The 72,089-nt window shown below is 40.9% G+C and overlaps 1 protein-coding gene across 1 annotated transcript; it reads left to right on the top strand.

The window, feature by feature from the left end:
* The first annotated feature begins 43,414 nt into the window (after positions 1–43,414).
* LOC141421427 (complex I assembly factor ACAD9, mitochondrial-like) lies at positions 43,415–71,765 on the top strand. Its single transcript, XM_074066984.1, is given in 20 exon segments — positions 43,415–43,480; positions 43,766–43,859; positions 50,529–50,597; positions 50,600–50,629; positions 52,713–52,819; positions 53,762–53,862; positions 54,675–54,753; positions 55,760–55,934; positions 58,111–58,184; positions 62,729–62,762; positions 62,765–62,803; positions 64,308–64,370; positions 64,613–64,740; positions 65,883–66,011; positions 68,044–68,123; positions 68,626–68,752; positions 68,957–69,034; positions 69,506–69,634; positions 70,380–70,452; positions 71,183–71,765. Coding segments are annotated over 20 exon segments (1,776 nt in total). The 3' UTR covers positions 71,284–71,765.
* Positions 71,766–72,089: the final 324 nt, after the last annotated feature.

Genomic DNA, 72,089 nt, shown 5'->3' with positions numbered 1-72,089 from the left:
AATTAATGAAAACTCAACATTTTGTAATAATATTTGCTTCAAGTGTGGATATTAAGTGAAAATTTTCATAGTGTATTGGTCAAAAAAATTAACTTCATGGGTAAAGCAGTGGATAGGTTTCTTTCCAATTTTTTTAACTTCTAAGATTCCTCTCATGTATCAGTCATAAGTCATAGCCCTGAAGTTTGCAATTATTTGGACTATTTTTAAAAATATATTTACTGAAGAAAATGTTTTCCTTTCACTATTCATTCTCATTCCTATTTTTTGGCTAGTCAATTCTCTGTTAACTTCATTCAAAGACTTATAAAATCAATCTTATCAAAATTCATTGTTAAAAAGTTTTCAATAAGAAGAAACCCATTGTACTTACATCATGAGTTTCCATACAGTCTAAATTGTTATTTCAGTTACTTTAGAATTCTTTGCTCAGGGTTCTAAAACCAACCTTGAAGTAGAAATTAGTAAGTATGAAACCAACTAAGTGTCATTTGCAAACACTGGACTGGAGTTTATGCTGAGCAGCATACCCCCAGTGCTGAGCTTGGAAAGGGGCTACAGTCTCAACACACCCTGTGCAAACATCCAAACTGCTAGCTTAACAACAGCAACAACAGCAATAAGCAAAGCAGAATGATAGACAGGGTAGAGAAATTGAAGTAACAGGGAACCTAAATAATGCTTGAAAAGATGAACATAAAGCACATTTTTAGAACAAGATATTTTCTTTTAGATGTTAACAAGTGCTGCTTCTAGGAAAACAAAGCATTTGAAAATATTAACAACAGCCACTTTTCTATAAAACACGGGCTTTGCATGTTCTTGGGTAGTGGTGAGAATAGTTTCACTGGAACAAAATGGGATCAAAACACTCATCATTCTGATGTTAAGGTTAAGCTGTCAGAAGCACTTGTATTTAAGTGGTCCAAAGTGTAATCACTTCTCATAACCCAACCTTTCTTTTAAAGGCAAACTTATTTCAAAATGTTTTGCTTGTTTTTTGAAACAGGTGTCCTGTGGTCAGTATCTGAGTTTCAGCATAAGTTGGCTGGGTAAGGGTAGTTGAAGGAAATACTGGTGTTGGAGCTGGAACTCCTGGAAGACCATTTCACCCCCATGATATTTCATCTCAGCCATCCTGCGGAAGGGGTGTGTGTGTGTGTGTGTGTGTGTGTGTGTGTGTGTGTGTGTGTTAGAAGGCAGGCCCTGAGGGAAAGCTGAATCACAAAGAACTGTGTTAGGTAAGTGCAAGTGACTTTTTCCTGGAGAGTGTACTGTACTCTAGAACTCTGACATTTTCCAGAACAAAGAGATGGTTGGTGTTTTGGCTTCTTAAATGGAGAGAGCACCACAAACATAAGAATGCAGACTTTCTGTTTATTCCAAAGCATAGGACTAATCTTTGGTGTTGAGTGATTTTCCTACTTTTTTATAGGGTCACAGGAGAGTTTTGAGAAAGGAGTTATAAGCCACACATAACTTCAGCCACAGGGTCTCAGATGCATTATATCTCAAATAATATATGAAATGCAACTTCATCTTTTGTCTTAATTTGGTGAAGTGCCACCTATCTTTGGTGAAGTGTCACACATATGAGCCTAGGCATATGACTACTAGGTATAAAAATTAAGTTACTTAGAGTAATTGGTTTAAGATTTAATTAGCCTGCCAGTCAAACAAAAGAAACTTTCTGAACATATATTCCAAAGTAAGAGGAGAGGGCAAAGGAGGCAAGAGAGCATCAGGCATTCACAGGTGGGTATCATAGGTGGCTGCAGAGCTTCTACAAGACTAGAAGTAAGGACATAATAAATGTCAGTGCCTATAATCGAAGGCTGGAATGGGGCAGGGTCATTATAAAAGTTATTCTTCAAGATAATATAACTAGTTATAGATGATGTAATTGAGAAAGAATAAAACATGATGCAACTTCCTTCTTCTTAAGTGTGTGTTAGGACAAATTGGAAGCTCTATTGATGGTAGTGACCTCGGTAAAAAAAAAAAAAAGGAAGAGAGCAGACTGGCTGGTGGCAATGTGGGAGCTGGTGTGGCTCTTGGGAGCTGGTGCTTTCCTGTTAAACACAAGTGATGTCATAGAATACATCAGGCTAGAGCATTCCTAACTCACACACAAGGTAAGTAAAGACGGCTTTACAGTCATGTTTGAATGCAGGTAAGAGCAAGAAGTTTGCAAAACAGAATGATTAATGACCCTTGTTTCAGTCATTTGGGGCTATAATAAGAAAATGCATGAGTGATTTTTAAACCTCAGTTTGAATGCTTGGCAGTCTAAGATCAAGGCATTGGCAATCTTTGTGCTTGGTGAGGGTCCTGTCCTGGCATAGACAGCTTGTCAAGTTACATCCTCACATAGCAGAGGAGGGAGCTCTCTGGAGTCTCTTTTACAAATGCATTAGACCAATTTAGAAGAGTTCTACTCTCATGATCTAGTCACCCCCTAAAGGCCTAACTCATAGTATCAATACATTGAATTTTGACATTTGGGTTTTTGAAAAACAGTCATTCAGACTATAGCAATCTCACTTTGAGCCACTGTGCTGTTTACCAAACCCAGTTTTTTCTGCTTCAGGTCTCCCAACTTACATATAGCCTGTAAAGTTAGCAATTATAGAAATGCCCTACTGACAGATGCCTTGCCTCTTCATTCTAATCATTTAATTTCAAGTCCAAATCCTCAGCAAGTCCTTCATGACACCCACTTGCTGAGCTCTCTGATGTGACCCTCCTGTGCCGCAGCACCTGCTGGTCCTCAGGACTATTCTCACTGCACATTCTCCACTGGTCCTCAGCTGGGGATCATCAGCCAAGGTCATGTTCTAAAACAGAGATCCTGGACTGCTTCTGTGAACTGAGACTTGTAAAAATACTATGAAGACCTCCCAGCCATGGAGAGTCTCCCAAATATAATGGATATGGCTAAGCACTTCAGAATTGTTACATTTAACACACATGTCATTAATATCACATTTTTCCATGCTTCTCAAACATTCACACAATCCTACCACATATTCCATGTGGTAGGTATTTTGTATTATACAGAAGAAAAGATTAATTTCATCTAATTTAACAGCTTTATGAGAAAAATGTTACTTTTCTCTTTTAAATTAGAGAGCAGTACACAAAGAATTCTAGAAACTGACTTAGGGACAGATAGTTAATACATGATTAAGTTCAGATTCAAAGTCAGGACTTGGGAGGAGGGGGTCATGGTGGAGAAATGACCCAGACATGTGAATAAATGAATTAAAAAAAGTCAGGACTTGGATTCAGTCACAATGCATCTGACTGTGGTCATTACTTCAATTCTCTATTTCTATTTCATGTAGACTACAGAGGTGAGTAACTTGTCTAGTTTCACAGATTTAGTTGGAACAAAATCACAAGTGAAATACCGTTTTATGGAATTTCAAAATTCATACATTTACTGGTTTATATTCCCCTTTTGATTTAGCTTGCTTTGGTCTCAGTATCCTAGTTACTTCTAACTATTATCATTTAAAATAAACATAACACCAAAAGTTTGAAAGAGCTGCTGGAAAACACCAGCAAACAGTTTATCACTTGCTCTACATTCAAAGCAGAATTTAAGTAATAACTAAATGCTGAAAAGAGATGAAATTGTTAATTCATTTTGAATTTCCTTGATGGGTTAATTTATAACTAAGGAGGTTATTTGTTGATAATTTTGTGGTTAGAGAAGATGCCACAACAAATATGTAAAATAGCTTCTAAAGAGAACATGTAATCACAAATGGCTGGGTGGTGCCCATGCTGGTTTTAGATGAATAGATTACAAAAGTGCAGTGAGGACACATTGTTCTTATGGTCTAATTCTTCTCTTATCCTTTAGAAAATGTAGAATATCCTCATTCTTCTTGGGTGTCCTCCTACTGTCAGCAACACATGCCAGGTTGGGAAACAGAAAGCTTGAGGTAGATAGTCTATAAAAGAGGAGGTCATTCAATGTCATGTCATCCAGGGAACAATGGATTTATGACTGTTCTTATTTTTAAAGGGTGGGAATTTCTCCAAATGTGCTGTAGATTTCAGCATGTTCCCAACAGATGCAGCTGAAGCTAGCTGAATGACATTTTAGCACATGGCATATTTCTTTCATTAACTGACATTTGTGCAAAGATTTCTTCTCTCCTGCCTGTGTATAGCACCTAGGTGAGGCAACACTGGGAAAAGACTGGTGTCACTGGTAAGCACATTGATTCACCAGTGTGTGCTTCTCTGTACATGGCCTTTTTCTTATTACAATGCTTACAGCATTATAATGGTTTATAAATGTTTGTGCATAATTTGTATCTATCTTGTAATCAGAGTGGTATCAAAAGAAAGATATCTCTTCATTTTTGTTTTTAAGGAAATATTTTTCCAGGGTTATTTCTGGAACAATAAACACCTTATTGTTATTATTTTTTAAACAAAAAATGTTTACAAGAAGTGATGAGAGGTGATGTGGAATACCTTCCTTCCTTTGGACAGAAGCTTGTATTTTTTAAAGATTTGAGCAACATTGTCCCCATTCCACAGACCTTTCTCACATGTGACCTTGCTCTACCCCATACCCTTGAGTTGGGGCCAGCTTGTTTTTGCTTCAAAGCACAGAGCACAGAAAAAGTGACATGTGTCACAAAAACTCAGGCAGTTTGCTCTTGGTTCTTGAAGTGTGTATTCTATTGGGCGTCAGCCACTGCATGTCCTCTTGAGAGTCCACATGGAGGTGCTGGCTGACAGTCATGATTGTTCCCATGTCACCAGCTGTGTGTCCTCTTCTGCAGTCAGGACCAGTCTTAATGTCAACTGAGCTTCACACATGGCATCAGCATCCCAGGGGAGAAAAAGTAGAGCCAGTTGTCTCCTCTGAAGTTCCTGAACCACAGGAAAAGACTGCTGTTTTACACCAGTGAGTTTGAGGTAATTTGTTATAAACAGTAAGTACTGGAACCCTTTGCTTATCACATTAGCATTGAGTTCAAAATTGATGCTGTTGGGGGGAACCTTGCAGTGAATTTCTATGTTGCTCTTACAGAAGAAGGTTTAGTCACAAACTGTTCTTGCTTTATCCAGGAGAGCACAGACAAGGCTTAGAGCACTTCTCCTGCTGAAAAGACTGGGCCATTCCTCTCTGATTGCTTCCTTTAAAGGAGCCCTGAAAAATTTTCCCTAATTCTTATTTTGACCCTTCACGTGCACACCAATCAGAGTCCCTTATACAGTCACTAGCTGCATGCTCAGTCTCTCTCCATGACTCTTGTTTCTGCCCAGAGAACTGCTCTTCCAACTTGTTATATTGTCCTTGCCCAGGATCTGTAAATAAAAACTCCTTGACTTTCTTCCCTACTGAATGGTTATATTAAATTTGAACCTTCAATTTGAAAAATCAGAGTTAACCCAAGCTGGGTTTCCCCCAGGAGGAGAGCAGGGGAAACAAGGTACTAGTGACAGATCAATGGTTAGACAAGAATAATCTGAACACAGGTAAGGAAAAACCCTGAAGGGCCTTCACTAGTTTCCCTTGTAAGAACACTTGTTTGTTTGTCAACAACTAAGAATTAATTTGTCTGCAGATGAAAGTACATGGCACACTGTGAATGCCTATAGTCTAACTTCTTATTATGGCAAGCCTGCTGGCCACTCTGGTATGGGAACCCAAATTTAGCTGGAGGTTGTCAAAACATTCTTTGGTTCAGCCCTGATTTGAAAACAACTATAATATTTTAAGCGTTTTAAAACACCCACTCTGTGACTCTGTGAATCTATCCTAAGGACCTGATCAGATATGTTGATAAATAATTAATGTGCAAAACATGAATATATGCATTATTCTAATAATTTTTAGTTGTTTATAAATTAACCATAGATAGCTGAAAAAATTCACTCAATGAAAGAGTTAGGATACATGGTAGAGGCCCAGGAGTGGGGGTACCTAGCAGAAACTGGGACCTCAGCAGGCCTGTCAGGAAGACAAAATCTGGACAGACAGAGAGAAAGTGGCCAGGATTCTCCCTTCTCTTCCTTCTAATGGAACCCAACTTGAATTTGCAGATCTGGGAGAGGCAATACAATATGTGGAGTGAGCCCTCAGGAGGACAAAGCAGGGACTCAGGGGGAAGACTAGATCAAAAAACAAAAAGCTGAAGACCAGCACCACATGAGGAATGTAAAATATGCACTGATTACTTGAAGGACACACCACAATGCACACACCAAGATTCATTTTCACACAGACCTGTATGAGGATTTATCCCCTGATTTTAAAAAGTGGATCATTTGAAAGACATTTAACTCTAAGGAAATGTAACTCTCTACTCATTTGACTGCAAAAATCTCTTTATAAAGTAAGATTTCAAAAGAAATATCTTTTTTTCTTTGGCTTCACTGGGGTTTAAATCAGGATCTCCCACTTGCTTCTAGGCAGGTGCTTTACCAACTGAGCCATGTCTCCAGACCTAGGCCATTTATTTTTAATCAAGTGTCTTGACAGAAAAAAAATAACAAATTTTTCTTTTTTGTTGTTTTATAGCAACTGCTTTAATCAACATCCCTGCTTGTATACATAAGTTTAAAGAAAAAATGTGCACATCTGTCAGTTGATGTTAGTATGTGTGGTTTACATTAAAATATAGGTATTATAGTTTCTGTCTTTTCTCTCTCTCTCTCTCTCTCTCTCTCTCTCTCTCTCTCTCTCTCTCTCTCTCTCTCTGTCTTTGCTGTACTAGGGATTGAACCCAGGGCCTCCTGAATGCTAGGCAATCACTCTACCATATATTAGAGCTATACACTCTAATTTTTTTGGCATATATTCCCAAACTATTAGGATATAGTCATTATGGCGGGGATCATATTGGTGATTCTTATATTCTACATTATTTACATTGCCCCCATCATCTCTTCCCTTCAGCCACCTCCTTATCTTACCTAAAGGAATTGCAAGCGGTTTCTTAGTTCCTTTTCAATAGGTATAGAAATCCATCTACCATATACAGTCACCTCAATCTCCTTCATTCATTCCCCCATCAACTAGTACCCCTGACAAAAACACTGTACCTAGTTTAAAGTCCTAGTTTTTGTTATTTTAACTTGTTGTTCAAAGGGGTGTCTAAAGGTATGCCCACTGTGGATGTACTTTATTTTGGTCTGTTCAACCCTTCCATTGCTCTCCCTTATTCCTTTACCTCCTCTCTCTCATTTTTTAACAGTTTTCAATACACATCCTTATATCCTCTACTTTCACATCTTATTTTAGGCAACATTACTGATGCTCTGTCATTCTCTTTTTCTTTCCCTCCTTCCACAATTTCCATAGAGTAGTTCTACTGTTACAAACATGTTCTATTTCTAAGTTTGTATAAGATCGGGCTTGTTTTTGTGTATATGTTTATCTTTGGATCAATTTTCCACATATGAGAGAAAACGTGGTTTTTGTGTTACTGATCCTGGCTTACCTCACTTAACATGATGTCCTCTATTTGCATCCATTTAACCTCAATCCACATATCATTACATATCATTATTCCTTATAGCTGAGTAATACTCCATTGTGTTTATATATATATATATATATATATATATATATATGTATGTATATACATATCACAATGTCATGATCCATTCATCAGTTGAAGGGCTCCTAGGTTGTTTCCAAAGCTTGGCTATTTTGAATAGTTCTGCCATGAGCATCAGTGTACAGGTGTCTCTATTGTATCCTGTCTTATGTTCCTTTGGGTAGATGCCCAAGAGTGGTGTCAGTGGATTATGTAGCAGGTCAATCTTTACATTTTGAGGAATCTCCACACTGCTTCTCATAAGTGGTTGTACTAATTTTCATTCCCACCAATAGTGTATAAGAGTCCCTGTTAAACCATCCTTGCCACCACTTGTTGTTACCCTTGATTATGGCCATACTAACCTGGGTGAGATGAGATGTTAGTGTAGTTTTGATTTGCATCTCTCTTATAACCAAGGAAGTTAAACACTTCTATATGTATTTACGGACCATTTGTACCTCTTTGAGAATTCTGTGTTTAATTTATGTTCCCATTTCTTTATTGTGTTGTTGATTCTTCAGGGGCTGAGTTTTTTTTTTGTTCCCTGTAGATTCTGGATATTAGTCCTTTATCAGAGGAGTAGTTGGCAAGATTTTCTCTCATTCTGTGGGCTGTATCTTGAGTCTGATAACTTTCCTTTGCTGTGTAGAAGATCTTCAGTTTGATGCAGTCCCATTTGTTCATTAAACACACTGTTTTTATTGTTATGGATCTGTCATAGAGTTTGATGTCTGGTATTGTGATGCCTCCAGCATTGAATTTTTTCACACTCCATAATTTTTATTTTTGCAGTACTGTGGCTTGAACACAAGGCCTTCCCCTAAAGCCACTCCACCAGCCCTATTTATGTGAAGGTTTTTCGAGATAGTGTCTCACGCACTATTTGCCTAGGCTGGCTTCAAACTGTGACCCTCCTGAGCTCCACCTCCTGAGTAGTTAGGATTACAAGCATGACCTTACACTCCATAATTTTTAAAAATTTTGTTTTTGAGACAGAGTCTCATTAACTTTGCTAGACTAATCTTGAACCTGTGTTTCTACCTTCTGAGTAGCTGGGATTGCAAGCATGAGACATGAACCACCATGCTCAGCTTATAGCTTCTGATATTTCAATTTTTCTTGATGACCATTTTATTAATTTGGAAAATTACAATGGGATCACATGGCCACCTAAAATTATCAAAATCACAGCATTGACATCAAACAACCATCAGGGTGTGACTGTGCTAGGACATGCTTCCTAGCAGATAGAGGGTAGGTGTGTACATGAGCAGCTCATGACCTCACATGCAATGTATATAAAACAATAAGATGTGAAATGAAACCTTCATCATCATACTCCTCATGGATTGTAAGGTCACAGGACTTTGTGCAAGCATTATGTATCCTATATACCTGACTATCACCACCAAGGAATAAGATTTACAGATTGCAGCCCATCATGTACTTTCAATGTCTTCTACTTCAGGAATCCAGTACTGAGGATTCAGAGTCTAGCCATGGGAAATAAAGGAGTATGTGGTTGAAAGCCATCTCAAATAGTTTGGGGAGTAAGTTAAGACTTACATAGAAGCACGAAAACAAAACATTGGTGTGGGCAGTACAAGGTCATGGGTCACATCCTTGATACTGTGAAGCAACTCATTTCTCCCTGGAGACTCTGGACTGGGATGCATCTGCTATAGCAGATTTCTCACCCAGCCCCTACCATGTGGGTGCAAATGGCTGGTAACTCACCCTCTTCAATGAGGATACCTTTGATGGCAGGATCCACACTTCCCAGTGAGCAGGTGGTTCCCTCACTCCAGACCAAGGGGTCCCACAGCCTGTGAAGACAGGACCCAACCTGGCCTCAAAGAGAAGCAAGTAAAGAGTGACAATCTAGCTCCAGCATTTCCATGGATCGGGCTAGGGGCAGACTTTTCTTGAACCCAGAGCTTGGTTTATCTCTTATCCTACTTTCCTCTCTTTTTCTCATGTTTTTCCCATGAGAGCATTCAAATACACATTTCACTGTCTGCTTCTCGTGTAACTAGCCTAGATACCATTAATGGAAAATTTTATTCTTAGCTTGAATCAGGCCATAAGATAAGAACATCATTCCTCTACTGAGATCAAGTGTGTCACAAACACATTACTTTACCCTCAAGAATGCAGACATTCTTGGGTTCTTATCTTGCTCTATCAGATAGAGGTCCTTTTCTTGTTCTTTATGCCCAGGGAAGAGCTATTGTCATTGTGCATCTTAGATCTTTCTTAACTTTTTTAGTATCATGCTTTCACTGGACTTCTGGGGTTGTCCTCTATTTCTATATGACAAATGATCAATATACAATGGCTTCAAAGTATTAAATTTATTTTCTTACAGTTTCTATGTATCAGATATCTGGACACAACTATCTGGTCATTTTCTCATTGTCTTACAAGACTGCAATCAAAGTTTCAACAGGAAAAGTAGTCTTATCTGAAGGTTGAGAAACAATCCTCTCACAGCACCATTCAGATTGTTGGCAGAACTAATTTCTTTATTACAGGAGATTTTCTGTTAGAAGCTGAAAGCTGCCCTCCTCTCCTAGGGACTGACCTCAAATTTCAGTGGGGGCTGCTACTACTGAGACCATACTCCACTCTTAGGACCATATTTTACTCCTAGGACCACCCTCTTTTCCTAGCACCACCCTCTATTCCTAGAGACTCTTCTGTACTCCCAGATGCTATCTACTCTTACAGGCAGAACACCATTCCTTGAGGTCCATTGTACTTTTCTAGAGCCTGCCATCCATTTCTATAGACTGCACTGTACTCAGACTTGTCTTCCAATCCCAGAGGCCATGCTCTGTTATTCTTAAAAGATTCTCTCCACTTCTAAACACTGTCTTCCACTGCCAAAGGGCATCCTCCATTCCTAGAGATGAAACTCTTCTCCTAGAAACTGTCCTCCACAACTAGACACAACCTGCCATTCCTGATGGCCCTCCTCTCACCTCCTAGAGACTGTACTCCCTTTCTTGCCACATGGCGTACCACAGCACAGACCATTTGTTCAGCCAGCCATTAAAATTCTAATGAGATTGTTTTAGCAAGATGCAACTTTATATGATATACCATAATCAGAAGTGGCATCTCATCACATTTGACATGTTCTATTGGTAGAAAACAGGTACTCAAAGAGTAGATCATGCATACATGTGAATATGGGAAGTGTGGCAATTGGGTTTTACTTAATGTTCTGTCTACAATAGATCCAAAGTGAGACTACAGGCCCTATCTATGACACAATCATTGAGTAGGAAGACAGGGAAAATGCTCAAAGTAGGTAGTCCTGAAAAGTATAGCAGTAGAATAAAAATAATGCCATGATTCCAACAAATGTCCCTCAGAACCAATTTAACTGAGTAGTCTTCAAGATGTTATGAGATATAATCTAAAATAAAATATATGACTTATAGCTACCTTAATCCTAAAGAGGGGCCCACTGAAAAAATTCATTTCTTTTGATATGCATATTCCTAATTATATTATCAGTTATTTTTGCAAATTTGATGGTAATTGATTTACTATTCTGTATTTTACATGATGCTTTCTTGAAAAGAAGAAAATTAACTATCTCACCAATCTCAACTTTATATTTTATTTTAAAAAATTTTAAAGACTTTATTTTAGAAAATTTTAAAGACTTTATTTTAGAACAATCACAGGTGAAAGAAAAGTTGACAGAAAGACACAGAGCATTTCTATTCTCTTATATCTCTTACCCCAAACATGCATAGCCTTCCCCATCATCTTCATCCCTCACCAGAGTGGTACACTTGCACTGTCAACTAGCCTACATTAACACATCACAACAAGGAGAGTTCACAACTTCCACTCAGATTCACTCTTCATGCTGCATATTCTATGGGTCTAGAATATATGCAACATATAATGGTGTTATTTTGGGACTGAGGTTAAAGCACTAGCCTACAGGCTTTAGGTTTGATCCTCAGCACCATAAATAAATATATAAAAACATAAATAAATAAATGACAATAATTGATAAGTCATGTACTGAGTTTTATATAATTATAAAATTATGAAATAGCTTTAATGATAAAAATATGTTCACTCATTTTTGCTTGTTTTTGGATTTGAAAGAAAAAATATGTGTTTTCTTTATTTGCAAATGGTTAGAATTTTTTGTTGGTTGATTGTTATTTCTACTGTTAAAGAATTTTAAATGCACAACTATGCAATTTTTGTTTTATGTATGTATATTCAAATCATGGCAGAAATTGACTGAAAAGACGAGGAAATATTTTTACCCAGCTAATGAAATCAAAATGATGCAAATGACTTTCCTATATTTTTCTATTGGGAAGAGAAATTTTAAGCCATTTTCTTGGTAATATCAATCTGTATTAAAAACATCCGCAGAATTGTACCTGTCTAAACATTTGCATGATCTTCTGTATTTGTAAAGAATTGTGTCATCACAATATCCAGAAAAATGTGGAAAACATTTTTAAACTGAAAAAGAGTAAAGAAAATATAATGTTTTACAGAAAGGGTATAAATACTAACAATATTGTATAACAACATATTGGCCATAATGGCAATATCAGACAGTCTTTATTGTAAATTTCAACTCCTCCAACCCCAACTAACCATAACAGCCATTCTCATTGTGACCAAATTTGTATATATATATATATATATATGTGTGTGTGTGTGTGTATGTGTATGTGTATTTGTGTATGTGTTTGTGTGCATATGTGTGTGTACACAAAGTCTGTGGTATTTGGGATGAACTTTTATGTCAGCACTGAAGTCCTTGTGCTTGCCATACCCCCAGCACTTTTTTGCTTTTTTATTTTTTTTGTGTGTTATTTTGGTTTGGAATTTTGGTTATTTTATCTTTTTATACCCAGGATGGCCTGGACAACAGTTCTCCTATTTGTGCATTCCTGCCTGACTAGAATGACAAGTGTGTACCACTGTACCCAGCCACTGGTTGAAATACCCAGGCTGTCCTTGAACCCTGTTTCTCCTGATCTCTTCCTCCTAAGTATCTAGAATTACAGGCTTGAGTCACTGCATCTGGCCTGGGTGAACTTTCAAATAGCCCTTAAAATCACATTATATGCAAGAAAAAGGCACAATAATGGTGAGTTTGGATTGTATCCTCCATAGAAAAGTTTTGGGAAAAAAGCCTTTTCGTGTATGGGCTTAGCCTTTCTTGTCCACTGGCCAATTAATATGATTTTATTACCTTTCTAAATCCAGTGTGTATGGTGTTGTTTCTTGTTTTTCTTTTAACTTAAATCCAAACACATACATTTGGATTTATTGCATTTTATTTTTATGCTAGTTTGCAAACATTTTTGATGTGACAAGTTAATTTATACTCTTTAATAGTGATCCCAGGGGTTTGTAAATATCGTTGTCTCTTAGACACTGAGGTTTGTATCATGTAACAAAGGCATAACTCAAATTAAATGTTAAGAACTATACTCAACTTTTCACATTCATACCATCATTTATTGGAATTTCACAGGAACATCGCAAGAATATTGCTCTGTGTATGGTTCTACTACAAGAATTGCATTCCTAGTTCATTGTGAGAATGAGTTTGAATTCAAATGTCTGTTACAGACTCTATGTAAACTTAGCACACTCTATCATCTGTTAAAATTTAAGAAAATTTAAAGAGTATCTTGGCAAATCATTACAGCCTTTTCCCACAACGGTGATAACATTTGTCATTTTGAATATACCTCTCCTACTGCCAATTAGAGAAAGGATAGGAAAAAGGAGTTATTAGAAACAAAATTGTGGGCTCTTGTGTTAAAATTTGAATGAGAAATTTCAGAATTAGAATATTGCCAGCTTTCTAAAATAGTTTTATCTGTAAACTGCCTTTAAAATCAGAAGCTTTTGCAGTAGAAATAATTTTTAAAAATAAGATGATAATTCATGACAAATTCAATTTGTCATCAAAGTGCAGGAAAGCTATGTGATTAAAACAGAAGTGAAAGTAAAAATCAAATAGAACTTTGCTAAACTATATCCCTGAGGAATAGATAGAAATCTTTAAAAAGACTAGCATTGAATTAAATGAAATAGTTTTTTCTTTTGTGTTATGTTCAAATTATTTAACCTTTAATAATGATGTCATATTATGTGGCAGAGACTGTTTAAATGTTCACATGAATAATTATTTTTCAAAGCACACATTGGACTCTAAGATCCAGCCACATGCCTGTCTTCTCCCTGATGGAATGTGAGTTTATCATGTACATCACAGTCACATGATGCAGCCTTCGATAAAAACAGCTACATCTTCTTGTAAAGCAGTTGTTGAAGATGGGAAGGGATTAGGTCCCCACATCAAGTCTTAAAAGGAGCATTTTTGTCAGTCAGAATGATATCAACTTTTCTTATAAATGAGTATAAACAGGTATTACAATACCTATTAAAAATGAAGTTGGTGATATCCAACCATGGTGGCTCATACCTCTAACACCAGCTCTTAAGAGGCTGAGGCAAAAGGCTGAAGAATTTGAGACCAACCCAGGGCACATAGAAAAACTCTTTCTCAAAAAAACCAAAACAACAAAAAAAATGGAGTTATGTGTTTTAAATTGATTTGAACTAAAAATATCTTAATGTTAAAATTTAAAAGATAAGTAAAATATTGATGATTTCAGAATTAAATATAGAATAATAAGGAAAGTATTTTTAAACTCTGTAAGAACACCTATTACAATTTATTACTGAAATCCACTGCTAATTTATTAATGATGTTAGATAACATGGAAATGTAGTACAAAGGAAAAGGACAAAAGAATTAGTATATTAGATTGCAATTCATGACTCTCTGGACTTCTATTCAATCTTTTGTAAATTACTTGAAAATTTCCAATACACAGTTTCCTTTTCTATGAGATGAAATAATAAGGCTTTTGAATATAATCCTCAGGAGAATGGAATGAAATAGCCATACATATTACATTGCATTGCACCATAAACAGTTACCACATAAATTGTAGTTCCATATAACTTAAACAACCAAAGAAAAATGAGAGGAAATAAAATGAATTATATTTTAAACAGCCTAATTACTTGCTTTTGCATGTAAAAATATGGTTAAAATTCCTCATAATTCTGTTAAACTACTTACCTCCAGCAACTTCATTATCAAATGTTAGCACAGAAATTCAGTATGAATTTTATTTTAAAATCACTTTTATAATATTATATGCACCTCACATTTTATAATTTGAAGTACACTTTTACTGGTCATTGTTTTGTATTAATGAATGCTCATGCCAATTTTTATAGATAACTTCAATTTTACTTTAGCTAATTATGATCATTTAACTTAAATGGTGATAAAAATAATAGTGAATGCTCATTAAGTGATCACAGTAAGTCAACGTGTTGGTTATTCACCTAAAAAATGGACATTTTTTACCCTGGCAATTCTCACAACAACTCCAAAAAAGAAGAATCATTAGTAATATAATTTTATAGGTGGATAAACTAAGGTTTATGAAGGCAAAGTAATTTCAGGCAAAGTATCACCTGATTACCAAGTCATGCTAGTAATGATAACAAGATCATGAATTTAATTTAAATAAAACACTACCATGGACAACTAAGTGCATAGATACATGTGAATTTGATTTTATGGTTGATTAATTACTTTGAAATTCCTGAAGCTATACTTTACACCTCCAAAGCAGAGGGAAGATCACCCACAGAGTGCCTAAGAGCAGAAAAGTTTACAGGGTACATGGGCAGTGAACAATGGTGTCTGTATTTGAAGTGAAGTTTGGATGGTAGCTGCATACAAAAAGCTCAGGTAGGCTGTGTTGATAGCTTTGGTTCTCTTTTCATGTGTAGTGGAATTTTCTTGAGTGTGTGTTTGAGATGGAAAGACAATGAGAGATATTTTTCAAAAAAAGAAGCTAATTTTCTTTTGATGAAGAATTTCTACTTTTTGAGGCAACTCTTGAATGTTTCCAGGCCAGTAATGACAAACTTACCTAGTAATTTACCTAAGAGGAGTCTCCTGGAAGGATCTGGTGGAGAAGCAGGCAAGGAGGAGCAGAAGATGAAAGGGGTGAGAAAGTGAGAGCCAGAACAATATAGACTTAGATATTTGGAGACAAAGAGGAAGAACTTAAAAACAGAGCTTTGAAAATGCCCTAAAATGGCTCAAACTTGAAAGGAAGGATTAATGTCAGATGTACCCTTCATTCTCATGCAGGGAAGAAGCAAACTGGTACATGCTGATTTGCAGAGACTTTCTGCTGAAAAGGTCAAAGAGGACACCCTTCCATTGTACCGAGGAGTGTGCAGTGGTCACTCACAGAGAGCAGGTGTGATTCAGAGGGCAGTAGAGTTGTAAGGGGAAAGTGCAGGCTTATCTCAGTGTGAGAATGAAACATTTAGTGGAAACATTTCCACAATGAAAAGTTAAAAATTAACATATATAAAAAAGTACTGGGAACACTGGCAAAAATTGTCAAATTAGCAAATTCAAAATTGTAAGATCAAGAAAAAACTTAAAACAATGTGAGGAGCATTTATTCAGGAAAAATGCTGAACCATGGGGAGAATATCAAGATCTGTAGCCTCCTTATTTGCCCTATTCTCATTCACTGGCTCCACAAAAACACATAACAAAACCCATTAGCCTTGAGCTACAGTAGCTATGAAAATCAGCCAATAAACTGTAGGATAAAGGTGAGATTCAATGTCTCCAAAAGTCCATATCCCCCCAGATCCCCCTAAATTCTTAGGACTTGTCTTAACATTTGACAAGAGCTGAGTTTGTATCAGTAGTCCTAACCTCAGGTCATTTGTCAAAAGTATATAGTGTCACAGCTGCCTGAAATGGCAATGCCAGACAGAACTACCAAGAGATGGACCAGAAACTTAGAGAAGAACTAGAAATGAATGTCCATAGGGAGTAAATAAACTTGACATATTCATGGAAGTGTATACATGTGTGTAAGCAAGGATGTGCCCATGCTCAGCAACTCAGAAAGGCCCTAAACTCTCACCTGTGGTTCACCATCAGGCCCAGAGTAAGCAGAAAGTAAAAGGTAATGCAGAATTAAAGCTGCCTGCTGGAGCACTGAAAATGTATTCAAGATGCAGAAAAGACCACTTGCCAAGAATTGGGACACACAGAGATTCAGGAATTTAAGGAAGTTCATCTGATAGTCATTAATTTATGGACTAACTTAGAAAAATTGACAACCATACCTGAAGAATACACACCATCTGAAATTTTTCCAGGAGTGTAAATAAAACCAAGGATGTCAATGACAAATAAGTATGATTTAATAATAAACTCTGGGGTTGAGGACTGGCTCTTAGTCTTGCTTCATTATATTATCTAAAATAGCCAATTTCAACATAACAACCAAATAAATCCTTACAAAGAAGCAGGAAAGTATGGCCTGCACAAAGGAAAGTAACAATTGTCCAACAGAAATGTCCCTGAGATTACTGAGGCATTGAACTCATTAAATAAATGATTTGAATTAGTTACTGTTTATAGGTTCCACAAAGAATGAGAGACCATGTGTACAGAGTTAGAAAAATATGAGAATGGCATCTCATCAAGTAGAGAGTTTTGGTAGAAGAAAATGAAATGATTTTTTAAAAGAACCTAACACATATCCTGGAATTGAGAATTGAAATGACTCAAATTGATAATTCAGGAGAAAATTGCACTGGAAAAAATAGACAAATTAAGTAACTTAAATACAGATAAACTGAAATCATCCTGTATGAAGAACAGATAGGGAAGAGAATGAAGAAAATAAAAGGAGACTTGGAGACCAGTGGAACACCACAAAGCTTAACCATATAGGCTTCAGAAGAAGAAAGATGAAAAGAGAATTGTTATGAACTCCCAAATTTAATGATAAATATTAACACACAAACCCAAAATGTTCAATTAACTCTAAGTAGCAGGCAGCCAAGAGATCCATACCTCATATTTTATAGCCAACAACTGTAAGAGAAGTAATTTGCCATGTGAAAAGAATTATCAAAAACATTAATTGCAGATTTTCACTGAAATCATGGAGGACACAAGGTGAAGTACTGAAAAAGTATCAACCAGTGAAAGAAAATGTCAACGGTAACTCTATGTCTAGTAAAACAAGTCTTCAAAGAGGTAATGATGAATTAAGACATACCTAAATATATAAAAAAGAATTTTCTATGAGTAGAATTACCAAACAAACAACAGAAAAAAAAACATTGTAAAGACAGTTCATCATAGTGAAATGAGAAGACACTAGACAGCAATTTAAACCTTCATGAAGAGTTTTAAAAAACACTAAGATAGCTATAGAGGTAAATATTTGAAAACTTAGGTGTATTTTGTTTATTTTTTTTTTACTTCTCCTATTTGACTAAAAAATAAGCTTCATAAAGCAATAAACTGAAAACTTTTGATAGTTTTATAGTATACAACTTACAATATTATGATGATATTAGCATGAATAAAGATATGAAAAAGTGAAACATTGAAGTAATATTTATTTTTATGAAAATTTCAAAATAAGTTAGCACTAATCTTACCTTACTTTACCTTATAGTATTAATTGTAAACCACATTCAACCACTAAGAAAGTAATTGAAACTATAGAACAGTATTAAAATTTTATATTTGAAAACACCAATTTAATAGCAAAAACAAAAAATATACTAATATAATGACAAACTCAGAAAACAGACTTAAGACATATAGAAAGCAAGTACCAAATAAAACATATTAAATGTAGAGGAATTAAAATGCTTCAATCTAAATGTAGAGATTGGCAAAATGATTAAAAACCAATTCAATTATATGTTGTATACAGAAGATGCTGATTAGACACAGAATATTGAATATGTTTAAAGTAAATAGAAGAAAATATATGCATGCAAACAATAACAAAGTGAAAACTCTGGTCACTCTACTGATGTTATAGAAAAGTAGACATTCAGACAAAAATTATTCCAGGATACAAAAAGATATTATATAATGTTCAAATTATCAGAAAGGCAGAACAAGTATAAACATATATTTACCTAAATACCAATTCCCCAAAATCCATGAAGTGAAATATAATCAACTCAGCTACAATAGTTGGAAACTTCAATACCCCAATTTCAATAATTGGTAGAACAAATGAGCAGGACATCAGCAGGAGAAAGAGGACTTGAGCAGTCCACAACCGAGGAGAACTCTGAAAGAATTTGGATATCCTTGTCCAATAAATAAACATTGAATTTGCAAACACCTGGAGGAAAACAAGCAAACTAAATCCAATGCAACAAAAAAAAAAGAAAAGTATGAGAATAGCAAATAAGTGAAAAAAGATATAATCAATGAAAACCAAAAGTTAATTCTTAGACTAGAAAGACGTGACAAAGCATTAGCTTGACTGAATAAGAAGTAGAGAAGATTCTAATTAATTGTATCAAAAATAAGAGAAACAACTGTCACCTTCACAGGAATGAAAGTTCTTATAAGAAAGTATCATGAATATACATGTGACAACAAATTAGGTAGAAAGAACTTCCTAAAAAGTCACCAACTTCAAATATTAATTCAAGCAAAGTATAAATTCTGAATGGTACCAGTAAACAAAACTAATAGAGTAAGTTAAGCTATTGAATTAGCAATGGAGAACTTTCTCACAAGGAAAAACCCACAGGCTGAGATGGTGCACAGAGTGAGTGGAACCAATCATTTATTGAATTAGCCTCAACCCCTCTGTTCACAGAAACAGAAGTTGGGGCAACACTTCGCAATTCATCCCAGTAATACCCAGATACCAAAATAAGACTAAAAACATCCCAAGGAAAGAAATGTCATACTCACTGTATAACATATTTATTCCTACAACATATAAAAAAGATTATTTACAATGACTAAGCTTTATCCCAGGAATACAGGGTTGATTTACATATGGAGGTCAATAAATATGATATGCTACATTAACATACTGAAAAGCAAAATCGTCAAAGTCATGTGAATTGATGCAGAAAAATCCTACGACAAATCTTCATCCTTTGATGATAACAAACATATCAGGAACAGAAAGACTAGAAACAGAAGAGGACATCCTCATCTAGATAACAAAACATCCTGGTTATGTGTGGCTCCCTTTCTTAGTATTATGCTTTCTACTTTGATCTACCCACTACAGAACTCATTCTTTAAAAATCTACTACATTCCAGCCCTAGACAACACTGTCATTGTCAGCAGCAGCTACTGACATCCCATTCATAGCCCTGGGCTCTTTGACCTTCTCATCATCTGTGGTTGTCCCTGCATTTCACATCAACAGGCCACTCTTATGGTCATATCCAGACCCAGTCCAGACAGAAATGGTCCAATGTGCTAATTCCAAACCTTCCACTAACCAGTTCTCACCTCCTGTCTTTGACATTTCTGGTTCCTCATGTGTCTTCCATTCTCTCAGCATTATTTAGATTTAATGGGTTACTATTACACTAAATTTCATGAAATTTTCCTCAGAACTCTTCCTCGATATCTTGCTATTATCCTAAACAATATGTTTTTTGTTAGAATGATGAGAATAAGAATTGTGGATGGTCCCACTGGGGATGTTTAGGAAGATTATTAAGTAGGCAGTATTTCAAAGGTCAAGCACGTCAATGAGAGAACACTGTATCCTCTCAGATCCTGACATGCATGGCAACAGAGAGAAATATTAAAGGTGCCTTGAGATAAGACCAGTTTTCTTATAAAGCAGTAAAATAAAGGCAGTGCTATGAGAAGTTTGGGGGAGACAGTTTATGAGTATAGAGGATGGTTGTCCAGAATGAAGCAAGGTGTGTATAAAAGAGAAGGGTACAGTGGGTGATGGCCAGAGAGTTGAGAGGACTGCTGGATGATACTGTGTGTGAATAATTCTGGGTGGTCAATGAGCTTTGCACCTGAAGCATATAAGAATGTGAGGCATGATGCCACCATTCAGAAAATATCTTAGAGGAAAGTGGTACCTAGGTTAAAGAAGATGAAGGTTCAAAATATTCATTCAATTTAAGTTCAAGTAGGTCATTGGTGATGGGAAGGAACTTTTGAAGTTTACTTTTGAGAAGTTTAATTGTTCCCAAAATATTACAGAAACTGTTTTAATCTAAATCCCAAGTGGACTTTAACTTACTGAACCTGTAATTCATTCTGGCTCATTGACAACTGAATAACCAGTGAATTTGCCTTGCTCTGACTCCCCAACTTTGGTCCAAGGGCAGCATGGTAAGGAACACCCTCAGGAAAAGGAGAGAAATGCTCCTTCATGCTTGTTATCCTTATTGTGAAAAAGTCAGACTTTTTCAAGTGCCCTTATGGAACTAATTTATTTTAATTATTCTGGACTAATCATGTTTGATTTAGCCTACATCTAAGCATAGATCTTGTTGGGTAACTATGTGGAGTCAAATCAGGAACTCACTTAAGGAATCTGTGCTAGCTTAGTATGCGGTACCAAGTCACTCTGTAATAGAGAACAATTAAATTACTCTTCTTGTCTTCATTTTTGAGGAATTGAAAATAAAGGGTTTATTTTGGACAATTTCTAACATAATATGTATTTCTGGCATTGTGGGGACATAGATGGCTGTGAACACCTAGGCTATAGACAGCAGAAAATATAACATTTTCCTTATTGGCAATAGCATGACAAGCACTCATGTTTCACTTCCTATATTTTCATTCATATTAGGTATAGGCAAAAAAAAAAAAAGGATGCACAAGAAATCAATTTTAAATACCTGAAACAGAAGTGCTTAGGCTTCTCTCTGTTATGATCATTGTAAAGGAATGAAACATTACTAACAGTTTCACTATTTATATTGTCATAATAAGTTTGTTTGGTCTATTATCTGAAAAACTTGAACTGTTTTGAAACATGGGTTTATAATGCTTGAAGTTATTTATTTGATATGAACTGAAATAAATCCAGTTTTTTTCTTTCCTAGCAATTTATATTTCAGTGTTTCTAGGTAAAGCATTTGGTGAACATTTACAAAACTTATTTTCCTGACTTCTAAGAACCCCTCTGAGATAACACAATGACAGAGCCAGGGAAAAGTTGTGATTTACATGTATTTAGAAACTATATTACTATTAGTCTAATAAACAAAATATTCCCTGCTTGTAGAAAAGAAATATTTGCAGAAATAGAAGTGAGCAGGTCCTAAATGTACAATTTTAACATTGTAATCTTGAAATCAGAAAAGCTCTAATACCTATTGAATAAAACCTGCTTTAGATAATATGAATATGGTCTCCCATTTGCCTTTTCATTCTATGTACATATTTACTTACCTCAGCTCCTGCAGTTTGACTCTTGGATCACCATCTTTACATCTCTGCAGTGCTCAGGGTTATGCACTAGAAAAAATTGCACAATATGAGTGTGTGGAAAGGGCCTGAAACACTCAGCTTCATAGCAACCTACAACTGCAGGGACAAAAAAGCTCGTTTGCAATGTGAACATCAGCTATGGCAATGACACTGAAGTATGGGAGCTCTTGTGTCCACAGAATCTCTGACAAGCTGTCTTTGGCAACAGGTCTGCATTGTCTATCTGGCAGTCACCACTCTTTGAATGACAGAGAACAAAGCTTGCAGGCTCTTCTCCACATGAGCAGATAGAAGGAATTGTGTCAAATGAGTATCAAATCTCATGGTTTGGGTTTTTACTTCACTTCAGCATTGTTTTTCTTTACTCCAAGAAATAAAATGAAAAACAGAAGTCATGAGAGGGTTCTGAACTAATGGACATCTTAGCAATGGAAACAAGGTGAGAAATTGTTTTTTTAATTATTGTGTAAACATATATACATACACATATAGAATTGTTTGTAAATTTACAAAAGTGCCCACATACAGAAAAATTGTACAAGCATATACATATATAATATTGCTTACATAATTTCTGTTTCTCAGGTGGTTCTCAAGAATAAAGATCACAGTCAAACTGTTATTTTATTCAAGTCTCTCCCAAAGTTTCTGGAATGCCTAATCTGGTGGTCTTCCAACATTTTGACTTTCATGTTTGACCTGTATAGAGAATGCAGCCTCCAATAATCTCTCTGCCTCTTAGCCTTCAGTGAAACAAGTTTCAGACTATGCAAGAAGAATTATAGTACTTACCCAAGGTATCTTCTGGGTCCTGAAGAAAATCCTGTAAGCTTTGTTCCACAGCGCTAGAAAAACACTGGTTCTTTTTTCTCAAAGTAGAAGATAGTTTAAGGAAGATGTATTTTTAGCCAATTCTGAATGTCCTGTGCTCTTGGTGTAACACTGCTATTTCTCATTGTGAGGAGGGATACAACACTTCCTGTTCTGGCTCTCCCTTGAAGAACAAAGTCTGGGAAGCTAAAGTATAATAATCTGGAGCTAGCTGGCCACTGTTCTCCTGTACTCATTGTCTGACTCTGGGTTAGGACAATTGTGTTTGCATAAGACAACAACATTCAGCTGGAAGAAGTAGAAATCAGGAAAGTATTGGGCTGAGATGTGGTTCAAGTGGTAGAACTGCCTAGCAAATGCAAGGCCCTGAGTTCAAACCCAGTATCAAGAAAATATTTTTATCACAAGGTATGGGCATTAATGAGTTTAAACTTGAAGGGGCTCAGTACAACGCTTTATTGTGCTGGCACACACTCGGAGGACTCATGTCCAAAGGCCAAGCCCCAAAAACAAAGGGTTATCACCTTATTTACCTTTGCAAGCAGGTTTCAGAGGCAATAAAATTAAAAAAACAAGATTTGACCCATATATGGTTATATGCAATTTTAAAGGCTAATTCACCCTAGTGCTAAGTGCCCCTCTACGCCTAGTGCTATGTGACCTTCTTCACCTTTGGATTCTTTAGGTTTTAGCTCTCTGCTATGCCATCTCTTCCCTCCTACTACTTTATCAGAACACAGACTTGTGTGTTTCTCTTCTGGTCCTCCTCCCTGCAACATTATCCCCACTGTGATGCTCAGAATCCCTGTACGGTCAACGAGCATCATCTTGATTTTGGAGTTTATATTTCTATAGCGTCATTACATGGGAGGCTGTTTTTCTTTCAACTATGGCCTCAATGAGGCTGGAGATAGCCCTTACAATCAGGAGGGCCTAGCAGAGCAAAATAGACAAGCCACTAAAATCAAAAACATAACATTTATGAGGGTTTTGAATCCCCCAAAAGTTGAAAACCATCCTCCACATAATTCTCCATGGATCCAACTTTCCTGAGTCTGGACTGGGACATGGGCGATTTTTCTCATTTGGTCTGCGATCTCTTCTAGGACCTTTCCTTCATCATCTTTCTGTAAGCAGCAGTTGCTTAGGTTAACTTTTCCAAACTCCTCCCTAAGAAGCCAGCAGTCTAAGGCCAAAAGGTTCTGATAGATGGAATTACACATTTTAGTGCTTTGCTTAGCCAATAACTGAGGACTCTTGCAGTGTCATTAGTAATAATTTCAACAACAGCCTCTAAATTGATGACATGGTTCAACATACAGATGGGAGTATGGTATCCCAAGATCCATCTTGTGCCCAAGCAGCTAGGCTATAATAATGGATTATACGCTCAGGGGGCCATTCATCATCCTTCCAGTTGTCAATTTCTAAGGCACACTATTTTCTTTGGGCTTCCTAACTTTCATATACTGGAGCTCCTAAGAGATCCCCCCTGGCAAGTGGGACCAGGAAGAAAAACAGACAGATTGACCAACACACAGGATCCTGACAAGTTTAGTGGAAGTACAGCATAAGCTGTTTTCCCACATATCCAGTAAGGTCCACATGGGGCTCGCCACTTGATGTCTGTGTTGACATCTTTCCAGGCCAGTTGGAAATGAGAGAAATTGGACAAAGAATGGGGGTTTGGTTCAACATGATTGGGAGATCCCCACCATTTGGTTTTCTGGGTGGTTATATTAAGAGTCTTTGGTCCAGGCACGTCAGGCTTCTGAAGGAAGTGTTAAATTGTCCTCCTCATCAGGTAAGACAGTTTCTTTTTAACTGAGGTTTTGAGAAGCCAAACTGCAGTGACTGGCTCGGGTATCTTGTCTCATTATAGGGCTTGTGGGGATCCAACACTCTAGCCTCCCAGGGCCATTTATCCCCCAAATTATTTCCCCCACATACATAGCAGGAATTGATTTTTAAAAATTGAGCTATAGCTTCTGCTAGCTATAGAAACAGATTTCTTGTAGTAGTGGATATGTGGGACATTGTTCTTTCCATTTCTTCATAGAAGGAGTGAAAAACCTGGTGGGACAAGGCTTTATGGCAGAATATAAGTCTTTTAAAGAACAATGTAGTTCCAGGGTCATTGCCCCACTCGTAGATAGATAGATATACATAGCAATCTGCCAATAATTTTTCCACCTAAGGTTTCCTGGATAAAGGATGGTAACATTAACTGTATTAGAGGCCCCTAAGTGATACCATGAGGTAGTGACACACTTTTGAAGGAGCACTGTCTTATGTTTACTTTGCCAGGTGGATGGAGACACATTTCCAGCTGGGGCAGGGAAAGGCACATTGATAAGTCTTGGTTATCTCATACATATACTTATCATTGAATCTGTACTCCTGTTCCTAAGATAGGCCTCCACACGGACTGCGATAGCTGGTCCCTATTATTGATCTCTTACTTACTGCATACAGGTGAGGTGACTCATCTTGTTCTAGGGCCCCACACACATCAAATTGTATTGCCACTAGCTGTTTTGGATTGGTGATCTGGATCCTTTGAATTATGCAACATTTCTTGTCACGGCTCCTGACTTCTAGCCATCTGTCATTTGGGGAGCACTGCGGGTTGAAATAAGTATATTGGCCCTCTTGCAATAGAATAGGTGCTTTTGTTATGCCTGCAGGTCCCTGAGACTGTTCCTTGGAAGGAGAAATGAGTGTGATAAGGCAGGGTCCAAGTAGCCCCTTGATCTGATCAAACTATGAGAATACATGGGTCACAGGATGAGGGTTCTGGGACCACAAAGGGAATCCACATCAGTAACAATAAACAATAATTATGCATCTTGCCCAAAAGAGGTAGAAGAGAGCTAATAAAAACTTTTCACCATGAGTCCAGTCAATGGGGGAGATTTCCACCAAACCCATGGTGAAGATTAGGGTGAGAATAATGGCAATGGATACAGACAAGGGTGACAATGCATTACAGTAAAATAACTGACATAGAAAACAGTTTGTCTATCCTGTTAGACAGCTGATTACTCACACTTCTGCCAGGCATAGACTAGTCAGTTTCCGGAGTGACTAGCTGTACCACCTCTGCCACAAATGCAGGCCCATTATCCAACCCAATAAACACAGGTATTCCAAACTAAGGAATAATTTCCTTTAACAGACTTCTGGCCACCTCCCAGGCCTTTTCAGTCCATTTAGGGAAGGTTTCCACCCATCCTGAGAAGATACAAACAAACACCAACAGATATTTGCATCCTTGAGCTTGTGGCATTTCAGTGAAGTCCACAATCAAGTTGTCAAGAGGAGTTGTACCAACACTGTGCATCTGGGGAGGTGTCCGTAGCCCTTAGGGTTAGGGTTAGATAGGCTACACCTCTCACATACTGCCTTAATTATGCTGGAGAGCTTGGGGACATAAAAATGCTGAGACAGGGTGGTCTCTAGGGCTGTTTGCCCTGAATGAGTTCCTTCATGGAATTTATTGACAAATGTAGGGACTAGTGACTCAGGTATAGCAAGGTGGCCATCAGGAAACCATCACCATCTATTCGGTAGAAAATTTCCCTCCTCAGCCTTAAACCAAGCCTGTTATTGTGGTGTGTATCATGGGACCGATTAAGCTGAAGGACATGGGAACAAGGCAGCCATCAGAACAGTTGGAGGTGGTCCCATCATAAGGGCCACTTGTTTGGCCTCTTTTTTAGCTTTCTGATTTTACCAGGTAATTGTTGAATCACCCTTCTGGTGCCTCAGCAGTATATAACTGCAACCCATTTAGGGCCCTGTACAGTATCCAGCAACTTGAGGATTTCTTGCCCATATTTCATAATTTTTCCTTCCAAGTTAATGAGTCTCTACTCTTTATACAAGGCCCCATGGATATGAATGGTTGTGAAGGCATATTTAGAGCCAGTGTAGATGTTTACTCATATATCTCACTTCCTGCAGTGAGTTGGAGGGCCTGCATGAAAGCAACAAGTTCAGCCTTTTGCACAGAAGACCCTCATGGCTTTGGGTTAGCCTCAGTGCCTGAATCCAAAGTCACCATCACATACCCAGGAAAGCATGTGCCATCCCAGACAAAGCTGCTGCCATCTATGAAATATTCAATGTTTGGATTGCTGATAGGCTGATTGGTTAGATCTGGCCAGATTGAGAAAACCTCATCCTTAACCTCTAAACAGTCATGTGTCAGGGACCCCCAGTCAATGGGCAATAGAGTAGCTGGGCTTACAGTCTTAACAACCTCCAACCAGATTCATGGGCTTCAAAGAGTTAGTCAGCCAATAATTTCCCCTTATACTCCATGAGTGTCAGGACAGAGTGAGGAACCAGACAGTGAGTTCTTACCCTAGAGTGAACTTGTCTGCTTCTGTCATTGGGGCAGTGATGGCTGCTATGGCACACAGGCAAGGTAGCCAGCTTTGGGAAATGGCATCAAGTTGTTTGGACAAATAAGCCTCCGGACAGTCCCAGAAGTTTAGTTACTGAGTCAGGACTCCAAAAGTTGCTCCCTTTCACTCATAGACATACGGAAAAAAGGATCCATCACATCTGGCAGGCCTAGAGCGGGGGCATTTGTGAGAGCCTTCTTATATATTTAAAGGTTTTCTCTTGATCTCTTCCCCATACTAAAGGCTCCCATTCTCTCCACTTTTGGCTTCATAGAGGGGTTTGGCCAAGAGGGAGTATTTAGGGATCCAGATTCAACAGAAGCCTGCAACTACCCATAACTCTCTAATTTGCTGGCAGGTCTTAAAGGCTAGGATGGAACATACAGCCTGTTTCCTCTCAAGAGTGAGCCTGCATTGCCCCAGGGACAGGGGAAAGCCAAGTTATTTCACAGTGTTTTGGCAAATCTGGGCTTTTTTCCTAGAGACTTTTTATCCTGCCTCCCATAAAAGAGAAAGGAGAAGGCACATCCCTTCTATATGTCCTCCTGAGTTTGTCCAGCAAGCAGGAGATCATGTACATGCTGGAGGACTGTGCAGCCATTCTGGTCAGCTGAAAGGCTTTTAGGTCAGATGCCAGGGCAGTTCCAAACATAGTGGACAAATTTTTGAAAATTTGTGGCACCTGAGTCCAGGTGAGTTGCCCCTTTTCCCCAGTGTTGGGATTTTTCCATTGGAAGGCAAAAATAGGCTGGCTCTGTGCAGCCAGGTGGATGCAAAGGAATGCATATTTAAGATCTAGTCAGGTAAAAAACTTTGCCACAGCTGTGACAAGACCTAAAAGTGTGTATGGTTTGGGGACTACTCAGTGCAAAGTACCAGTTGCTAAATTTACTGTCCAGAGGTTCTGAGCTGGCCTGAAATCCTCAGTCCACAGATTCTGGTTTGGTAATAATGGGGTATTCCAGGATGACTGACAAGGTCAGAGGATCCCATATTATAAGAGTCTGTCGAAGTGTTTTCTGAATTCTGACCTGGGCCTTGCAAAGAATGAAGTACTGTTTCTAACTGATGGGAGTCATACTAACTTTCATTCCACTACTACTGGGGGCACATTTTAGGCCAGAACCAGAGAGTTCTCTTCAGTCTATATAACTGGAATCTTGAAGGGAAGCTTAAGAATCTCAAAAGGCCTCCCTCCAAGGCCATAGAGCTGTCATTCTTCTTCTTGTGCAGCCATGAGGATTAGAGTATTTGCCTCAGGTCCTCTCAACTTCAAGGCTGCTTTGCCATCAAAATCAAAAGGTACCTGTGCCCTCAGTTTGCATAACAAAGTCCCTTCCCATCAGGCACACAGGGCAATCAGGGAGATAAAGGAATTCATGACTTACTTCATGACTTCTAAGATTGCATCATCTAGCAATCTTAGAATTCTGGGGGGCCTATTGTGAGTCTCTGATCCATTGGGGACATTCATTCTTCCAGTTTCCTGGAACAGTAGGCACACTGGTTTTGCCCTAGTTTATCCCTAGGGAACATTTGTTGTCATTCTCAGGAATTGCCTCTGCCTCTGCCTCTGCCTGTATTAGCTCACTGGGCATCATCTAACTATCCAGCAAGAGTTGTTGCAAGGACGCCAACTTTCTGTTTCATCTTCCTGTCAGCCTCCCATCTATCCTTCTGATCTGGACTGACAAAAACCTTTGTGTCCACCTCCAGAAGCTGGCTAGCATTCATTCCTGCGAATTCCTCCAGTCTCTGCAATTATTGCCTTATGTCTCCCTGGGACTGGCCAGCAAAAGAGGCATTAATCATCTTCTGGTTTTCCATGGCTTCCAGGTCAAAGTAGGTGTACAAACAGAAGGTCTCACATGAATGCTCATAAAACTTTCTGGGACTCTCATATGGTCCTTTGAGGATTTCTGATGTTTTGTTCATATTTATGGCCTTTTCCCCACTTCCTAATGCCTGCTATTATTGTTCATGTTGATAGCAATCTTGGCTATTATTGGGTTCCCAGTAGGGGTCTTCCATGTGAAATGGGCCTGAGCATATGCTTGGAAATTTAGGGTGCCCTAAGGGCCCTGATCTTCTAACCACTTTAGAGCTACCAACATTATACAGAGCTGCTCTCCAGTATTAAATAGAGTCAAAAGAACCTGTTGACAGTCTGTCCAGGTGGGTTTGTGAGTCTGGATGATAGACTGCATCAAATCAATTAGGCCCTGAGAGTTTTCCATGAAGAAGGGGGTATGCTGTTTTCAGTTGAGGAGGTCTGTGGTGGTAAAGGGCTGGTAGACAAAGGTCCATCCTTCTCCTTGTATTTGGCCTTACTGGTCAGAATACATGGTGCTCTGGGCTTCCATCAGGGTCATCTGTAGGGCAGTGGGAGTCTGAGGAGAAGAGACGTCATCTGGGAGACTGGTTAGATGTTCCCAATCAAGTGGGGAATGTGGGGTGAATACTGGCACACTCAGGGTGGGTATGGGATGCACAGAAGTCAGGAAGGTCAGAGGAGTTGAGGCCCCTGATGCTTCCACACCAGATTTTACAGGTCTGATTGTCCCTCAAGCTTCCCCATCCAATGTAGGAGGTGGGGGTGTGGAACTTGGTAATGGGGGCAGAGGTTGACAAAGTGACAATAGGACAAGGTTTTTTCCTCAGGTTCCTCATACAGTATGGGCTCCTTTATTTCCCCTGTACACTTGGAAGTTGTGGCCACCCTTGTTACCATAATTCTACAGGCCTCTTTCAGACAGGGCTTTAGCCATATTGGCCAGCTGAGGACAGCATTCTGCCAGCAGTCAATATAGGGAAATTTCTTTAGGTGCCCAGGCCTTCCTACAATTACCCTATAAACTTCATTAACCACAGTTTTATCTAATGACACTTCTAGGGGCCACCCTACACCTGGCCAATTTGCTTCACAAAGGACATTAAGTTTATTAACAGTTAATTTAACTCCATACTGTCCCTAAAATCACCTTTTAAAATTTTTAACCATACTCTTCAAGGGAATGTTTTTACTCTGATTTCCACCCATCTCCTCCCATTACTAGAAGGCAAAACAGACTCAGAGGGGTAGGGGATTTGGAGGAGAGGTAAAGAGGGCCTCTTCTCCTATACACAAGTGAGAACAATATGTGCCCCTTATCAGTGACATGGGCACAGTCACCCAGTCAGGGTCCTCACTTGCTTTGTCTGTTTCTAGCCACTCCCCTCATGGGGATCTAGGTCTCTCTTTGGCCATAGTGAGTCTGTATAAATCCCAGACCAGAGGCCCTTTTAGGGCTCACCCTTGACCATAGGAGCTCACCACAGACCCACAGATTGAGCCTCCACAATTAATTCAGGCTCTCATTTTAACACACTCTCACCGAGCACAGTACTTGAACACCATTCCAGGAACCAGAGAGACATGGTTTTACCCCAAAAGGCAATTACTAGGAAATCTCATTGGTAGTTCATGAAACTCCTCGTCTGCTTCCCGAGGCCGACCTGAATTTTGAACCTGGGTTCTTATCTCTCCCCTCACTGTTTCCTGTGCCTCACAGGGTTCCATTGTGCATCTGAGTCACCCACCCTAACTCGCCAAGAAGATGAATTCCTCCATCTGATCAAACCATCCATTGGCACCGGGAGTGATCACTTACCCCTTCAGTCTGTGGGATGCCACCTGGCAACAAGGGAGGTGAAAAAAACCACAGTATTCACAATCCTGGCAGTGAGCTCCCAAGAAATATTATAGAAAACTCAAATAGAGACATGGGACTCTGAGGCAAGGAAGAAACACTTTAGTGTGCTGGCACAGACTCAGAGGACTCGTTTCTAAAGGATGAACCTTGAGAACAAAGGGTTCTCATCTTATATACACTTGCAAGCAGGTTACAGAGGCAGTAAAATTTAAAAAAATAGGTCTAACCCATATATGGTTATATGTAATTCTATAGGCTACTTTACCCCAATGCTAAGTGCTCTTCTACCACAATTGCTATGTTAGTTGTTTTGCATTTGGATTCCTTAAGTTTTATTTCTCTGCTATGGTATCCCTTCCCCCATTCTACTTTATCAGAACACAGTCCTGTCTGTTTCTCTTCTGGTCCTCCTCCCTACTATACTTGAACACAATTTTAATCTCCTCCTGAGATCTTTGTTGTATTTTAAGGTACATGTTATGGAAATTTTGAAATGCTGAGGCATCTGAGGATTGGGTCAGCTCTCCCAAAGGCTATCCTAGTGAAGGATGCCAGGCCTATCATGAAAGCCAGAGACCAAGCTCTGGGAACAAAGCACCATTCAGGCTGCCACTCTCTTATGGTAATTGAACCCAAATTCTTCCTGGTGTCAGTTCCTGATTGAAGTGAGTTGCTCAACCCCTTTGCCTACTTTCCACAAAACAGGGATGAGATATGTCATCTGGAAATCTGGAATTACAAGAGTTCTGTACATTATGTTTGACATGAAATCAAAGGTGCAAGATGTGGGGGACATATATGTGTGTGTGTGTTTTTTTTTTTTTTTTTGAGACAGGGTCTTGCTCTGCAGCCCAGGCTGACCTTGAGCTCTAGATTCTCCAGCCCCTACTTCTTAGTATTGAGATTATAGACATGTAGCACCATGGCTGTCTTTAGTACAAATATTGACTGGTAGGACAATTAGGGGGAATAACACCAAGAGTTGGGTAGCCACTGACACAACCTAGAAAAATAGAACTCTTTTACACACCTTTGTGCTAGTCAGCCCAGAGTGATGAATCACAAACTCAACAACTGCCAGTCTGGGGAGGCCAATCACTTCTACAGCATTTTGTTCAAATTAGTCAGAAAGTGGTCAGTGTCTGCCATCTTTCCAAGTTTTTATATCTGCTTACATCCTAAAATCAGCTAGAGAAAGCCAAATACAATACCATAAATAGTAACACAAGATGCCCAGTGTAGCCAGTCACCTCCAGCAACCCATGACACAACCCGTTCAGGGCTGTCCTGAATCTGACCCTTTCCTCATGAGAAAGCTCTCCTGCTCCTCTGGTCACCTATGAGGCTCTGATAGTGCCAAGTGCACTGCTTTTCTTAGTGAAATAACCTTTGCTTTCTCATTAGGGTTCCCTTCACTTATTTATATACCAACAAAATATTATCCAAATAACAGTTAAATAGATATGGTAAGAAAGGCCAGGAGTGGTGGCACACACTATTGGAATAGGTAATTAGAAACTGCATTTGCTAAACTGCACCGACTCCTTCCTTGGGCCAACACATTAACAGGAAGCAGAATAAAGAGCTTGGCCTCCTGCCTCCATTTACATCTGTCTTTGTTCTGAACAGTCACCATGCAACTACATTGGAGTCCAGGAAGGACAAGACTGATTGGTAACACCTATGGAAAGAGTTGAAGCTTCCCTACAGGCACCAGTGACTTCCTTATCCTCACCAATCCTGAGATGATGAGCAACTGAACCATACCTCAGGTAAAGCTAGGGTCTATACCCTGAAAATTGGGTGAAATGCTTTCTGCACATTTCTCACACCCTCTGAGTGAGGTGTAATAAACTTCCTTTCTCTGCCTTCTACCAATATCAGGCTCTTTATTTGGTATATTGGAGCAAGTGGCCAAACTTGATGTGCTGAAATTCCTGGAGTTCAGCCTCTGTCATATAACTCCAGTTATACTACAATCCCAGCATACAAGATGTTGAGATGGAATCACTGAGAGTTTGAGATCAGCCTGGGCTTTGCAGGGAGAACCTTTCTTACAATGTATACACATATGAATGAACAATAAAAAAATGGAACAAAGAAGCAAGCAAAAAGTAGCAATAAATATCATTATAAAATATTACTAGAAAGACATAAAGGGAAGAATAAAGAAGCAAATAATGTGTACCTGAAATATTACAACACAAAACATTGTATCTAAAAGTCAAAACCTTTGTCAAAGAGGACTAAAAAAGGAGGACCCACAAAATGCTAATTAAAAAAGAATACACTTTAATATAATGGGACAAATTTGTTGAATATAAAAAGGTAGAAAAATGTAAGAATATGGCATGACTAAAGTAAGAGCAGGTGAAATAGAATGTGTGTTTAATAGAACTAAAATGCAGCTGGAAATAAAGAATTACAATCCATAATGATGAAAGAATCAGTTCAACATAAAGACATAGTAGCCCAAATTTAGTATGAATCTTATAATGTATCCTCAATTACATGAAGCCAAAGTTGTCAGAAAAGAAGGAAGAAAGATGGAAACATTTGGAGTTTTTAACAAACCTGTCTTCTGAAACTGATTTAACAGGCAGTGAACAATATCTATAAGACTATAAGAGGATTGAGCAATGTGATGAACTGACTTGGTCTAAGTGATATGGTATAGTTGTCATCTATGCACTACAGAATGCACATTTATTTCAAACACAAGTGGACAATTTACCTGATCACCAAACAAGTAACATATTCAGATGATTTAATTATAGCCAGATGTTCCTTGATCACAATGTCATCAAACTAGAAAATAACAGAAAGAAAACTAATGCATGCCTAAATTTGAAAAATAAGCAAAATAATTTTTAAAAATTATAAATAGCAAAGATATCATAACAAAAATTAGAGAACTTTTGAATAGAAGTACAAAAGGATATATACCAAGACAATTAAAGCAAAGATTAGAGGGAGTTTATTCTTTTAAATACACATATTGAACAAAAAATATTGTAAACTTCATGCCAAAAAGCAAGGAAAAGAAGAATAAAACTCATTCAAAGAATATAGGAGAAAGGGAAAATACAATCATGAGATCATAAATAAAAGAAACATAAAATGAACATGTAAATAGAGACAATAAAATAGCAAAAGGTTTATTTTCTTGAATTTACTAATAATATTATTAAGCATTCTCCCCCTCCCCCTGTCCCCCAAGACAGGTAGGAGGGAGAGGATATGGAAGAAGGGAAAGAGAGCAAGACAAAACTCTCTCAGGAAAGTAATTCAGTACATAAGATCATGGCATCATCTCAAGAATTGCAGAAAATCTTTTGCTGTATATAATACCCATTCATTACAAAATCTTAATATTCGAGGAAGTTAAAGGAATTTTCTTAATCTAAGTGTAAATATCCTTCAGCATGTTGGCAACAACTTTACAGCAAACACTGGTAATGGTTGCAGTAGAACCTGTGGACTTTCTTCATTTCCAGCAGAGGGAAGATCTTCCATGTAGAGAGTGGTTTGTTACTTCTCTGATAGTCATGAATTGACACTTTTTTTTCCATTCAGATTGTATGAAAACATTTTGATTTTAGTATTTCTCAAATGTCATTAGCTTGTCATTAAGGCAATTTAGCTCTATCTGAATCCATGCAATTTCTGACTGAAAGCAAGCCTCCTTTTAGCAGGGAGAGAAGACTTTGGCACATGCTCTATTAAGAGTCCTGTGATAATGAGCAGGTGCGAGAGTTTGATTTTTTTTTCCCTTTTGGAAGAAGGAATGTGAGCTTGTTAATGAAGGGCAGTGCAAGCAATGCTTTCACTCAGTTAATCTGATGATATCCATCATTCAAATGTAATATTATTATCAATTTCCAATCTCCACTTCTACCATAGCATAAAGTGTCATTATTAATTGTTTTCCATCAGTCAATTTCCTCTGATGGTTTATGAAGATTTTGATAGCAGTTTTCCTTCACAGCAAGTATTCAGTGTTTGGCAAAGATTACACACTTAGTGAAGTTTGCTAATTAATTGCAAACCTGCTGTTATTTTGAGTCACTCTAAAGAGATCTCTTTTCAACAGTAGGAATCATTTCTATCAAACAACTCAAACATGGTAAAAGTATATTATCCAGGGTATGTGTCATTTGTCCCAAGTTACAGAATTTTTAGAGAATTTATTGCACACTTTAAATATATAAGAGGGTGATACAATGCCACATTTTGCCCTTAGGCTTGCCTAATGTGCCAATGATATTCCCCTCATTCCAAAGAGATGTGTTTCACCATGTAGGATTTCAAAGTGTAGGGAAACAAAATGAGATATGCATATTTAGTCCAGCACAAGAAGGGAAAGTCTGAGGTAAGAAGAGAATGCTAGGTTTTCTTTGGTTCCATATACAGCAGGCAGAGGGATGGGCCACCCATGAGAACATCTGAGGGTTAGAAGGGGTTCCAGTTGGTCCCCCTTTGGGAGTTTGCATACAGTGGATACCATGAAGAGATTCCCAACCACCAAATGATCACTAAGCTCTGATTGTCATAGAGCTAGGAGAGGACATTATGATTGGAACAATTATTCTGTTCCCAAGATTGTGGGGCAAGGAATCCATGAGATGGTCTGCTTATATAACAGGGCTGAATGGCATCATCTCACATCCTGTCCACAATTCTACCCAGCTGTGGAGAACTGCAGGGTCACAGGGAGTGAAGCAGGAGCCTAATAACATGTTTGGCATGCTTTTTTATTTTCTTCCTGGAAACAGAAAATTACTGCCCTTCATTGAATGTTTGTATGTTGCAAATGTGTATGATTTCAAAATATATTTATTTTTTTATTATCTATATCTAAGGTGTGCACATGATTTGTAAACATGTTATTTACTGACTTTTGTCAGTAATTAACCCATCCATTACTAACCCATTACCTTTCTCTTTTAATTTCTATTATACAATGAAAATTTATCAACTATAGTTTTCATTGTAAATTTAATCTCTAATCTAAATTTAATTTTTACAAACATTTAAAACTATAGATTTAGAAAGTACATGTAAAAGTTGTTGTTTTCTTTGGCAAAATTACTATGTGGCATCATCTAGCTAAGCAACAAGGGCTTTGGAGGTCCCTTACTGTGGCTCTGTAGGCAGTTTCTATTTAGTTTTTCTTAGGTTTCAGTTAGTGCAAAGCCATGACCACGACCAGACCTGCAGACAGCATGCAGTCCCCATCTTGCATTGACCAGGGCTCATGAGTCCAGGCCTACTTACTTCATGCCTCCACCTCAGGTCTCACTTGAATGTACTCAGGGGTTTCCAGGTTGCATCTCATCCACAGGCTGCATTGGGGAAGTATCTGCTTTATCACCTTTGTGTTGTGTGTAACATTCTTTCGCTGCAGCTGGGTAACCACAGAATATAGCTCTTGCTCAGATGTAAGCCACTCTCAGGAGGTCACTTGTCATTCTTTGTGTTGTGGGATTCTCCGACATCAGCCAGCAAAGAAAGTCTCTAGGGTCATGTGCAAAGATGGAGTATTACATAATAACATAATTGTGGAAGTGACATTCCATTATTTTTTGACACATTATTGATTGAAAGAAAATCAGAAATCCTAACCACATTAAAGGAGAGATTAAGGAAACATGAGTGTGAATACCAGGAAGGGCATGACCCACCTTCAGAATGATAAGCAAAAAATACTGTTCAGAACTTGAATTGATTTGCATGCATCCCGGGTCCCTTTTGCTATTCTCATGTTACAAGTAACACTGAAGACCCAGAGAGGTTAAATAAACTTGCACAAGGTCAGAGCCAATAAAGGGTGAGTCTAGAAATTTAATGAGATTTTATATGCTTGTGTGCTAGGAATTAAACCCTGGGCCTCACGCCACCACAAGGACACATTTCCAGCCCTGAATTTAAAATGAAGTAATATTACTGAAATGTTTTTGCCAATTCTTTGAGGACATAGATATAAATCAATAAATGTCTCATTTTTTAAAGTTTTTATCTGTTTATCCAAATAAGATATTTGATTTTTGTTATTTCTATAAAATAAAGATGAGAAGCAGAATCTTTTAAAATTTGTAGAATGTAAGTTTTCTTTGAAAAATGCACTGCAGAAAGATCAACATCCTGAACACACTTGCAAGACTTCTATCAGGCTTTATGAGAAGAATTTGTAGAAAATTCCTTCTGTTGACACATTGGAGAAACTGAGGAAGGGATGAAAAGACCTGGTGGTCTTGCGATTGGAGTATTTTATGTTCTCTCTCTACACTGTGAAGCACATGTGTCTTTGGTGTCATAAAGTGGGGAAATATTCTATGCAAACACTTTTGTTATCTTTTTTGAAAATAAACCTATTTTCTAGGATGTACAGGAATCTGACTTTAGTTTAAAATGTTGCCTATAAGCAAAAAATAATCCATATACTTGCACTTGCAATGTGCATCTTATGGAACTTGATCCCCTTCACACTGGCACTATGTATTTGTTATTAATTGCTATTTGACAAACGACTTCAAGACATGGCTTAAGAGTCTTTTTTATTTAACAGTGTCTATTGGTAAAGATTCTGTCTAGCTGTGTGGCTCTTGATCAAGGTATTTCATAAGACTCCAGAAAAGGTAGAAGAGTGGCCACAGGACCATAAAGCTGACAGAGCTGATAGATCTGCTTCCAAGCTCAGCCACGAGGCTGCTGCCAGACTCAGATCCTCTCTGGTTGTTGACTGGAGCTGCTGTTTCCTTCCCACCTGAGCCTCTCTATCAGGTGGCTCTCATGGCAGCCTGTTTCCCCCATGGAAATACATATAAGAGAATACAGATGAAGGGTGGAAAGAGTCCCAAGGCATAAGCCTTTTGATAACTAATTGAATCAGTGGCAACTCAGAATCTTTGACATTTTGTATTCTTTAGCAGTGAGTGCTCAAGTGCTGCCTTCCCTCAAGTGGAAGGGACAGAACAATGGCATGAATTCCAAGAGACAGGCCACTGAGGCCACCACAAAGACTGCCTTCCCAGGCATTGGGCTTGTGAGAAAAACATAACAATCACAGATGAAATGACAGCTTCTACAAGTGGCCAGTGTGCTTGGTCACTCTTATGCGGCCAGTTTCCCTTCATACAAATGTTGGAAGTAAACTTTTGGGTGTTATGGAAGCTGACTGAGACTACCAGGCTCACAGCAGTGGTGAAATAAGGTCCTATTGGCTCTCAAGCCCCGTGCCTATCAGGACTGCCCTTTGGGTGGATGATGGAGAGCTTCAGCCCCCTCTCCTTAAAGCTGCCTGGCACTGCCCCTACCTTAGCTTCTGACATTTCTGGTATCTTATCTTTAAACATACTGTGTGTGAAACTCCTGAGGGCAAGAGATCCCTCTTAAAATTCTGAATTTCTTTTCCTTTTCCACAGAGACAGCCAATACATAGTTGTTTAAAGGTGTTAAATTTAGTATTTTATCTGCTTTTCTGACACTTGACGTGGGTGACATTGTGTCTGTGGTCGATGTATGACTGACCTACTTACACAGTAAGTATCCAAGCAGTCATCAGTCTCTCTCTGTCTCTGTCCCCTTCCCCCATCACTCTATCTCTATCTCTTTCTATCACCTTATGCACACACTTACCCTGGATATTCAGAAACCAGAGTCAAAGATCCATGTTGTCTGACCTTGGCTCCTCAATATATTCTACACATAACTCTCCCCTTCACTTCCTTCTTTCCTAAGACTGATAAATCACTAGTCCCTTCAGACTGTTCATAGCCTCTCCCTCTACCCAATCAACTATCTTGAGTATATAAGTCCAATTATTTAATACTATATATTGAATCTCCCTTCCCTGTCCCTAAATTACATCCTATGAAATTTCCATACATTTTCAGTAGTCACATTCAATTATTCAGAGTGTAATCCAGTTCAAAAATTCAACCTCTAACTTGATACAATGCATCTCCTTTATTTCTCCTGAAACAGGCTTGATCTGTGTTATGGAAATTGGGGTGAAGAGATGGGGTGGGGTTTCCTTCCCTCTTGCTCTGATTCCATTCTATCTTGGCTCTGTTCATGCATTCATCCTCCCCCATTAAACAAGATGCACTGGATTTACAAGTAATCATAAGATCAGGCTTAAAATTTTCAATGCAATTCTCAAGATCAAGCCTCCAAAAAAAAATTACCTGTTCTCACTTGCTGCACACCAAAACTGAATCAACTCCTTATGTGGGTCCCAGAATCCCAAGAATTATATTACTATTATTTCTGGAAACTTCCTTGAACCAAATTTGCTACTCTCTCACTTGGTAAGGATAATAAACACTTTGCTTTTATTATTTTCCTAGAAGCCTATGATTGATTCTTTTCTATGAAAAGAAAAACATGACTCTGTAGCAAGCTAAAGTCTTCCATTATTTAATCTATGTCCAGTGGTACAATTACCTTTCTTTCTACAGATTTTCACTCTGGGGAATTAATGCTGCATCTGCATAGAAGGAGGACTGATGGACCCTAAAGATGCCCTTACTGAGGATGCTACAAATGGAACATTGACCTGGATGGGGCCAAAGTAGCCACAGATGTCCTAGAACCAGAAGAGGAAGGCAGAGTGAATCCAAGCACCAGGAGAATAAATTAAGTTAATAAATGTAGTCTTTTTCAGATACTAAGTATGTAACAATTTGTTGGGGCAGCAATAGAAAAGGGATGCAGTATTCTTGTGTTTGTTTTGTTTTAATTTGATCCACAGGCATACTTTGTAATAGAATATGCAGAAATTAGAGTATATAGACTTATTGCCATTCTTGCAGGGAGTATTTTTAAGGGAATACTACCTTGGCTGTGGGCATGCATCAACACCTATGCAAACACAAGAATCGTAATCACTTTTTTATCAGTTCTGCATTAATTGGTCTGCTACATAGGCAGCCATGAACTTGGTATAATGACCATTTCATGAAGAAGAGGAATGATCTCAGTTTTAGTCCATATTTTAACCTATTACCACATGGCCTGCCTAGTATGCTATAAACCCCCATCCTATAATATCATGTGTGGGGTTAATCATTGAACACAGTTTACTGTTTCCATATTTATCCCTACATGGTCTAAAACCTTCCAGCTATAAGATCCTTGAATGTTAATAGATGTGTTTCTTACTTAAATTGATACCAGTCCTTTGCATGGGTAACTGACCTGTTTTCAATGTTTATTTAATGACTGCTTCATGTAAAGAACAGCTGCATCTTCTATGTCATTAGCTATTAGTGTATCTCCCTGTTCTTTAATTTGTTAACTCTCTTTTCTCTCTTAACAATTTATTTTGAGGGAAGAAATACTGGGTGTTTGAAATCAGGGAATTTTACTTGATAGGCAGGTGCCATACCACTTAATCAACACCCATAACATTTTTGCATTAAGTATTCTTCAAATAGGGTATCCCTTTTTGCCTGGGCTAGCCTGACCCTCCTACATATCCCTACTACCCAAACAAGCCTGGGAAAGCTCCAGATTCCAGATCCCACTGGAGCCCACTCCAGAAAAGTGAGGTCCTTTTCAGAGCAAGGGAGATGTGGCTTGACAGTGTCGCCGCTGTTTCCTCGTTTTTTCTTTCTTTTTTGGGGGGTGTGGGGGGGGCGGAGACAGACTCGCTGTGTAGCCCAGACTGGCCTCAGCCTCCCGACTGTTGAAATCACAGGTGTACACCACCACGCCAGGCTTGCAGGTATTTCTTGTCAAAGCAGTTTGAGAAATCAGGAGGCGATTACTAAACCACCCTCAACCTGGCTGTTCTGGCATGGAAATGTCCTCTGATTCCTGAACGCACCTCAGTCCATGCCGCTCCTCTGGCACCTTCCAGGGGCTCCTGGACTTCCTACTGGAGCTTCATCCTGCTCTCGTGTTCTTCAGAAATCTGGCTCCAACATTCCTTTCCACTAACTCTTTCGGAGATCCCAGAACCCAGCCAGCAGCAACCCCTTTGCTATAAAGCACTCACCACACTCTTAGAATACTTGGATCTCACCGTGGCCTTATGACTTTGTGCTTCAGTTCTTTCAGCCTCAAAATGGAGCTAGTGATGTGCCTACCACAGACATATGTTGTGGAGCTCCAATGAAATACAGTGTATGGAAATTCTTCTGTACTGTACAGCCAAAGAGATAGTGCTGGCTTCAGTACTTACTACTTTATGACCTTGTACTAATCACTTCTCTGCTTTAGTCTACAAAGTAGGAGTAATCACAGTACTTGTCCTTCCTTTCAGCATGGCCAAAGGTAGACTAATCCTGTATTGTGAAAGGAGTTGTTTCCTGGCATCTTTTTAGAACATTTGTCTCCTTTTAAGCAGCATTACTGATGCAAAAGAGTCAGACTAAGAATGGTTTGCCATGTTAGAACGTTCAGAGCTGGAACTTTTAAGTGTGGGAACCATTTTCCCCAGAACCTGGGTTGTATGCTGGGGCCTCATGCCTCCCAGCAGCCTGGTGAAGGAAGAACTCCAGTCTTTAAGCCTCTGGCCTCACCTACCCCACCCTCACTCTCAACTGTCAGCTTTGCTGCCCATTTCACTGAGAGCATCAGTGCAGCCAGATGAGAACTTCCACTCCCTCTGTTACTTGTTCTCCCCACAGGTGAGCCTGCATCATCTACCTTACAAGGGATGAATTCCCCATTCTCATAAAGGCCAATCTGGTTATTGCCCACCATCCTTCTCCCAACTCAAGGGAAATTCCTTCCTTTCTGATCTACATCAGTTGTTTCTTCTACTGTATTTTGAACTCATTGATCAGGCTCTCTCCCTAACAGTCATGAAAGCTAGTAATCACCTTGGTGTTGGTCAAATGTAAAAGGTCTCTTTCTCAGTCCTCCTATTTGACCCATCAGTGAGTCAGCACTGCAGGCTCTTTAACACATTTTAGTCACATGGTCTCTGAAAAACCATTCCCTCTTAGTCCCCTTTGCTGACTCCTTCTTAGCTTATTGACCTCTAGACATTGACCAGCATTTCTCACTAGTTCAGTTGGAAAACAGGTGTTTTGTTTTTGTTTCAAGACAGGGTCTTGCTCTGTAGCCCAGGTTGACCTAGAACTTGTGACCCTCCTGCCTCAGTGCTGAGATTTCAGGCCTGTGCCACCACACTGTCTACCTTTCTGCTTATAAGCTTCACTTAGATGTCTAATAGGCATTTCTAATTAGCACATCTGGAAATTTGCTTCTGGTCTCTACCCAATCCTTCCCACAACCTTCTTTATTATAAGTAATGGTAGTCATGTGGTTTTACTTGTTTAGCCCAGTCTCCTGGTATCACCTTTGATTCCTCTTTTTCTCATAGTCCATGTTTAATCCAACAGAAAAGCCACTGTTCTCTGCCTTAAGGTTATATTGGAAATCTTACCACCTTTAGGCAGCTTCACTGCTACTACTCTAGATCGGGCTAATACCACCTCTCAAAGCATTTCTGGTCTTGAGCAGTACTCTGGCAGTGATACTTGGAATCTTAAAATAGAAAGAGAACTTCAGGTTATCAAAGCCAGTGGTTGATAAATTGTCTACATCTGCACCTGAGCTGTTCATGGGAGTGCCCCTGAGACTGCTACTGGGACAAGTTAGAGGTTGAGTGGGGTGAGTTACATCAGTAGCTTTAATCAATGCCAGAATGTCTCTTTGTCTGGCCTACCCACTGGTACCAGAATCCCCTTCCTCTCACACAGCCCATTCATTGCCCAAGGTCAAGGGACCAATGAGGCTATGGAGGCAATTGTGCTAGGCTAGGTTGAGCCTTTATGTATTCAAGGAGGAGGGTGCCATTGTTCTAAGGGGATCGTTGTGTTTCTTTCTAGACTACCTGACAATAGGGTGCGGATGGTTGGAAGCAGATTCCTTTAGGTCTGCTATGTCTTAGGTAAAGACCCACCTATCAGCCTGTAGTCCTGGGGCCAGAGAGAAGCAAACAGATCTGGACATATTACTGGAGTGGGGAGATCAAGTGGCTGGGTAAAGGCACAAAAGCTGGGGGAAGGTTGAGGCATCCTCTGAAGACCTTCCTGTGACTTTTGTGAGAAGGGCAAAGGGGAGAGGTGGGGCTCCTGGGGCTGGAAGCTTGTGACCCATTGTGCTCAGCAACCTTGTGTCCAAAGCCACCCATGACCCTACTCCCTCACATGCTCAGCACAGGGAGCTGATATCAGTATCAGAGGGACATTGGTGACCCTGTCCTTCATACGATCAGCACATGGAGCTGATGTTGATGACAAAAGAGACAGTGGTGTCCCATCCCTCACATGCTTAGCACAGAGAGCCAGTGTCAACAGCTCGAGGGGACAGACTTGGTGACCATAGTCTGCCTTCATCATTGGCAGCATTTTGAACTCAACACAGTACCTAATACAGAGTTACCCATTTAAGTGAAGAGCTTTCACACCCACTGTTCTCCATGGTTCTCACAAGGAACCGAAGTAAATGTGACCTTTTGTATTGTGGGTAAGAAAATGAAGTGCTAAGAGGTGATGGGATTTGCCGATGGCCTCAAATTAGTAAACAGCAAACAAGGACTAGACCCAGAGTGTCTAAATGTGAGTTCTGGCCTTCCTGCTGATGGGACTGTCCTTGTCACTTATTGATAAAGAAGCTGGTAAAAATAAGGAATCAACTTGTCTGCATAGGAGGATGATGGATACAGGAGATGGTGTCCCACACCTGAGTCCTGTATCTGAAGCATCTGAAAGGTTTGCCTTTCCTTCTCCTGGGGGTGACATCTTGCTGGCTAGATTAGCACATCTTTTTCCTTCTCTTTTGACCAGTATTATGATGAGAGGTTGCTTGAATTTTAATTTTTTCTAAATGTTTGTCATTTTTAGAAAGGCGTTTTCCCGTTTCCAGAGGTTAGCCAAGATGAACTTAATGAAATCAATCAGTTTGTGGGACCCGTGGAAAAATTCTTCACTGAAGAGGGTATGTATAGTTTTCTTTGTCATTGCCCATTTCCACTGTAACTGTGATTACAGTGATATTTATATTACAACCAGTATATATAGAACATCATTAATGAGGTAAAAATAGTTTATATTTATAATATTAATCTTCAGGGATCATCCCAATTACTACTTAATTTAAAAACATCTAGTTCAGTGCTTCTTCATGTCCCCATGGTGAAAAATCACTTTTGAATGTTTTCAAGCTGTTGCAGACCAACACTTGAGTAAAATACAATAAAAATAAATAACTGTGTCTGGGTGTGATTACACACATCTGAAATCCCAGCTACTCAGGAGGTGGAGATTGGGAGGATTGCAATTCCACCAAGCCCAGGCAAAAAGTTACCAAGAACCCATCTCAACAAACAAACTGTGTGTGATGGTGTGTGCCCAAGGTATAACTAGGATTGTGGTCTTTGCCCAGCCCAGGGGAAAAATATGCAAGACTCTATCCAAAAACTAAAGCAAAAAAGGGCTGAGGGCATGGCTCAAGTGATAGATACCCACAGGGCCCTAAATTAAAATGCCAATATTGCAAGGAAGGAAAACACAGAGTAGAAAAATTAGATGAAAGAAGCCAAGGACATAGGCAGTCCAAGCCCTATAGCTGCATAAGATGCTGTACATATTTCGAAGGTTGAGTGTGGATCTCTGTACTAAGTGTTTTAGGAACTAGACACAGTCTTTGGACCAGCAGCATCTCAGCCCACAGTTGGAAGAACTGCCCTTGCTACAAGGGGCCCAATGGAGGGTCCACAATACTAGATAGATAGCTGTCCTCCAACACTGAGGGTCTCAGAGAGTGTTTGTTTATATGGGTATGTGTTGTCTATTATTATTTACCCTGTCAAATATTAAACTAAAAAAATCTAAAAAACATTTATTCATTTATTACTTTATTTAAAAATAATGTAAACCTGTTACATCTTAAACTATATTTTAACGAAACTATTTTAAAATAAATTAATGAGAGTGGCTCATTTTTTAGTTTTGCAAATCTTTTAAAAGATAGCTGATTCTCCTATCCATTTCTGCATTTAATGTTTGATTTATATCGAGTAGCTTTCAGAAAAGTCCCACTGCACACTCTTGAGAGAATTAGAATTAGAAAGACAGATAGCATCTTACCATTAATATAAAATAACCTTGACCTTGTGGACCCCTAGAAGCTACTCCAGTGTCCCAAGACACACTCTGAAAATGGCTGCTGTAAATCATTAAGTATTACTATGTTGCTAGTTTTCAAAGTGGCTTAGTTGTACATAAGTATATTTTGTTATTTAGAAATAATGTATCTGTTTTTGTTTTGGTTATCTTACTGCTCTAATCTGTTTTATTTCCTTAGTGCCTTGGTCTTTTATTTAAACATGTACTATGTGATTTGTCAGCTTTTCTTCCCCTAAGCTTTCTGCAGGTTTAATTGATTTACAGTAAATTGTAATAGAATTGTAATACTATAATTGTACACTTGTAACCTGAAAAACCATCAACACAACCAGAAGTTTCCTTCCCCCATTTTCACTCCCTCCCTGCTCCAGGCAACTGCTCATATGCTTTCTCCCATTTACAGTAGTTTGAATTTCCTGAATTTTATTTAAACAGAGCCATACACATTATATGTGCTTTTGTCCAGCTTTGGCATAATTTTGAGTTTCTATGTACCAATAGTCCCTTCCTTTTTAGTGCTGAGTAGTGGTTCTTTGTGTAAACATACTAAAACTTTTGTATCCTTGTGGAACTCATGGTCATCCTGTCTTAACCACTAAGTACTGGGATTGCAGGTGTGTGCTACCATTTACAGCTAAGAATGTTTATTGCATGTGGTTGAGGGGGTGGTACTGGTACTTCAGCTTAGGGCCTTGCTCTTTCTAGGCAGGTGCAATACTACTTGAGCTGTGTTTCTGGGCCTCATATGCAAACTTTTAATTATCTCTTTTCACACAGCATCATTCTCCATACCTGTTGCTACATGCATCAGTACTTTTTTTGCTTTTTATTTTCCAGCAGCATTCTATGGTATGGGTGTGCCACACTTTGTTGGCTATACATTAAAGTATTTTATTTTGAAGTTATTTCCAGTTTGGAGGCACTTATAAAACTGTTATGCTTATTTGTGTACAGATTTTTATGTGAATTTATGTTTTCATTCCTCTTGTATTTTTTTTTCATTCCTCTTGTATAAATGCCCAAGTGTGCCACTGGTGAGTTCTATGATAGTTTTGATTAACTTTTTTAAGAAAGTATCACCCATAGTAAATAAGTAAACTGATTTCCCACCAGTATTAGATAAGTAACCCAATTTCTTTGCCTTTGCACTAGGATTTGGTGTTGCTACTATTTTTATTTAAGCCATTCTGAAAGATGTGGATTGATGTGTCATTGATGTTTTAAATTGCATTTCCCTAATGGCTAATAATGTTGAAGACTTTTAATGTATTTATTTTCCCTCTTTATATCCTGTTCAATGAATATAGTTAATTTTTGTTATAGACCTTGTATCCTATAGCCTCATTAAACTCATTTATTACTTTTAGGAGCTTTTTTTTCCTAGATCCCGTGGGATTTTCCACATGGTGTTGGTGATAGGCAGAGTTCTAGTTCTTTCTTTCCAGTCTGACATTTTTTGTCTTTGCTGTATTGCACTGGGTAGAATTTCCAGAATAATGTTGAGCAGACCTTGTTTTCTTCTTTGTCTTAGTACACATTCAGTCTTTTACCATTCTATTTGATGTTAACTGTAGGGTTTTTGTAGATTTATACATGCTCTTTGTCAGGGTATTAGAATTATTTCTTGTGTGCTGAGTTTTTGTTGTAAATGGTAACAAATTTTGTCTGATGCTTTTTCCACATCTATTAAGATAACTGTTTTTTTCCTTTGTTGACACAGCGAACATGTGGTTTTTATTTTTTTGTTTCTTTTTTAATTTTTTATTTAATTAATTAATTTATTTTTGGAAACAGGGTCTTGCCTATGTAGTCCAAACTGGAGACAAACTTAGCATCCTCTTGAGAGCACTGGGTTTGCAGACTTGTGCCACCATACCCAGATTTTGATTGGTTTTTAAGCACTGATCTGCCCTTAGATTCCCAGGATAATTCCTACATGGTCATTGTGGTTTTTTTTTTATATTGTTGGATTCAGCTGATTAAAGTTTTAAGAATTTTCACATCTGTGGTCCTAAAGAATATTGCTCTGTAGTTTAATTTTCTGATGTTTTTCTTTATTTGGTTTGGGCTTTTTGGTTGTTGTTGTTCTTTTGTTTTGTGTTGAGACATGGTCTCAACATACCACCCAGGCTAGCCTCAAACTCTCATCCTCCTGCCTCAGCCTTGCAAGTACTAGAATTCTAAGTATGCACTGCCATATCACGCCCAGTGTTCTTCTTCATCTTTTGATATTTTGTACTGTAATGTTCAAAGAGAATTTCCTGTCTACTTAGTAAGTATGGAAAAAATTCGTAGAAATAAAAAGTTACTATTAAGCAAGCACTACAATAAAAATCATTACAGGCAGATTTCCTCTATTGGGTGCCAAGTTAGAAGAGTGAAAGTTTGAAGAAAAACAATTAATTTAGGTAGTCTCCAAGTAACTCCCTATATATTTGCTAGTTACAGAGGGGGAAATAGTAACTTATTGTGGAAAATCCCAGCAAATACCACCATAAACAAGAGATGAAGAGTAACATCACTGGTAGTAGTACTAAGTGACATCATGATACCTCCTAATGTGAAACCTGGGGAAGGGCACATTGTCTCCGTGGTGTTGTTGCCAAAAAATGAATCATATCAACCTAATCATAAGAGATCATAAGACAGACCCAATTTGAGGAGCCTTGCACAAAGGAACTAACCAGGGCTTCCAAAGGGTCAGTCATGAAAGACAAAGAAAAACTGAAGAACAGTCACAGACAACTAAATATGATGTGTGGTCCTGGAATGGATCCCGGCACAGAAAAGGACATTAATGGACAAATGGATAAGTTCAAGTGTATTTTGCAGTGTAGTTAGCATTGCTGTATGAATGTTCATTTTTTAGATAATTTTACCATGGCTCTGTTAGGTTCTGTCAGTTGAAGCCAGGTATGTTAGTCAGACTTTTCATTGCCTTGACATATCCCAGAAAAACAGTTTTAAAGGAAGAAGTATTTATTTTGGCTCAATCCAAGATTTGCTGCATCCATTGCTTCAAGATTGAGGGAAGTAGAATATCATGGTGGCAGAAGCTTGTGGCTCATCTCATGGAAGCCAAGAAGCAGAAAGAGAAAGAAGGGGACAGGGACAAGATAGGCCCTTCCAGATCATGCCCCTAGGGACCTACTTCCTCCAACTATGTCCTACCTTTTACTTTTTACCACCCTCCAGTAATGCCATCAAACTATTTATTCATCCATTGATAAAGGCATTGCCCTCATGATCCAATCACTTTCCCAAAGCCCAGCTCTGAACATTGCTACATTGGAAGTCATGCCTTCAACACCTACCTGAGCCTTTAGGGGGACTCATTCAATCAGTAATGAAAGGTGAAGGGTTTATAGGAACTTTATAATTTTTTTGCACCTTTTCTTGTACAGAAAGGTATTTCAAAATAAAAGGTTTAAAATAAAAGTAATAAATTGGGTTTTTTGTAGGTGTCATACTTGAAGTATTGCCCCCACCCCTTTTGTTTTTGCAGTATTGGGGATTGAACACAGGGTCTTGTGCATGCTAGTTAACACTGTGGCACTTGAGCTATGCCCCCAGCCCTTTTGTTTTCAGACGGGGGCTTACTATTCCCTTTGCCCAGGCTAGCTTTGAATTCAAGATCCTCCTGCCTCACCTCCTAAATAGCTGAGATTATAGATGTGTACCACCATGCCCAGCTGAATGTTGTCTCTTTTTAATTCCATCTAAGAGACTGCATTTTAATTGATTGTTATGGTCAGTTTAATATGACTATTGATTTAATTGCATTTAAATCAGTCTTCTAATTTGTTTTGTCTTGTCTGTTCTTTGTGCACTCTTGCTTGTTTTTCTTTTTGAAGTATTTTATTATTGCATTTTATCACTTTTGTTGGCTTATTGTTGTTCTGTCTCTTTTGTTTTTTAAGTGGTTGGATTTTATAGTGTAAGTTGTATCAAATCCTACCTTCACATGAGAACACTATATGTCTGCCTTTACAGCCTGTGTGCTGCTGTTTCATGTATTTTATTTCATTATAAACCCAACAATATCTTGCCATTGTTTTTCTTTTTTATTATGATAAAATATGCATAATAAAATTTACCATTAGAGCTCTTTAAGTGTATAATTTCATGCCATTAAATATATTCACAGTGTTATGCAACCATCCCTACCATCCATTTCCAGAACATTTTTCTCATGACATTATTTGTCTTTAAATTTGAGAAATAAGAAACCGTGGTTTTATGGTTACCCATTTAGCTACTGTTTCTAGTGGTCTTCATTCTCATGTAGAATCAGGTTTTCTTTTGGTACCATCACTCTTCCATGAGGAAGACTTCCTTTCACATTACATGTCCTATAGCTTTGTAGGGAAGGAACATCTCACTGGCTGGGAATGTCTTCCATCAGAAAAGGTTTATATTGAAAACATTTTTGTCTCTGCCCTTTAGTGATGTTGCTCCATGCTCTCCTAGCTTCACATGGCTTCTTATAAGATATCTGCTGCCATTTTTGTCTCTGTTCCTTTGTACATCATGTTTCTTCATCCCCAACTGCTTTTAAGTGGTTTTAGAGGAACTGATTAGTGTGTGTGTTGATGTGGTTTCTTGCACATTGCTTTTGCTTGAACTTGTTTGAGTTTCCAGGCTCTGTGGGTTTATAATGTATATGAAATTTGAATAAACATTTGTATGGCTATGTACTGAAATAGTGAACAACACTGAGGAATGAAGTATATATGCAAAAACGTGGATGAATCTCAGAATCATTACAGTGAGCAAAAGAATTCAGACAAGAGAAAAACGTGGTCTATGAATCTATTTATCTAAAACCAAATGCAAATAAATCTAAAGATTAAAGAGAGACTCATGGGTACCTGGAGATGGAAGTGGACAGAAAGTTGATAACAGAGAGGCAGGAGAGATCTTTGGGGGAAAAGGAAGTGTTTTCTTCACAATCATGATGGTTTCACAGATGACACATCAGAATTACATGCTATAAATATGTGCAAGATTATTGTGTGCCAATTATATACATCAATAAATTTGTAAAAGAATTTAAAATGAGGGGTTTGGGTTGCATTTGGGGAACCCATAGTTCTCCCTAGTGACTTGTATATTCCCAAGTGTATGCTACAAAGACTTTCATACTTTATAATAATGATGATGTTTCTTAGCATTCAAAAGTGGTTTTAATTACCTTAATGCATAGGAACTGTACAGTTACCAACCTGATGCTAGTGTTTGTTCAGTTTCACTCTAGTAAGCATGAATGTTGAATGAATGAATGAGTTGTTGAGTAAATTGTTCTCAGAACCTGTGGACTGTGGTGAAGGTGTATTGCTTCTGAACTCTAGATAGATCTAGGCCCAGACACTGTCTGATACTGGGATTTTATGCTATATGAAAATCATTCTGTATGCTTTTATTTGTATGAATATAGCTTACTTATATTTTTGTTTAATCAAAATATTCCTCCTTTCAGTGGACTCTCGAAAAATTGACCAGGAAGGAAAAATTCCAGATGACACTTTAGAGAAGCTGAAGAACCTGGGACTTTTGGGATACAGGTCCCAGAAGACTATGGTAGGTCAGGGCAACAGCCCACCTGGTCTGGCTCATTAGTAAGCTTTACATATTTATGCTGTTCAGGGAGGGTGGCCTTTAAATGCAGTATATCTACAGTCTAGGCGCAAAACCTAGAAAAAAATTTTTGTGGCTGTAGGCAAAACAACCTTAACCTGCCTGTCCTCTGAGAGTTTGCAGAAGCTGCCTCCAGGTAAGATCAGCTAAGGATCTTGAGGTGAAGGGGAATTAGCAGTTGGTAGCCCTGTGAGGGTTGGGCATATTTCCTGGCTGTGAGCTGGTCGTTTGAAGATGTATTTGTTCTGAGCATTTTTCAAACCATAGCAGTCAGATCTTCTTGATGTTCTGTCCCTGCCTGGCTTGTCTCCAGAGATTAAAGTATGTCCTTCCTTCCTTCTGCAATGAAAGATGAACCCTCAAGTTTGTAGAATAAATTCCTTCTAATACCTATCCTAGAGCTGGCCCAAGCTGAGACAGAGATGAAAATGAAGGACAAATTAGCATGATGCCCGGTTTCATTTGGATGTTTGTTTCTTGTAGTGTTTTACGGTGTTAAATCATGTAACTTCCTTGTCATCCTATGAAATTCCTCTTATCACATTACCAACTATTAGAACGAATTTACCCTATCTTTACAGAAGACCTGAAGTAATGCTGCCGGCCCAGTGGTAGGAAGCACGAGTCATCAGACACCCTCTATTTCTTAACAAAAGTAGCCCACTCTGCCTCCATGTGAGGCTGTAGGAGAGACTGGGCTCCCCCAGCTATCCCTGGAATCAGGGTTGTGACTCCCAAGCAACACATGTTGCTATCACATGCAGCTGGCCACAGTGAATGCCAAATATTAGAGTAGAAAGCAAGTGAGGAAAGATTGGGAGAGTGGTGGTTGGTTTGCTTCTCATCAGTTTAAAAAAAATAAGGCAACAGGCACTCTCATTTTCATTCTTTCTTTCTGAGGTGACCCCCTTTGAATCTATTAAAAAAAGTAAGAAATAAGATAACAGCAACCTTATGTTCATGCCCACAAGATTATGGGAAAATTTTTCATGCTAGAGAATTCTAAAGGCAAGGTGAAGACTATTGTGCTGGAAAGCTAAGGTGTTTCTGCAGACCAGGCCTGGATCTCCTCCCTTAGTCCCTGCCTGCTGTCCAAGGCCTGCCATGTGTGGCTCCTCCCTGCTTCTGAGTCCCTCCGCCACCAACACTCCTTTGCACATGCTAGCTGTCCCTGTGAGATTGCTGTCCAAATTCCCCCAAGCATGACTTTTTCTCTTGGTATGTATGTGGATGGCACACTCTGCAAGTGGGCTGTGCACCTGCACCCTGAGGTCATGGCCAACTGATATTTGTTGGCCTGATTACCTTAAACCTCAATTTGTGATCTGTAAAGTGAACTTTAATAAAGCCACCCTGCTACTTTTGGAAGTTGAAGATTAAATGCCCACTACTTAAGTTCAATTGAATTTTAATTTTTCTGTTTTTAACCCTTTTGTCTTTTACTCCTAGAGCAGTGATTCCCAGTGAGGAGCAATTTTGCCCCTTAGGGATTATATGGCAATGCTAGAGATACTTTTGATTGTGAAAACTGTGGAGATGGGGAGGTTTGCTGCTGGCATCTACTGGATAGAGGCCGTGAAGGCTGCTAAATTTCCTACAGTTCATAGGACAACCCCAGGGCAGAGAATGATCCATCCCAAAGTGTTAGAGTGTTGCAGCAGATAAGGCCTGTCCTGGAGTCCAGCAGATGATAGGCAGTGGAACACTAAACATCCACATCTGGTAGAAGGCAGTCACACAATCTTCAGTGATTCATTGTGTGTATAGGTGTCTACATTAAAAATACAGAGCTGCAAATGTTTCTATGTGCAAAATAGGTCTGAAAAGATACACAGAAATGCTCATTCTGAGTGATAATAATATGGACAATTTTTGTTTTCCTTGTACCTTTCCATATTATGAGTTTTTTAAAAATGGTGATCAGTTCTTACTTTATATTTAGGGAAAAAGAAAAAACAGTGAAGTCATTTGCCTCAATGGGAGGAATCAGGCTGGACTGTGACTAATGCTGATCTGTCTCTCCTAGGCGGCCTGGGCCTCTCCAACACTATGTATGCTCGGCTAGGGGAGAACATCAGCCTGGATGGGTCTATCACTGTGACCCTGGCAGCACATCAGGCTATTGGTCTCAAGGTCACGTATCTGGGATTCCTATTCGGGGCTTTCTGGAGGAGGCAGGGGCTCGCTTACTTCTATCAGAAATGAGTTGGTTTTGATAGCTCAGGGTCTTGAAGGAGAACAAGCCCTCTGTTCTTGCCACCTTGCCCTCCATTTCACTCACTGGCTACAACATGTGACTTGTAGTCCCTGCACATATGGCCTCCATTTAGCCAACATGAGGCCCTTGGCTCATGCCTTCCCATTGAATCTACTATCTCTATCACCTTCAACCCATCTTTCAAGACCCAGGTCAGATGCCACTCCTGGATGTGAGCCTCCTCCTGAGCTGTCCCCTGCTGTTTGTACACATGCCTTCATCACCCCACTGGACTCAGAGCATGGTGGGACAGGTCCAAGGGCACACAGTTCTCAGTGGAATCACATTACTCAGGTCATAGCTGCTCACTGTAGACAACAAAAAGCTGAATGAGTCCTGTGCCTAGCTCCCAACCCTTAAGCAGGAGTCCACACTGCAGTCATTTAGCAAAGCATGGGGGGACAGCTTAGACACTGACTGCACACCTTCTCTGTGCTGGGCATGTTTTCAGCATTTCCATGTCTTCACATCATCCAGACCACTCTGCCAGTGGGAAAAGGGGGGAGTCTGTGGCTTACAAATCACAAGTTGAAGACTCAGAGAAGGGACAGTTCTAGCCCAAGGCTACCCAGCCAGACAGTGAAGGAGTCGGGATTAAAATCTCAGGTGCTGATTTCACAGCTCTGCTGGTTATATTGCTACCACATTGGTGCATGTGCCATGGGGTGCTCCCCTTAGCAGCCTGGCTCCCATGTCAGCTCTGGGCTTGTGTTGTCTCCTCTTGAAGGAAGTAAATATTGTTCTCAGAAGGGGATGTCTCACAAGTACATCTCACACTCTTCTTGCAGCTTAACTTGGTTTGTGTGTGTTTCATTTAGGGAATCATCTTGTTTGGTAATGAGGAGCAGAAATCCAAATACCTGCCCAAACTGGCATCTCGGGAACACATTGCAGCCTTCTGCCTCACAGAGCCAACCAGGTCTGCCCCTCCCCTCTAAATGTCATCTTCCATGCTGTTGTCTGTGCAGAGTATCTGGCTTGTATTTCCTCCCTACCTAAAACCTTCCAGAGAATCAACTCAATAATCATTCTTGCCAGTTCTCTTCTCTCAGTCTTAATTCTCTATCCCAGTGAGACTTACAGATGAAATAACATACCTGACAGCATCTACTAAGTCAATGTTTTGTGGTTCAACCCCCTTGACATCAGGGATTGCATTCAGAGGATAGGGTGTAGGAGCTGTTCATCTCCAGATTGGGAGCTAAGGTTCCATGAGGTGTGATTATTAGCCAGAGGTCACACAGCTAGAAGGAGCAGAGCCAGTCAGAGCTTGGGGCTTCTGATGACAAGTCTGTCCCTGGAACCTCACTTAATCCTGTTTCCCTTCACTCTGCAATCTGGAATAGTCACCATCCTGGTGTGGCCCAACCTACTCACAGCAGCCCACATTCTCATGTTGAAACCTAAGCCCAACTTGTTTTTATTGCCACTTTTTTACCTGCTGTGTTGAAGCAGGATGAGCCAAATCCAGCCTGCCATCAGAAATTTGTATTGGAACTTGCCCATCTGTTTACAGACTGCAGCTGCTTTTATGTTCTGTTGGCAGAGTTGAGGTTTGACAGACATCATGTAACTCAGAAAGCTGAATATTGTCTATTGTCTGACACTGTATTTTAAAAGTTTGCTAACTCCTGTATCCAAATATAAAAACTTCCATTTACAGCCCCTCAAGTCCACTCTTCCTTATTCCCAATATTATCGTTCCTCGACTACATCTCTCTATCTCTGCAGAGGGAGTGATGCTGCCTCCATCCAGACCAAAGCCACGTTAAGTGAAGATAAGAAGCACTACATCCTCAATGGCTCCAAGGTATAGCCACGTCCTCATTGCCCTGCCGTCTCAGTCACAATCTATAGCCACTATGCAACCACTTTCCACACACTGGGAATTATAAAGGGTCTGCACATCATTCCCTAACCCAGGCAGAGCATGGATGCTGCTCCTTTGTCAGAAAAAGAATCTGGGGCTCAGGCTGAAGGCCTGTGTACCTTCAGTGGCAGAAACAGAACTGGAGCAAGGTGTTCTGGCTTCAGAGTCTCCAACTTTTCTGTAGTCCCAGCTGCCTCCTTGAACTGCTTTTAGGGTTTTGTTTAAATTTCATTGCCCAAAGTCACAAAGGTACACAAGTGTGGTGTGATACATTTCCACAGACCTGACACCTAGCTTCAGCAGTTAGCACACTCATGGCCCACCATGTTTCTTATGTCAACATTGCCATCTCTAGATAGCACTTATGAAAGATTCAGCATGGAGCTCTGAGAGAAAGCTGTAATACCATTAGCATATGAAAAAACAGATAAGTTTCTTACTACCTGGTCAATGTTCAGATTTCCTCAATTGTCTTTTTTCCTTTAACAGTTTTCTTGTATCAAGATTGAAAGAAGTCCTAATCATTGCAATTGTAGAGCAGTCTGTTTTCCCCCTCCCTCTCCACTTCCTTCTGCCTTTCACTCCTCCTTTCCCTTCATTTTCACTTTTAAATTGACAAGTAAACATTGTATATATGTGTTTGTATATATGTGTACCTTGTGAGGTGATGGATTCCCTTCTTTCTTGAAAGTCCTCAGTGGTCTGGTGGTGGATGGAACCTGAGCTATCTTAGTGCCACTGGCTGCCTCCACCCCCACCCCAGCTACCTGTTTCTGGGGAACATCTCTGCTCTAAAGAGACCGGGGTTGAGTCCCCATGCTCAGTTCATATAGGCTTGGCTTCTACAGAGCCAAACATTTTATGTGGCTGGCCTGAAGTTTGACAGGTGACAGACAAAGATGGAGTTGAGAGGTGTGTCCAAAGATGTTTTGCTTTCTTTCTTTAGGTCTGGATCACCAATGGATGTCTGGCCAGTATTTTTACCGTGTTTGTAAAGACTGAAGTGGCTGATTCTGATGGCTTGGTGAAAGACAAAATCACAGCATTCATAGTAGAAAGAGACTTTGGTGGAGTCACTAATGGGAAACCTGAAGATAAATTAGGCATTCGGGGCTCCAACAGTAAGTAGCTTGCACATACACAGGTGCATGTGTGACAGAGAGCATAAGAGAAACCAATCCTTCATTGTGTCCAAATATCAAGGTAAAATGAGATTTACATATTTGTGGCTTTAGTTAAGCATTTTAGCAAAATCAAGTTGAGATTTCATGGCAATGCAGATGAACTCCTGGAAACTGGATTGCTAATTTAGCAGTTATAGACTGTGCTTCTCTCTAAGCCTTCAGCTTTGCTCATTCAATGGGAACCAGGCCAGAAGAGCTCTCAACCTTGCTGGGGTAATGGACACCAGGAAGGCAGGACAGGTGTCCCATGTAAACATGCTATGTCTTTCCTGCCTGGAATGTCCTTCTTCTTGCTTCCTCTTCTAACTGCCCAGGCCCCTTGCCATCCTTGATAGCCATCCATTCACTGGAGGCTGGTGACACTGGTATCCTGTTTGTTGCTCTTAGCCCACCTAGTCTGGCCATGGGGTCCTTCAGACATTCTGCCTCTTGAATATCTGTTCAGATCTTGGAGTGGCTAGCCCAGAGAAGACCACGTAACACCAGCCCTTGGCATATCTGTGGGCCATGTGCCTTTTGGGACCCTGCCTTCTGGATGGTGATATTTGCCACCCCAACTGCTTGGACTTGGGGGTCAGGAGTACTGAGCCCTACCACTTGGAAGCTGTGAGGCCTTGAACAAGCTCATTTCCTTTGTTGCACTGTAGTTTCCCAGGTACAGGAAATGGGGGGGAGGGGGTGAAGCCCATCCGGTGGAGGTACCAGGAGCAAGAAGTACAGAGGGTGAAGTGTTTAGTGGGGGCTGGGGGGAGGGGCAATACCCCATCATCAGCTCCTGCTGAGTCTGAATACTCTGACCAGTGCTGCTGCCTGAGAACCCTGAGTATGCCAGCAGATGAAGGTGCTGCTCAGAGGCCTCCAGCTAAGGAAAGTTTGGCATGTGCACAGGAGAGAGGTGGAGGGAGCTGCCAAGCTGGTGCTAAACAGCTCTGCAGGGTTTGATCTGTGCTGGAGTCTGGGTGTGTGGTGTCCCCTAGCATCATGCAGGCACCATGCAGGACCCCAAGAGAGTCAAGAAACACAAGGTGAGGTGAGAGAGGAAAGCACATTTTTTCCCACACCCAGCAGCTTTTAGCAGGAGGTCCTGGTTCTACAATTCTTGTCCTTCATCCTTAAATAGGACCTAGAAGTTAATGTCATCACATTTCACCCTTGAGCTCTTGCAGCAGAATGAAGATCAGCAGACCCAGTTTGCCACACCTGGCCTGGCTTCTCTTGAGTCCCTACCTTCCTGATTCAGAGTATCCTTTCCTCTGGTACAAATTGCTGTGTTTATGTAGCAGAACATGCAAACATGTTTTATAGAAATGTGATATAGAAGGCACTATGCCTTCCCAACCTCTTCCCTAACCCCACAGCATCTCCTTCTCTGGCTGTATCTCACCCACATTGACCTCCCCTTTGGAGCACATCTCACTTTAAGGGAAGCTAATGATCCCTGACTGCAGTATAGCCCTGTTTGAGACACCTCAGAACTCATCTCAGAACAAAACATTTCTTTTCTTATAGTCCTGGTACAATGCCTCAGCCCATAACTTGGGTTCAGATCACCTATGTGCTTTTTTACCACCCCAGGGCATGTGCACTCAAAGGCTTCTGTTCACATTGGGTCAGCCACATATCACTGGCCAGCACTGGCCTCAGTGGCAGGAAAAGGGAGGTCCACCCTCCAGTGGTAGGGCATTGCCTCTGTAGTGCAAGGCTGTGGCTGTGTTATATGAAGACCTAGGACCAAGAATCCCATCTTCCTTATGGCCTTCGGAAATGCTGACGCTCCTCACTTGATGTTCTGACTCTGGCTCTTCTATCCTTTCAACTTCTGCTAAATATTACCTTAGAAAAGTCTGAGTTAGCCTTTATAAGAATGTTACCCATTCCCTGCAGCCCCCCATGTCTCTCTTTAGTGTGTCCTATTTATTTCATCAATAACATTGATGGTAATATCTATCATCCTCTTTATAGTTTGTCTCCCTGGCCAAAGAATGATCTCCACAAAGACAGGAGCTTGGCCTTTGTGTCCTGTACTTCCAGATAATGAATGAACACTTGCGTAGGGTCAAATGCAGAGTGGTTTGCATTTGTCAAATAAGTTCTTAAATTTCATGTGTTTCAGCTTGTGAAGTCCATTTTGAAAACACCAGGGTACCCCTGGAAAATGTCCTTGGAGAAGTTGGAGGTGGCTTTAAGGTGAGGTGCTATGCAGTTTCTTTCACCTGTATAGCATGTGAGTCCTACTTTCTGTTTGGTCCATGCTTGACCTGTGACGATGTGTGACTTTGATGGGATATTGGCAATGGAGACTGGAAAATTGGCTCATTCCTAAAGGAGGGGGTCTATGGTTAGGATGAGGGATCTTCATTCATCTTTGAGGTATGCCTTGCCTTAAGTAAGGGATGGGATTCCCCTCACCAGCAGGTATAAGAGACAGGCCAGTGGGAAGAATCTTAGGTTCTAAGAATACAACAGAGGTCTTGAGTCCCTGCCCTAATGTTTTGTGTTTTCTTCTCCTCTTCTTACTCCTCCTTTAAGTCAGATTTATTTTTTCTATTGAAAAATAGTCCGCATATGGTTTACTATCTTAAAATATACATGTCTATCATTTTTAATGTATTCACTGTGCTGTGTAACCATCACCTCAAAAGAACATTTCTATCACTCTGAAAGGAAATGCCATACCTTCCAGCCCCACCTTACCCCCATCCTTTGGCAACTGTTATCTTACTTTGTGCTTTAGTGGATTTGTGGATTCTGAATATTTCATATAAATGGAATCATATAATATGAAGCCATTTGTGATTTCTTTCACATCATATACTTTTCAAGTTTTATCCACATTGTAGCATGAATCAGTACATTTTGTGACTGGATTTTGTTTATCCATCAGGTGATGGATACTTGGATTGTTTCCACTTTATCTGTGTGAATATTAACATTCAGGTGTTTCTATGGAAAATATGTTTTCAAATCATTTGCGTATACATCTAGTAGTAGAATTGCTGGTTATATGGAGACCATACGTGTAACAAACTATTTTCCATTTTTACCATGTACAGAGGTTCCATTTTTCCACATTTTCATCTACACTTGTTACTATCCATGTTTTTAAACTGTACACGTCCTACAAGGTATGTAGGAATCTCTGTGGGTTTAATTTGAACATGATTAATCATATTCAGCATCTTTCCATGTGCTTATTGGCATTGTCTTTGAAGAAATACCTTTTCAAATCCTTTGCCCATTTTTAAATGAGACTCCTTATTTTGTTGTTGTTGTTGCCCTACCCTAATTTACTGGGTGACCTGGGCAAGTGTGTTCACCCTGGGCAACCCTACCCATCTCAGCCATGAAGCAAGGATCAAAGTCATCCTTTCCCTCCTTTCCCTCCTCCCCTAGGGTCAGGGAATCAGATGAGATACCATTAGCCAAAGTTTCTGTGGCACAAGGGTGTGCATTGAGTGTAGAGGAAGGATGGACAGATGAAGGGACAAATAAGGGAATAGGTTGTGCAGCCATAGGCTTCTGTATTACAAAGGTGGTCCAGATGATACATGCAAATAGAGGAGACAGAATTAAATCACCCAAAGCCCATCCCAAAAGAGATTGTATTGCTCATACCCTTGTTGCTTTCTGGGTATTTTAAATAATACACATCACTTTGTGTGTGACATTTTGTAGCCTGTGTTTCACTTATCAATAAATTCTAACAATCTTTTTGTGATGGTAAATATAAATGTTTGATGCTGCACTGCATTCTTCATATGCACACTGTGTTTAATGGCATCAGGTTCCTGGTAACATATCCTCCCACACTTTAAGTCTAATTCTTTCCTGAGTTTAAACACCACCAGTAAAATTACTGAGTCAGAGGATGTGAACTTTTTTCTGGCAGTGCTGAGAACTGAACTCACATCCTTGTGCATGCTAAGCAAATGCTCTACCACTGACCTACATCCCCATCCCTTGGTTTTTTGAGACAGGGATCTGCTATGTAACCCAGGCTATCCTCAAACTCACAATCCTCCTGCCTCCATCTCCCAAGTTCTACAATTATACGCATGTATCACTATGCCTAGCTAACATTTTTATAGTCTTGATCCAAGTGTCTCCTGGAAAGGGACAAGTATGTGTCCTTTCCAATTGTGAGTAAAGAAGCCTTGTTCCTCAGTCCTTAAGACACTGGAGGTTTGGGAGGGTTTTTTGGTGCTAAGAACCAAACCCAGGTTCTCACGTGAGCTAGGCAAATACTCCATCTTGGAACTACATCCCCAGCCCCAACACTGTATTTAAATTTTTTTTTGCCACTGTGATTGGTGGAAAATGATTGTTTAAATAGGCAAATGGAAATCAATCTCTAACGTTCTTTTGTTGTTACTAGTGGAATTCCTGCCAGTTAGCCTAAATTTTTAAAAGAATGTTATACTTGGAATACAGAGACAAAAAATAAATGAATAAATAGCCAGCTGAAAAATTGAATGGACTGGTATGAGATAAAAATGAGGACTTTTACCTCTGAGATGGTAGTAAGATTTTATTAACAGTCAGAAATATAGAGGCTGACAAGTAGGAACTGTTGAAAGAAAGTTCTGAATCTTGCTTTGGGGGAAATTAGGATGTAGAATGTAGCTGGTAACATAGAAGGAGACTCTTGGTGGTAGTGAGGGTGATGAAGCTTGAAGACGCTAAAACTGGTGAACTGTGGAAATCAGTATGGAGGTTCCTCAAAAAGTTAAAAATAGAATGACCATATGATCCAGATCTCCCACTTCTGGACACATACCCAAGAGAGCTAAGTCCGCATACAATAGAGAAGACTGCACACCTATGTCTGTTGTGGCACTGTTCACAATAGTTAACATGGAATCCACTCAAGTGTCTGCAGATAAATGGACCAAGAAAATGTAGTATACATACACACTTTATTCAGCCATAAAGAATAATTAAATCTGGTCATGTGCAGGAAAATGGGTTGAACTGAGGGCATCCTGTTAAGTGAAATAGACACAGAAAGAGAAGGTTCATGTGTTATCTCATATATGTGGAAACTTAAAATAAAAAACCCTGAAAGTATAAGAATTATTAGAGACTGGGAAGGGATTTGGGTGGAGAATAGAAGGGTAGATGATAGACATGATATATATGGATGGAAATATCACAGTGAATTTAATTTGTTCAATTAAAATGTATTATAATAGTAAAAGGCTGGCCAGAGGTCTCCAAGTACAGAACAAAGACTGAACACATGGCCCTCTTCAAATAAGACTCTACCTATTGGGCATTGATCCACTGGGGAATAAGACCCTGCTTTTTTTCACTCCATTTTTTTTATTTGATGAGGTTAACAGTAAACTCTGAGGGGGCTATGGAGTTTTATTCATGAAATTATGAGCTGGCTTTTAAAAGAGAAGAAATAAGGGCAAAAGAATTTAGTTTCCTGGCAGATCGAACGAGGCCAGTATCATCCTGTGTCCTGAAATGCAGGAGTCTGAAGCTTGGGAAGTCAGAGGTGATGGGGCACTCAGCTGTTTCTCAGACCATCCAGAAAAAGCAGAGATGGAAGCTTTGGGATCTGTTTCTAGAAGTGGGATTTGAATCTCACACTGTGGTATGACTTAACCAAGACAGATTTCCCACTAGTGTGGGGGCTGGCTATTTCTAGGAGTTTTGAACAATTGTTTCCAGCTTCTCCCAGCCCTGAGGGTCTGATGGTTTCCCCACAGGATCTGTTTTGAGAGGTTCTCCCTTCAGGTTATTTAGCAGGTAATCAATAATTCAAAGACTACCGCATGCTTTCTGGGTCACACATAACCAATCATTGAGCGAAAAGCAATACAATTGAAGTTGTGCTTTGGGGAAAACCATAGAACTCACAGCCTTCTTTTCTGTCCTCAGATCCCCACTCTACCTTTGGGGACTCTGATTTCGTGTCTCAGGCTTGTCAGAGGCCTCTGTCCATCCTCTGCCTGGAGGGCTTTTCCTCCCTGCTGGTACAGTAAACCCAGGTCCACCATCTCCTCCAAGAAGCCAGCCCCACCCTCAATTTAGCTGTTTCCACAGGGCTGGGACCCTCTCCTTCAGTCTGCCCTCATTGGCTACCTATGGCTTCACTGGCTGTTTGCAACTGAGGCCTCTGTGGTAGGTCAGGGACACCTCCATTACTCATAACAGGGTGTGCATCTGTTCCTCTCTCAGCTGCTCACTGTACACATGGGTCAGAATAAAGGATGAAGAAAGAGTAGGGATGCTGACAAAGCCACCAGATCACTGTTGCAGGCATCTGGCTGATGTCATGGGGTCATCTCAGTGCACAGCTTTCCTGCCAGAATGTGAGGTGTAGGGAGAGTCATGTCACCACTCCGATCTTCAGCATCTTCATCTGTGAATTGTGGTGCCTCATCCTGAAGCTTTGCTGGGAATATTCAGGCAGCTTGCAATGTGTTCTCTATCGGTCCAAGTTTCTGCTACCTCTCCAGAGGATGAAAAGCATTAGCAGATGATTTGGGAGTATTGTGCAGTGGCTTTATGTGTGGTGGTAGTGATGCCACGGGTATTAGAGCTGCAGCAGTGACAGAGCCACGCTGTTGGAGGGTCAGAACTGTGCTCTCTCCCAGCCCAAAGGCAGATGCTTGCCTCTATTTTCAAGAACTCTTCTGGGGAAAATAGACGAGTGTTCTGTGTCTCTTTTCTCTGCCTCTTTCAATGTGCTTGCTTGGCCTTTCTCGCCCCCTCTGCAGGTGGCCATGAATATCCTCAATAGCGGGCAATTCAGCATGGCAGCATTGTGGCTGGGATGCTTAAGAAACTGATCGGTAGGACATTCGGGTCTGCAGTGCCCTGTTGCCCCTGCCGCCCCCACCACAGCCTGGGAGGGTCTGTTTGCCATTTCCCCCCTGGATGGACTGGTGACGAGCCAGGCCACCTGGGGAAATTGTTGGCTCAAGTTTAGCCTCTGAGCTTTGGTTTAGAGCAAAGAATATACTCACCTGCCCCAGAAGTTAGTCTTTGTATTTCAACATTGCTCAGTTTTACCTACACACAAGGGTAAGGAGAGAAGCAGGCATTCTGTTAGAGGCAGACCACTAAGAACAGAGCTACTTGGTAAACTTCCACCCATGAGTTAGGGACCAAGAAAACATTAGTTCTCATCCTCACAAGAACCCTTCATGTGGGTGCCTCTACACAGAGTGAAGAGTGGGGTTGGACCTAGAACCCAAGTCCCCCAGCCCCTGATTCCTCCCTTGTTCTTCTCCATCAGGATACTAGACTTTCCTTTGTGAACTTAAAACATCCTGTAACTATTCTTGCTATGTGGATGTGACTGTGGGAAAGGGTGTGCCCAGGGAGAACATACCCTGAGGGCTTTATGACTCTCAGAGTCCACTGCAAGGTGGACATACAGGGGCTGTGGTTTGGGTTCTTCCATCCATTTGATTGATGAGGAAACTGAGGCCAAGAGAGTACAGGTGATTTGCCCAAGACCATGTACCTTGACCAAGGTCCAAAGCTGTCAGCCCTCAAGCTCAGGACTCTTCTCAATTTGCTGTGCTGCTTGCATGGCCTCCACTTCCCCATCTAGAAAACTCAGTGCAAAAGCTTCATGGATCTTTATCATCACCCTCCCCTCTCCCAAAGAGACAGAACCTCTGATGAGAGCCCATAACCCAGAAATGTGGATAAGGGGACTCACTCTAGGGACCAGTTAGTGATGGTCACACTGGTGGAAACATTTGGAAAACAGGCTTCAGGCAAAGCTAGGGGAGCTGATGCCAGAGTGGGAGTCTGACATGTTCCCAGGGGCTCTCAAAACTGTCCACAACTATGCACCTTGAGGCCCCAGGCCTGAGCTTTGAAATCAGGCTGCCCCTCCTGCTTTGGTTGAGTATCTGTGATGGAGGTGGGTCCACTCCCACCTTTGTCTAGGATGCTCTATGCACCTAGCTTTGTGCTAGGCGCCTTCCAGCTTCCGTCTCCTTGTATGTTTGCAGCAACTCTGTGAGGTGTACCACCAGGGAGGTGGAGCTCTTGTCTCAGGCCCCCTACTGGTAAGAACAGGACCAGAACTCAGAACTGTGTCTAACTCAGAACTCTGTGCTTTTGCTCCTGCTCGCTGCCTTCAGGCCCCCTGAGGAACAGGTATCCTGCCTCTGACCCAAGGGTGCTAGAAAAGTTGGGGCTCTGGCATTCTGATCTCAGCAGCCATGGTCCTCAGAGTTTTCTGCAGGCGTTTAAAGGATAATAGTTAAGGCCTTAGAAAATCATTTTCAGATAATCTGAAATATTCTGGTTCTTTTTAACAACTCTGCTCTTCTTCAGAATTGACCGCTGAATATGCCTGCATGAGGAAGCAGTTCAGTAGGAATCTCAGTGAATTTGGTTAATTCAGGTACTGACAGCTGTGATTTCACTGTGTGGACATGAAAAGTGTTCTCTGTTGCTGATCTCTACTCGTGCCTCCTGCTTGGTGATGTGGGAAGAACACTGTTGCTACAGGTCCCTTTTATTAAGGCTGGATTTGGTTCTTTGGGACAGCCAGGCTTCTAATTTAATTAGGTTCTCTCCTGGTTGGCAGATTTGGGACTCAGCACATACAAATTGCTTGTTGATTGTGTTTTCCCAAATACTCCAGGAAAAGTTTGCTCTGATGGCTCAGAAAGCTTATGTGATGGAAAGTATGTCCTACCTCACTGCAGGGATGCTGGACCAACCTGGGTTTCCCGATTGCTCCATTGAGGCAGCCATGGTAAAGGTAATCCCAGCACAACCAGAGCTGGCACAGGGGGCAGAAGCAGAAAAGCTTTCTCTGCAGCCTTTTTGACCCACACCTTCTACCTGCCATCTTCCTCTTCTTGTTTGTTTATAGGTCAGCTGTTTTGGTCCAGGATTTATGCTGAACCCCCTGGTGTGCAGCTCTGTAGGGTAGGGAGGGTCCTAAGAGTTGGGGAGCAGCAGCATAGAGCAGGGCCCAAGAGCATCAGTTTGTAGGATAGCTCACCACTTACACTAAGTTTTTACTGGCTGATTTGTGGCCTACAGCAACAGGAGAAAACACCGATATTGTAACTCCACATCAATGTAAAATATACGATGTAAAAAATATCTTTTTTCTACTTTGGTGACCTTTTTACTTTTTGATATCAGAATGCCCTTCTGGAAATTGTTTGAGGTAAAAGGTTACTTACCCAGTCTGTATCCTGGTTTCCTGTTTGAGTATGGGCAGACCACAGGGCTGGAAACAGTGCTTCTGTCCTCAGAGATTCTGAAACATTACAAGTAGGAAACATTCTGAAAAAAACTTTTGAGCCAAGAGCAAGCCTAAAGTGTACATTCCTGTTCCTGAGGTTTTCTCAAATGATCCCCATGTGACATGAGCTGCTTCCTTTACTGAAAGAAGGATTCTCCTTACTTAACTTCTTTGAGGCCATTGACGAGTGCCTGCGAGCTTAAGCTGAACCTACAACTAACCATGACAGTGTCTCGACCCCCCAGGATGTTGACAGAGTGCACAGAGAGAGATAAATCATGCTCATACATGGCAGGATATTCAGACATCTTGTTCAAGTGCAGACAAGTGAGTGGCAGGTGGATTGGGCCAGGCAAAAGTGGATCACACTTCCTGGAGTAGGTAAAATCTAGGTGGCTTTTAAATAAGGTGTGGAAGGAATGGAGGAGGGCCTAGAGGCATGAAAAGGGCATCGTGGAGATAGGAGCCAATGCTGGTCATTGTGGTCCAGAAAACCAAAGGCCTTGCCCATGGTCACCTAGTAAATTCCTCTTGGGGTCAGTCTCATCTCAAAGCTCAAGTTCTGCACACACACAGCCTCCCACTCTTCTCTTGGAAGGGATTTGGCACCATCACCCTGTGCTGACCTTTCCCCGGGTCTTTGGCAGGTGTTCAGTTCTGAGGGTGCCTGGCAGTGTGTGAGTGAGGCACTGCAGATCCTCGGGGGCTCGGGCTACATGAAGGACTACCCCTATGAGCGCATGCTGCATGATGCCCGCATCCTCCTTATCTTTGAGGTGAGTGGCCCTGCTACCATGTTCCCTGCTGATGTCCCCAAACTCCACTCTCTGTTCTTGGATCTAGGAAATGCTACAAATGGCCCCAGCAGTGGCCTACTACAACCTACTCATGCTCCTGAGCCCACTGCTTCCTGGAGACCTACTGTGGATCTCTGCCAAGTAGTTTCTGGCTGGACAGAGTGGGACCTGAATTCCAGTCTTGGCTCAGGCTCTGCCTCCATTTCACGCTTCTGGGTCTTAGTTTCCTTCTTGGTAATTTGAGGCAGGTGAACAGGGTCCTTTCTGAAGACTCACCCAGTGTTGACACTCTTTCTTTAACTGCTGCACTCCATGAATTCACGATCCTAAAGGGTCAGCTCAGTCAGCATGTGCCAGGCAGAAAAGGGTATCAGGGCCACAGAGACAGCCTTGTGATGTTGTGATCTTATGGTGTAGTCTGACTGACTAAGAAGGATGCTGTGATATGTCTCATAAGAGACAGAAGTAAGTGTTCTGGAGGAAGCTGTAGTCTCTTGAAGCACATGCACTTGACCCTTGAGGGCAAAAAGGACTGTGGAGGGGAAATTTGAATGAAAGGCAGGAAAATGACGCACACAAAGCCAAGACAGGACTTAATGAACAGCATGAGATGAACACACAGAGTAAGAAAGTCTTTCTGGGTGTTTTGATCAGTCTTGCTTAATGGGCTGGTACAGGTAGTGGAACAGGGAAGAGAGTTGGAATGCAAAGGATGGATGGGAAAGATAGAAAAGGAGCTGGACTGTGGAAGACTTTGACTAACAATCAGGACTTGGAAAGCCATAGGAAGTTTCCAAGCAGGGAGTGATTTGGTTATATTTGTGTTCCAGGAAATTCTTCCATGGCTGGTGAGACCCAAGCCCAGAGGTGCTCCCACTGGAAGGGAGGGTAGACTTAGGGGGACTAAGGCAAAAATATGGATGGGTCCTGCTGGTGGCCATGGGGGCATGCAAGAGGCAGACCTTTAGACAGGGAGAGGGTTTGAGCTGTGCCACTGATCAAGTAATGAGGATCATCCTGACTGTCACTTTGATCCTGGGTTATCACACCCAGTGAAAGTCCTCATTGATTGCTTTTGTTCCCAAGCATGCCCAACATGCCAGTCAGCATTTCTTCTCCCTTAGCTCAGTCATTCAGTCCAAGGCCTGCCTGAAGGCAGAAAGGGACATAGTGTGGCTGATTATACAGTGTGTCTCAGCCTTTCTGGCTGAGGCTGCCTCTCCAAAGGCCCATCTCTCAGCCTGGGAGGCCTGGGTTCCTCTATGACTGGGTGGAGTGGTTAGCTGGGGTTAAAAAACCCTCAAGGCTATAATTCTTAAAAGGATGCGAAGTCTCTGAGGTGAGGCAGGTGCCTCTGTAGACTCTTAGACTCTGTAGCTTAGAGCTGGGCAATATTGTGGAAGCCTCTGTGCCCAACTTCCCTTCCTGTGGGAGCCCCCTCTATAGTGCCAGCCCAGCTGCAGGGCAGTACTGGACATGAAGCCTGGGTCATGGCCATTCAGCTCCCTGGCACCCACAGCACTATTGTGTGTACTAGGCAGAAGCCTAGCATCCTCACAAGGAACAGACAGAATCAGGTGGGGAGGAGCAGCATGTGACAACCCCGACACACACCTTCAGTATTGTGCATGTACTGAGGAGTTCCCAGCTTCTATTGCTCAACCATTGGTGGCTTCCCTAAGGAATCTGGCCACAGTTGCTGTGCTCTGAGCATCAGTGGCCCTCACCACCCAGGGAAAACTGGTGTTTGTTTTAATGAGGATTCTGAGGCTTAGAAGAGTGACCCATGTGAAGCTGGCCATGAGAGATAGGAGGTCCTAGTCAGAAGCCATGCATCTGGTCAGGTCCCCAACCCATAACTGTGTATTCCCTGACACCTGGTCATAGCCCTGCTCCCTGTGCTTCTAAAGTGTCAGCCATTTGGGCAGAGTGTGGTGGCTCAGCCTGCCCAGTCACAGACAGTATTGCTGGGGCTGCCTTTTGATGTTGACCTCCACACTGCTGGCCGCAGGGAACCAATGAGATTCTCCGGATGTTCATTGCCCTGACGGGCCTACAGCATGCTGGCTGCATCCTGACTGCAAGATTCAAGTACGTACTATTCCCATGGTCTGCTCCTTAGGCCTGCCTGCCCAGCAGAGGCCAGAGGATAGGGCTGCTCCATCCTAGGACAGTATAGGACAGTGGGGGAACAGTGCAGCCTCACATACAGGCTCCCTCCAGAGCTGGCAGGAGGGAGGAGGAGCAGCAGCAACATTGGCTGTTCCCTCACCTGGAGATTACAGGAAGGGTCAGCTGCCCAGGGAGCCCTTTCACTCCCTCCAGCCACACTTGAACTTCATCTTCCCCTTCCTTTGATGGCTCCCAGCTCCCACAGTGGGGGTGGCTGGTGTTTGCAGACTCTTACCAACAGCCAGCCACTGGCCACATAACCATCTGCTCCCTAATAAGCTGTAAGCGCCCCTTCCACCCCCCCCACCCTCCTTCTAGGAGCCCAAATGCCAGGTGAGGGAGGGCATAGAGCTCCAGGGGGCCATGGACAACTGCAGCCAGCCATTTGGCCTCAAGTCACAAGACTCTGGGCTTCCTGCAGTGAGTTTAAACAAGGCAATGTGACCGTAGTCATGGAGACCATTGGCCGGAAGCTTTGGGACTCTCTGGGCCGATCCATTGATCTGGATCTGACAGGCAATCTTGGAGTTGGACACCCCAGTCTTGGGGTAAGTAGGCTCAACAAGTGTACTCTGTTTGGGTGCCCTCCTGCATGATAGTCCCATTCCAGAGGGAAAAGACTAGAGGTATAGGCTCCTCCAGGAAAGTTGGGGAGGCACCTGGATGCCCTGGGCTGAGGCTGTCAAGTGGGACAGGATGGGCAGGCACGGTGGGGAAAGAGTGCTGAGCCCAGTTTGTTTTTGCCGTAATAGGATAGTGCCAACAAGCTCGAGGAGAATGTGTATTACTTTGGCTGGACAGTTGAGACATTGCTGTTCCGCTTTGGAAAGGTAAGTGGGCTCTGCCAAGCCTGGGGCACAGCCTACATGGCCAGCAGTCATGAGATTATTTTGTGCTGTGCCCCACCTAGAAGTCTTGATTGCCATGGGTCTGGGACATTCTGCTGGATGCATTTTCTGCAGTGTTCTCCTGGGCACTTTCTGGTGAAGAGAGGCTCCCTGGAGTGCAGGAAGAGGCTACACATGTGAGGCCCTAATCCGGGACATTAATCTGTGAGGCACTTGCTGCTAAAGGTGACATTTCACGTAATAAATGCAGGCCTCTGGTCTTATCTTGACACCTGTCCAAGAATAGAGAAGGGAAAACAAAAGGCAGCTAAGAACCAGCCTCCCATAACCTGAAGGAAAAGGCATCACTGGCCTACATTACCCAGGAGCAAAGGGAGACAGGGATGGTTTGAGAGAGATCATGGAGCTGGTTGGGCTATGTAGGAAGTCTTCACTCTGGGCCTCTGTCTTCAGACCATTGTGGATGAACAGCTGGTGCTGAAGTGGGTGGCCAACATCCTCATCAACCTGTATGGTATGACGGCCGTGCTGTCACAGGCCAGCTGCTCTATCCGCATTGGACTTCGGAACCATGACCATGAGGTGAGTTGCATCCAGCCCCACACAGGAATCAGTCACAGAGACAGTAGCTTACTGTTGGATAGACCAAGTTTGGATCAAGGAAGGAATTATAACCTAAGGCTGTGAATACTGAGCCAAGCCTTTCATCATGTTGCACTTTAATGAAGCTAGTGACTAGGCAAGTGGGGAGTTGGGTGATGTGGCCCAGTCAGGGAGCCCCGGGAGAGAGGGGCTGAATAAGCCAGGGGGTGGTCACTGACAGTGGGTGAGTACTGAGGATGCACAGAGGTGCTGCCCAAGAGGCTGGATAGGTTTGCTGGGCTGTGGGTGGGTCCATGCTGCTCAGAAGACTGGGCTAGTACCTCTGCTCTCCTACCTGAGAGAAGAGAAAGGGATGAGTGACAGGGGTCCACAAACCATTGCCTGTACCCAATCTACCTGCCCTGTACATTCTTCCCCTGGTAGGAGGCAGACACAGTTACTAGTACCTACATGCATCATTACAGAGGAGCTCACACATATTAGGATTGTGACATTCAATATACAGAGGAGGAAAGTGAGTCTTAAGAGATGCTGAGAGCAAGCTTGCTCTTGGGGACGGAGGGAGTTTGAGTTAGGGCTGGAATTAGAGCCCAAGACTGTGACTTCTGAGCCAGGCCTTTTGATCTTAGCCACCCTGCCCAGTTAAACCAGCTGGGTTCCTTGGAGTTTAGAGGTCAACTCCAGAGCTCTCAGCAGCCATCCTTTCTGACTTCTATTCTGACAGGTTCTGTTGGCCAACATGTTCTGTGTAGAAGCTTATTTCCAGAATCTCTTCAGCCTGTCACAGCTGGACAAGTGTAAGTGGGTTGGTTTGCAGGAGGCAAGAGGTCCCAAGCCCAGGCATTTATTGATGGAGACCTGTTTCTAGACCTTGTTTGGTGCTTCCAGAGACTGCTGGCTCACAACCTTCTGCCTGAAGAGAGGGCCTACATAGGAGCACCCACTAAGCAGAGCATGCCACTGCAGATGACATGCCTTTATATGGCCCCCTGTATAGGCACTGCTAGTGTCTGCCAGTGTGTCTGGTCATATCCTTGTTACCTACCCAGGAAAGGTCCCAGAGGAAGGGAACAGACATTATACCTGATTCCAGAGACAGGATTTTTACCTGCCCCTTGAACTCAAATCACATGCCTTGGCCCTGGAAAATATGGGACTTTGCATCTGCCTTTCAGTTTGCCTGGAATGCTCTTCCTTTTCCGTAGCTATTTGGCCATATCTTGGAACTTGTAGGTCAGGATCTTCTCTGACCCTGACAATCCTGGCACCCTGCAGAGCTCAGCCCAGTTGCCAAGTGATGAAATGGTTTCTTCTTTAGGGAGGCTGTTTATGGATCAGGACCTTCTCCTTACGCCTAAACCCTGGGGTTTTAGAGAATCGGACAAGCCCTTTGTTATTTAGGATGAGGCCACTCTCCTGTTCTCTCCCTGTAGCCCAAAATCATTCCTGGGGGTTTGGAGGAGAAGGTCCAGCTTTGTGTTGTCACAGTGCAGTAACATCACTCACTCCCTCTCTTTTCCCTCCCAGATGCTCCAGAGAACCAGGATGAGCAGATTAAGAAAGTGTCCCAGCAGATCCTCGAGAAGCGAACCTACATATGTGCTCACCCTCTGGACAGGACATCCTGAGGCAGGGGCCATATTCCTGTACCACGTGTCCCAAGCTACAACCAACCCAAGACAGCCTCTTTAGAAGATGGAGACCTTGGGTTATGCAAGTGGACCATTTGTCCCCTGTGTGCAGCTGAAGGCCTTTCTCCATCTCCTAAGAAGCTTCAGCTAGGTTTGGACCTGCCCCTGCATCTAATGAGATCATAGCTTCTAAAAAAATGTAGAAAGAGAATGGAATAGCTGGCACTTGGCACTTGAAGCTATGCTGGTGGTTTAGAAGGTACCACAGTGGAAACTGGGGTTTATGCTGCCACCTTGGTGGCATGAGGTTTACAGGAACTGTTTGGGGCATGGACAACCATTTCTAGTAGACTATACATTCAAGAAATAGCTGGACACTGTGTCCATGTCTCTCATTGAAACTAGGAGTAAAATGCACTTACAGCCTGTGTTAGGAACCATTTAACAAAAAAAGAAAAAGTCATAATTTGTCCTTTCTAGCCTTGCTATGCTGTTCATGTTATTCCTCAGAACCAGCCTTTAGTGGATATTGGCATGACACTGAGGAACCCTTTGATATGACTGGTATTTTTTTCAGTAGTAAGGTTTGGACTCCAAGCCTTGTGCTGGCTGAGTAAGCACTCTGCCACTTGAGCCATACCTCCATCACTATGGCATCTGGTCTCCCTTGTTTTCACCCTGTGAAGAGAGTCTAAATGCCAAGGGGCAGTGCCTAATTCCATGATCAGTGTTCACAAAGGCTCATGAATTAGCCCTACCTTAAGTCCTTCTCGGGTAATAGGCAAACTGCATTGCCTGGAGTA

Source organism: Castor canadensis, chromosome 3, assembly GCF_047511655.1.
Source record: "Castor canadensis chromosome 3, mCasCan1.hap1v2, whole genome shotgun sequence".
NCBI lineage: Eukaryota > Metazoa > Chordata > Mammalia > Rodentia > Castoridae > Castor > Castor canadensis.
This window is presented reverse-complemented; position numbering and strand designations above follow the sequence as displayed.